This window comes from Dermacentor albipictus, chromosome 6 (genome assembly GCF_038994185.2).
Source record: "Dermacentor albipictus isolate Rhodes 1998 colony chromosome 6, USDA_Dalb.pri_finalv2, whole genome shotgun sequence".
In the NCBI taxonomy this organism is placed as follows: domain Eukaryota; kingdom Metazoa; phylum Arthropoda; class Arachnida; order Ixodida; family Ixodidae; genus Dermacentor; species Dermacentor albipictus.
Window position 1 is genome coordinate 144,051,098 of NC_091826.1, and position 72,089 is coordinate 144,123,186.

Below are 72,089 nucleotides of genomic sequence, written 5' to 3' on the forward strand. Positions count from 1 at the left end.
TTCTCGAAGAAAAAGATGTCTAGATGTCTACCCCACAGCAATGATCGGTTTTGGACCCGGGCTATCCACCCAAGACGCCATGAAGCTCCTCAAGCATGAGATCATTGACGCAGACACGAGAGACGCGGGGGTAATCATAGGGCTAGACCTTGAAAAGGCATTCGATAACTTATCACATGGCTACATACTCGACAGGATCTCCAACCTCGACCTCGGCACGAGACTCTACGCTTATACAAAATCGTTTCTGAGCGACAGAACGGCCACCCTCCATCTAGAGGAAATCAAGGTCCAGAAATACAAACTCCTCGGCAAGGGCACACCGCAACGTTCTGTCATATCTTCAACGCTTTTTAACCTTGCGCTTGCCGGCCTAGGAACTGGATCAAATCGAGAACGTCAAATACACGATATACGCAGATGACGTAACGCACTGGGTCCCCGGAGGTAGCCTGGGATCAATTGAAAGCGCTCTGCAGCAAGCGATCGACGCGATCGAGGAATACCTCGCTCCCACTGGCCTGCGATGTTCGCCTGCGAAGTCAGAGCTCCTCGTCTACAAACCATCGAGAAGCGGTCCCAAGCCAAAGAACGAAATCAGAGACACACACTCCATTACTCTCGGAACAAAAGACGGAGGAACCATTCCACACGTCAGCGAAATCAGAGTCCTTGGGATGCTCATTGAGAGCAACGGCTCTAACACCGCGAAAGTCGAATAATGCCTTGAATCTCATACGATGTGTAGCAAACAGACAACACGGCCTTAAGAAAGAAAATCTCCTCAAGCTAACGCTCCTCAAGCCTTTGCGCTATGCCACTTCACCTACGAGGCGGCCATGCACAGATTGAAGGTAGCGGAGAAAGACAAACTCAATGTACAACTGAAGAAACTAGTCAATCTAGCGCTGGGAATGCCCAAGAACACCGAGACAGAGTTCCTGCTGCAACTGGGTGTGCACAATACACTTGAAGAAATCGCCGAAGCTCAAGAACGGGTTCAATGGACAAGACTCTCTGGAACCAAACCAGGTAGAGAAATACTAGCCAAACTAGGTCATGACACCATAGTAATGGAGAATCTATATCAAAGCGTTCTGACGGACACATGCAACACCTACACGGTTCGCCCACTCCCGCGGAACATGAATCCCGCGCGCCATCAACCCAGAAGGCTTGCACGTGGATTGTTCATCCTGCGCGAAATACGTGATAAGAAGATCTTAGCCTGTTTCCTAGACGCGGCTCAGTATCCGACCAGGATGGCTTTGTTGCCACCACGATCAATGAGCAAGGTCAAGTCACAAACCCTCTCACAGTCAAGACCAACAAATCCGAGATAGCAGAACAAATCCCCATCGCACTCGCGCTCACAGACCCGACCACCGCCCACGTCTACAGCGATTCACGCTCGGCCATCAAAGCCTTTCAGAAAGGAGCAATTGCAAGCCAAGCTCTACAAATCATCAATAGACCCGCACCGCTGCAGCATCACACCATCGGCTGGTTCCCGGCACACCTCGAAGATATCGAGGACGCCCCTCGCAATCTCAATGAGATGGCTCACAGGAGCGCGCGAGACCTAACCGTCCGCGACGCCACCTATTCTGGTCGTGACCATCCCAGCGAGAATCGGGACCCTCCCTCCACATATGACGAGATAACAAAGCACTTTTATCTAGACCGCAGAATATACAGCACACCTCACAATAAGCTCACCAGGCCTCAAGCCCTCACGTTCAGAATGCTTCAAACAAACACGTACCCCAGGCAGAACAGATTACATCACTACATGACTGACCTATACAAAACATCATATTGCGGAAATTGCCATAGCACACTAGACGTACATCACTTGCTTTGGACATGCGGTCAGACTCGCGCAAACAAGGATCAAGACTCCGCCAGGCTACAAGAAGCATTACGCAGCACGGACCTGGCGGAGCAGCTCTGGCCGTCCAGCGAGCCCACGATGCGGCCAGGGAGTTACAACTCCCGGTTCCAACGTGGGAGTAGGCCGCTCTATGGGACTTTGCGTCCCGTAGCTCGCAGGACCTTTGATTAAAGTTATTCAATCCAAGCAATCCAAATCCAACACGGTAGACCGCCAAACTGAATAAATTCGAACAGACGAAACGCACGCTAAGCACACGCCTCATAGGCTCGAAAATCATGGACTCGTGAACAAACCATTGTGAGCCTCCTCTCACCTCACGTCCTGTTGAACACACTGTGGTTCTGGCAGCGTTTGCCATTTTCAAAGCTCTTACGGACAGCGGCAAGTGAATCACATACAGTTATCGCGACGACTGGCTTTTTCGATTGACATGAAGAGACACAACGCACTTGCCTAGTTTGTTATCAATCGCCTAGGCTAAGCGCCGCGACGACATCCTGACGATAGCATGTCATATACGCAGAATGATCACCTAAGTTAGAATGAACTTGCCGTGGAGGATTTGCTGTTATATAAAACAAATGACGAAGGACTGTCGTGTTCTCGCAGTCTCCCGCGAAAATACGACAGTCGAAAACACGATCTCCTTTGTGTGGCCTTTGTTGCTGCTCCCTGGACGGATCAGGCTTCTCCGGTGCTGTGCTGTTCCGCGATGTTGTGCGCGCGTTCGGTGGACAACTCCTAGTGAAAAAGGTAGAGCGCTGGCTCCGCGTTCCTTCGAACTATGGCCGCCTGTTAGAAGCAAAATGGTGTGTTCTTTGCTCAGCGTGCGTGACTGATACATTGCCATGCTAGGGGCTAGCTTCATCAGTTGAAGCAGAAGCTTACGCTATGTTTTGTTCTCTATTGCCGCAAGAGTAGAAAGGGCATTCTACTCTCTCCCCGAAGGGCAGAGTGAAAAGCACTTTTCACCCTCTCCTTGCTGACGAAGTCAACACTGCATTTCACTCCAGTCGACATTTTGCGAGAGTAAAATATCGCTTTGAAGAGTAAATCGGCCCCTTCACACCTGCGAGACCCTCCCTAGTTTTTAGAATGAAGTCCAGAGCGTAGATCGACTTGAACGGGCGATAGCTTACTCTAGCCCGTCGCTGTGAAAAGAGGAACACAATTATTGCACAACCAAAAAGGAATACCGCGCCATTATTTTGGTTGCAGCAAGATAACTCCCTTAGATTCCTCCAGACTGTTCAAAGTCGTATATAAGCGACCATCACGCCTTGTGTTGGCTAGCGAACTAAAAGGACCCTTGAGAACGCCTGGCATCGTAGAGCCTCTGATTGTAAGGGTATCATCATCATCGTCACCATCATCATCCTGTCCACTGCTGGACGAAAGCCTCTCCCTGCGATCTCCAATATCCCCTGTCCTGCGCCAACCGATTCCAACTACCGCCCACGAATTTCCTGATTTCATCGCTCCACCTAGTCTTCTGGCGTCATCGATTGCGTTTCCCTTCTCTTGGTACCCATTCTGTAACCCTAATGGTCCAACGGTTATCTAACCTGCGCATTACATGACCTGCCCAGCTCCAGTATTTTCTCTTGATGTCACTTAGAATATCGTCTATACCCGTTATGCCCAGCAACCTTTGTTCCATCGCCATCTGCGCGGTTCTTAACTTCTTCTCAAGCTTCTTTGTCAGTCATCAAGTCTCTGACATCACCGTAATTTAAATGTCCGTACAAAAACACTCTGATGCCGACTGCCTGTCTAGCGCTCCCGTAGACTCACTGCCCCAAGATGACCAAGATGATGGCGCTTTCTTAGGAACAAAAAGTACTGACAACTTTGACGAGCAGCAGTGAACGTACCCGGAGCTAAGGCGCATTGCTTAGTACTTGCAAGGCAAGACTGACTTTTCCCCGAGGATATTTCGGTGCCAATTATCATCATTTTTCTTAAGAAACGACGTCCTGGTGAAGAAACTTTCGGCAGCCCGCGCAAACTACCTTCTCGTTGTGCCCGCAGAACTCCAGTCAGAAGTCTTGCACACCCTGCACAACGATAAGACAACCGGGCTTCTCAGGTTTTTCCGTACGCTCGCAAGAATACATCATCTTCATCAGCCTGGTTACGCCCACTGCAGGGCAAAGGTCTCTCCCATATTTCTCCAACAACCCCGGTCATGTACTAATTTTGGCCATGCCGTCCCTGCAAACTTCTTATTCTCATCCGCCCACCTAACTTTCTGCCGTCCCCTGCTACGCTTCCCTACTCTTGGAATCAAGTCCGTAACCCTTAATGACCATCGGTTATCTTCGCTCCTCATTACATCTCCTGCCCACGCACATTTCTTTTTCTTGATTTCAACTAAGATGTCATTAACTCGCGTTTGTTCCATCACCCACTCTGCTCTTTTCTTATCCCTTAACGTTACACTTATCATTCTTCTTTCCATAGCTCGTTGCGTCGTCTTCAATTTGAGTAGAACCCTCTTCGTAAGCCTCCAGGTTTCTGCCCCGTAGGTGAGTACTGGTAAGACACGGCTATTATACTCTTTTCTCTTGAGGGATAATGGCAACCTGGTGTTCATGCTCTGAGAATGCCTGCCAAACGCGCCCCAGCCCATTCTTATTCTGATTATTTCCGTCTCATGATCCGGATCCGCAGTCACTACCTGCCCTAAGTAGATGTATTCCCTTACGGCTCCCAGTGCCTCGCTGCCTATTGTAAATTGCTGTTTTCTTCCAAGACTGTTAAAAAGTACTTTCGTTTTCTGCAGATTAATTTTTAGACCCACTCTTCTGCTTTGCTTCTACAGATCAGTGAGCATGCATTGCAATTGGTCCCCTGAGTTACTAAGCAAGGCAATATCATCACTGAATCGCAAGTTGCTAAGGTATTCTCCATTAACCTTTATCCCCATTTCTTCCCAATCCAGGTCTCTGAATACCTCCTGTAAACACGCTGTGAATAGCATTGGAGAGATCGTATCTCCATGCCTGACGCCTTTCTTTATTGGGATTTTGTTGCTTTCTTTATGGAGGACCACCGTGGCTGTGGAGCCGCTATAGATATCTTTCAGTATTTTTACATACGGCTCGTCTACACCCTGATTCCGTAATGCCTCCATGACTGCTGAGGTTTTGACAGAATCAAATGCTTTCTCGTAATCAATGAAAGCTATATATAAGGGTTGGTTATATTCCGCACATTTCTCTATCACCTGATGGATAGTGTGAATATGATCTATTGCTGAGTAGCCTTTACGGAATCCTGCCTGGTCCTTTGCTTGACAGAAGTCTAAGGTGTTCGTGATTCTACTTGCGATTACCTTAGTAAATAGTTTGTAGGCAACGGACAGTAAGCTGATCAGTCTATAATTTTTCAAGTCTTTCGCGTCCCCTTCCTTATGGATTAGGATTATGTTAGCGTTTTTCCAAGATTCCGGTACGATCGACGTTATGAGGCTTTGCGTATACAGGGTGGCCAGTTTCTCTAGAACAATCTGCCCACCATCCTTCAACAAATCTGCTGTTACCTGATCCTCTCCAGCTGCCTTCCCCCTTTGCATATCTCCCAAGGCTTTCTTTACTTCTTCCGGCGTTACCTGTGGGATCTCGAATTCCTCTAGGCTATTCTCTCTTCCACTATCGTCGTGGGTGCCACTGGTACTGTATAAATCTCTATAGAATTCCTCAGCCACTTGTACTAGCTCATCTATATTAGTAATGATATTGCCGGCTTTGTCTCTTAACGCATACATCTGATTCTTGCCAATTCCTAGTTTCTTCTTCACTGCTTTTAGGCTTCCTCCGTTCCTGAGAGCATGTTCAAATATATCCATATTATACTTCCTTATGTCAGCTGTCTTACGCTTGTTGATTAACTTCGAAAATTATGCTAGTTCAATTTTAGCTGTAGGGTTAGAGGCTGTCTTACATTGGCGTTTCTTTATCAGATCTTTCGTCTCCTGCGATAGTTTACTGGTATCCTGCCTAACGGAGTTACCACCGACTTCCATTGCACACTCCTTAATCAAGAGAACTACTATTGGCCGCGCCTGACCGCCGAGGTCAGCCATTACATCAAGACATGCCGTGACTGCCAGCGACGCAAGAAACCCCCCACGGGGCCAGCAGGTTCACTACAGCCTATCGAGCCTCCTTGCCTACCTTTTCAGCAGATGGGGATGGATTTGTTGGGACCGTTTCCAAAGTCAACATCTGGAAACAAGTGGATTGTCATGGCTACAGACTACCATACCGGCTATTCCGAAATGAAAACCCTGCTGTAGTGTGGCGGAAGTAGAGAAATGTTTCGTCAAGAATATCGTGCTACAACATGGTGCGCAAGACATCTTCAATACTGACAGAGAAACGGCTTTTACAGCTGAGATTACTGAAGCTATCCTGCTGTATAGCTAGACAAGACGCTGGAGAACTACCGTCTACAACCCTCAGACGAGTGGCCGACCGGAACGCCTGAACAAGACGCTCGCCAACATGTTAGTGATGTACTTCGACGTCGAGCACAAGACGTGTGATGCCGTCCTTCCGCACACAACGATCGCATACAGCGTCGTATTGCAAGAAAGAACGTGCAATCCGCCGTTCAAGTTGGTTGAATGAATGAATGAATGAATTTATTTCCATAAATATACATGTTTATCGAGGATATAAGGAAAAAAATTTGCAAAAGAGCAACTTGACTAGTCCTTAAACCTTCTCGTGGCAACAGTAGTAGAAACCAACACATGGCAAAAAGGGATGTTAAGAGAGAAAGAACAAAACGTCTGTTCACGGAAGAAACTTGACGATGACTCTCGACGGTGTGCTACCGCATGTCGCCAAGGAACACAACCTCGATAACATGGCCTATGTTCAGCGCGCCGAAGAAACCCGACATCTCGACCGCCTGTGCATGAAGAACCAGCAAAGTAGTGGCGGCACTACAGTCTTCGACGACGCTACGTGGAATAGCAGCCCGGGTTCGGCTTGGACCCTGATACTCTGAAGACGACTTTGTGAGAAGCTTTCTCGCCACTATTTCGGACCCTACAAGATCATCCAACGCATCGGCGCACTGAACGGGTCGTGTAAGTCGGCATTTCGCAATCGCAGAGGCACCCCTTACGACCTGAAATAGTCCGTGTTGTGCGCATTAAACCGTTCTAGCAGCGCTAATCAACTTTGACAATTTGTTTTTTTGTTGCTTTGTATTTTTTACGTAGTGCGGTTTTGCTTTTACCTCGCCTGGTCGGAGATATTTCTTCGATACTAGTTCTGTTCAGTTGCTACAACGTCGCAAACTGTGCAGTATGCAAAATTTGCGAGAACAGGAGGGACAGAGCTGCCATTCTGCAAGCGGTGAATTCCCCGGACGGTTACGTGCCTCGGTTGTCGTCTGCTTGCAGAGGATATACTACAAAACGAAATGTTCCTAGTCATATCCCAAGAAAAAAAAAACACTTTCATTAAAACTGTATTGTGGTCTCAAACTTAAACACATTCTGAAATTTCATTTCATTCATTTCATTTATTGTACCCTCAGGGCCGAAGCATTACAGAGGGGAGTGAAAGTGTGAAAATGTGAAAGTGTGAAAAGTGAAAGTGTGAAAAGATACACTTATACATGGAGTTATATAATGTACCAATACAAATACAAATACTCTAATTAACAAGCAAATCAATACCAATTACCAAACTACAAAACAATGTAAAATGAGTAGATGATACAGGTAAGCACAAGCAAACAAGAGGAAAAAACGAGAAATAACATGAGGTAAAGAACTAATTAGTTGCTGTTAAAGCATTTTTGAAATGTTGATGGTCGGTAATTTCTGCAGTAGTGGTAGGAAGATGGCTCCACTATTCACAAATCCAGGGGAAAAATGAATACTGAAAAGTAGAAGTCCTGCAAAAAGGAACGGCTACTTTATGTCGGCGGTCATTGCGTGATGATACGTACTGGGGAGGAAAGATGAAATCATCGTGTAGTGAATGATCGTGAAATATGCGGTGAAAAAGCCACAAGTGATAAAACTTACGGCGAGATGCTAGTGATGGTAGTTCAAGGCTCGATTTCATATTAGTCACACTTGCGGTTCAAGCATAATGAGACATAATAAAACGTGCAGAGATATTTTGAACCATTTCGAGTGAGTAGATTAGATTGTCATGGAAAGGGTCCCAAACAGAGGCGGCGTATTCTGCCTTCGAACGGATCAGTGTTTCATAGAGTAAACGTTGCAGAGCCTGAGGAGCACGTGAGAAATTCCGGCGAAGATATGCAAGTGTTTTGTTGGCGTTGGCGACTATGGATTCAATGTGATCATTCCAGGTTAGTTTTGAGGATATAGTGACGCCAAGATATCTATATGACGATACTACTTCTAAAGGAAAGTTATTAAGATGATATGAAACATTTCCATTAGTAGGTATAGTTACACGCATGACTTTGCATTTTTTAGTGTTTAATTCCATGCACCAAGTCTTACACCAAGCGGACACAGAATCAAGATCAGACTGTAGAATAGTAGTATCGTTAGGACTAGTTATTTCTCGAAATATTACACAGTCATCTCCAAACAAGTTGATATGGGAAGAGACGCACGAAGGCAAGTCTTTAATGTAGATTAGAAAGAGGAGAGGGCCAAGCACCGATCCTTGTGGTACTCCTGAGGAAACAGGACTCGGAGGGGATTCAGTGTTATTAACAGAGAAACTGGGAACGATTTAGCAAAAAACATTCGAGCCATGCAAGCAGTTTGGAATCCAAATTTAGTAACTGGAACTTATATAAAAGGAGATTATGGCATACTTTATCGAATGCTTTTGAAAAGTCTAAATATATAGAGTCAGCTAAAGAAGAACGATCAAGGATGACATGAATACGGTGAGTGAAACATACGAGTTGAGTATCACACGAGAATGTCTTGCGGAAACCATGTTGTGAAGGCGAAAAAAATGAATTCGATTCAAGAAAGGAAACAAGATTTCAGAATAGAATATGCTCGAAAATTTTACATGGAATGCTAGTTAGCGAAATGGGGCGATAATTTAGAGGCGAGCGTTTATTGCCAGACTTGTGAAGCGGAACCACCCTCCTGATCTTCCAGTCAGTGGGGAGGGAACACTTCTCTAGAGACTCTTGAAAATTTTTTTAAATATAATTGATGAGTAATAGACTGTATTTATAAGAAACCTAGGATTAATGGAATCGTACCCAGGTGAAGAGGATGCTTTTAAATTTTTTATAGCTTTGACCACGCCACTGTAGTCAATTATAATGGGAGACATTACTATAAATCCTAAAGGCTTAACATGAGGAGGCATTGTTTGTGTTGTTGTTGGGAAGTTGCTGACAAAGACTTCATTTACCACACGGGCACATTGCGCATCAGACATAGCACTCCCTGCAGAATCAACAAGACTGATTGCGCTATCACTTTTAGGATGAAACATGCGCCAAAACGTTTTGGGATCGGATGTGAGCATTGACGGTAACGTGTTATTCAGAAAAGCATCTTTAGCATTCTTTACGGCTGCTATGCACACGGTGGAAGCTTGTTCGTAGGCTGCCCAGCGGTCATCATCTGGGGACCGTATTGCTGAGCGTTATGTGCGTTTTTTTCTTATTCGACAAACGTTTTATGTGGCGGTTGTACTATGGTGCATCAGCGTCTACAATTATTGTACGAGTAGGTATGTATTTATTTGTTAATTCTTGAACCTTAAATAAAAATAAATCCCAGCTTGATTGTACCGTTCGCTCTTCAAAGCCATCGAGAAAACCGTCAAGAAAAGTGCATAGTTCCTGGTTGATTAGATCGAAATTCGCATTTCTATAATCTTTCATAACTTTCTTTCTGTTTTTGCATTTTGGGCGTGAAAGGTTAATGCGAAATGATAGAATAGAGTGGTCACTTATACCGGGCAGGTGAGTGACGTTAGAAATGTATTCAGGGTGTGTTGATAGTACGAGATCAAGAATGTTTGCTGTTGATTCAGCTATTCTAGTTGGTTTCGTTATAAATTGTGTTAAAGAAAATACAGCGCACATATCTAAAAAGCTCTTGCGAGTGAAGACGGCGAATTTAGCGCAGGTGGCTCACAGTCCCACGATACATTAGGGATGCTGAAATCCCCCATTAAAAAAAGCGGCAACCTCGCGAATTGACACATCACAGAATTAATCACATCGTGTAGTTCGTTAACGAAAATGGAATTGTGAGAAGGGGAGCGGTAACAGACACCAATTATTATTTTTCGCTTAGGAAATTCAGCTACAACCCAAACGGTTTCCAACTCACTTGGAATGTGGATGCGGTACGATGGGAGTTCGTTTGAGATGGCGAGCAATACACCACGGCCTGTCCGCGACCCTCGATCACAGCGATATACAGAAAATTTTTTAACTGAATTAAAAAGTTCATGATCCATTACCTCTGGCCGAAGCCAGGTTTCTGTTAATACGAGAATGCGTGCATTGCAAGTATCAATAGCAGTTTAAACGGTCACGCTTATTGGACAGACTTCGAATCTTAGTAAAGAGTACAGATTTGTGTAACTGATCTTGCCCATAGCCCCTCGCGCACCTCTAGCTAGGTGCTCCTTTAGTTGCGTTGGTATTTGTACGGCGGTTATCAGATGAAGCGTATTGCTTATGTTTAGCGATGCTGTCTGTTTCTGCAGTGTGCACGTAATGCTTTTTATTCATGACAAGGGTTTTGTACCTAAGCTGATAGGGCTCCGTTTCCGATTGACGTTTGGCAAAATCAGCAAGTTTCGAGCGTATACGACGCGTTGCGGATGAAAAATCTTCGCTCATAGTGATGTTATTTTCTTTTAGCTTTTTACGTGCACTCAGAACTTTTCGTTTAACTTTATAGTTTGAAAACTTCACAACAATGGGGCGGCACTTATTGGTGACGAAAGGTCCGATAAGATGCGCACGATCGATAGCATTATCGGGCCAATTATCCGCAACACAAAGAAGGGCAGATTTGACGCATGCTTCAGACTGGTCCCACGATTCAGCAGAGTCAGGTATACCTCGAAAAATTAGGTTGTCGCGACGCCACCTATCTTCTAAATCGTCTACACGAGCTTCCAAAGAGTCATGCCTGGCGGTAGCGCCTTCCACTGTCTGGCGTAATCCGTTAAGTTCTTCAAACATATTGTCGAACGATTTATTTTTTTTCTTCGAGTTTATCCAATCTATCGTGAATGCTGCCAATCTTCGTTTCTATACTTTTTTGACTGCTTTTTATGGCTTTTATGTCACCGGACAGTTCTGCCTGACTTTTTGCTGATTGCCCAGAACGAGTATGCACATCATTGCTTTCCAAGGAAAGCAATGATGCCGAACGAGTGTTAGGCCCGGGATTTGTTTCCACATTACCGGAGCGTAGTAGTAGAGACATTAGCGAAAAACAGTCACAGGCAATTTCATTAAACACTTGTGGGCAAGGGAGCAACAGCAAGTACGGGTTGTCTCTTTTTTTGGCATATAAAGAATATCGTTTACACACCTGCGAAGCGCAAACGGGCCAAGCGTGAACCATGCTGCCTACGTTACTCTCTTGCCCACTGTAGTGACGAAATTGCCGCCAGTAGATATAGGCAGTCTCAGGAACTGATGCCAGTGTCGATGAGTATTCCCTGCAGACAGCGAGCTGCGGTGCTTGGCAAACATCCGAGATAACACCCGGAAAAGCGTGGCATTCTACGATGTAATCCACGCGTTCCATAGTTGTAGAAACTGTGATTGCCGTCTGAGCAGGAGGCAGGCACAGCATTAGGACGGATGACAGGAAAACCTGCGAAGCGCAAACGGGCCAAGCCTGAACCATGCTGCCTACGTTGCTCCCTTGCCCAAATAGTAATACTATGACTACTGCAATTAATAAATATTACTAATCAGTGTGGTCGCTAGGTGGCGTCACGCAAAGCGACAAAAAAGGAGACGATTGGCGTGCTTTTCAAGCGGCAACAACAATCCACTGGAACACTGGCAACCGATAAAGGAGTCGAGTTCGCCGTAAGGCCAACGCACTGTTCGCTTCTAGAAACGAAAGCGACGCCGGAATTCGCTTTCTCCCATCTCTTCAAACTAATTTCCTACCTCCAATTGCTCTGTTTCGCCCTAGAGCAATGCCAACGCCATAACTCACTATCCCATTGCCTCTTGCGTCGAGATCACGGAGCAAGAATCTAGATTTCCTGAGACGTTTGGTTTCCAATAGTAGTTTTTATTCCGTGCGCGCTTGTTCAGCTTCCCTGTCGTGGCTTTGTCTGCAGAACAGGAGCACAGAATCAACCGCGCACTTTGACGAGCGATCACGTGTTAGGCCACCAGGTTTGGCTTCAATCACATTGCAGTATGCTCACTCCTTTCTTTTTTCTTCTTCCACTGATCCGAACGTGTTGTTCCGTAGCCTGGGCCGCCATTTGGATCTAATGCAATCGAGCAGACCTGACAATCAAAGGTGGTCTCCTAATGTTTGCATGGCCGCTCGAACTTCACACCTCTGCTATGGGTCGGCAGCGCAACACGGACGAAGGATGACAGGAAATACACAATACGAGCGCGTTTTTTTTACTAACAACTGGTTTATTATTTCAAGCAACAGACAATGATATATAGAAAATGTAAGCACGTGTAATGTGACGTTTACAAGAGTGTTAGCCTATCTTGCCATACAAAAAATCGTTTCTTCATCCTGCAGAGCGATGGAAGTCTGGCTGACGTATGCGCCTGAGTTCACATGCATGAAGTAGGCCTCTGCAATCTCGCGGTTAATTTGATGCATATTTTCATACAATATTTCCATTTGTTCAAACATCCGCGCTCGCATTGTGTAATTCCTCTTGTCCTTCGTCCGGGTTGCGCTGCCCACTCATAGAACATGTTCAATCACTAAGTCACCCAGCTTGCCGTGTTAATTCACACCTCTCGTCGTGTTCTGCTCCTAGCAGACAACGTGCTCAGTTTCAAATTCATCTATAGAAGCGTGTCGTCATTTTGATGTCACCAAAAATGTGGCAGCAACCCGCGGCTAACGACGTTGGCGCGGGCTAGGCCAATCGCGTGCGGCGTAACCGAACGCGCGCTCTGAACGATGTCCGATCGCGCCCCTGTCATGCTTGTAGCACCGAAACGATGTTTTTTTTTTTTTAAGCTGGAGGCATTGGAACGTGTACGCGTTTAGCTTTCTAGCTTTTAGCTTTTAGCTTTTTGCACCGGCTAGCACATGTTAAACATCATTCAGGCCAGGACGGGTATGTATCAGACGTTTCTCGAATGTTATCGATGGTTCTCTCCCTTCTTTGTTGTCAACGAACTTTGCATAATCTAATTGTACGCATGCTGCGAAATGTGTAGTACTTTCTACAAGACACGTGGGCACCAGCGATTATTCTGGAACTTTCAATGACTCATATATAACAGCCGATGCTCTTGACCCACAGATCAGATTTCGATGATCGCCGACTGCATTTGTGGGCACAAGTTCGCCCAATAGAAGTAAGTTTCGTAATTCACAATTTCGCTAATGTGTCTGCGCCTTGCAACATGCATTCAGTCTCCTCCTTCTGAAGTAGAAAAATAGCCCACGAGCATAAGTTCAACCAGACGACTTGTAAAGCAAAAAATTCACTGACAATTACGATACTCCCTATTGCAAAATTTCCGTAGAACTCTATGCAAGTTTTCGCGATATGTTGGCTGGCGCGGACAATCTATCTCGTGCAGCACGTTGCAAGCGGAAATAACTGTGGCCCGACTGCCTCTCTAATCAGGATATCGCGACAGGCCAGGCATCGAGCATGTGTGGGTGCGATTCACAGCAGCCGCCGCAGACAGACTTCTGCGCAGGCAGCGCTTTGTTTTCAGATGTGGTATCGCTGGTGTCATCTGTGAATGGACCACGCGCGCTACTCTTGCGCCATGTTGTAGCCAGGGTCACCGCAGAGGTTGTTTTGCGCGGCAATACGCCTTTGTTCTCACATTTTCGCCATATGCTCCCCCTCCGCTTTCCGCCTCATGATTCCGCTGCATTTCCTCCTCCGCGTTCCTCCTCGCACTCTCGCGGCTTTCGCATTCTTCCCTCGCTCACTGCGTTCTGCTTTCGTTCTTTTATCCTTTGCTGTGGTAACCCGCTTGGTTCCGGCGAGCACGCCGACGCACGACTCAGGAACAGATGCCTAAAAGCTCCGCTCTAAAAACCTTATCCCGAAAAGTCTGCACTTGAAGATATCGGTAGCGTCAGTGTGGGGCCTCAAGATAATTCGTCCATCCGGGAAGACATTGCTGGAAGCACGAGTTGGAGCAAGCTCACGGAAAATCAAGGGCTTCGAAACTGACGTCGTCCTCAAAAGGTGCCAACTGGGGGATGTCATTATTCATGTCTTCCGTGTCATACAGGGCCATATCAACTTATGGTGATCCTAAGTCATTATAGGTTGATTGTCTGGACAGTGATAGAGTACAGACAGTCGCAGGAAAGCTTGACGTAGAAAAAACCCGAAAGTGCCCGTTCGAACCAAGAATTCATTTTCAGCTTGTCTTCCTGCAAGCCCAGTAAACCATAAATTTCCATTCAGCGCAAAGGCCTGAACTTCAACACTGCTGGGTGCTTCACCGGCACCAGGCGAGAGTGTGCTTCACCGTGGTACATTCCTTCAGTCTGGCCCTTTTGAAGGTAAAGAAAGGCCCATGAGCCTGACAGCCACGGTGCATCCAGAGGATCTGCCTCTGCTCGGGAACTGGAGGTCTTTTTTTTTTTTTGCTTTGGTGTGGTCAGTGACTACCATTCAGGTTAATGTTCCTATTTAATTATTTTGCGGACAAAAGCTGATGAAATGTGACAAGAGAGCCGGTCCATGGATCTGTGATATGAGAAAAGTTGAAAACCGTTCGCATAGGCTAACAATCATCGGGAAAACATGTGCTATTGCTTGAAACAATGCCATGCACTTCCCAATTCAAGGAATCCTGCCAATTTTTTTAGCTGTAGTCCGCATCACGGACGTACGCTGCAGCTATTATTTTGGTTCAAAATAAAGAAGGTAGATTAGGTCATTCAAAACTAATTAGTTCACTAGGTCACTTCAAGTTAGTAAATCGTTGCTCAAAGCAGCTGACAGTTTCTTGTTTTGGAAAGTAGGAAACTTTCGTAAATGGAGCTGCTGTCATCTTATCGTATACTTGCAATGGGCCTTATGCACATGCCATTGTCGGGGGACTGGATTATACAGTAAACCCTTGCTAACTCAAACTCTGATAACTGAAATATCGGTGACGTCGCTATTTTTTTTCGTGCTCGGTGTCAACTCCATCTATATTTCGCGTCTTATCTCAAAACGTTTTCGCACTGTGTTCCGGATATCTCAAAATCTTCAATGCGAAAATGTCATAAGCCAAAGGTTCTCTCTCCTCTCGAGAGAGGAGGTCTCTCCAAAGACCTCCTCTCTCGTGATGGGTCGGTCCATTTTCGCGTTTTCCTCACCGAGATAATCTCTTTTGTAACCTTCGATTTGGTCTTTCCCGTAGCATTTTTCTGGAACTTCTTTCAGGAGCTGCTCTTCGGAGCCTTCTTACTGGTGGACCAGTCTTTGGATCGATTTGCCGCTTTCGGACTTGTTCTAGCTAGGGTCCATTAGGGCCTTGAGGATGCGCCAGGTTTTGGCCGTGCTTAGGGTCCTGTTCAGCGAGTTGCTAAACTGTTGCCACCCCTGTCTGGCCAGCTGCGGAGAAGCTGTAGTAGAAGTACCGGTCGCGGAATCCACGCGCAATCCGCATAAGAGAAAAGCCGTGACAAACACACATCCATTGAGCACAGACAGTGACATTAAGGAAATCAAGGAACTGCTCGGCGGGCTTGCAACTACCATCGCGTCACTGAAGGAAGGGCAAGACAAACTTGCGACGACTGTAGGGACCCTCAAGGAAGTTTATGACAGGATAAGGTTACAAAGCAATCACATGATGGAGACGATCAACATCCATGGGGCAAGGCTCAACGCGCTAGAAATGGCAGACCACCCGTCTGTGACGTCACAGTCTACTCGGGCGTTGTCGCTCGATAGACAAAGCAACAACGTGGCCTCACAAAGGCTACCCCCCGCCAACAACAATGATGGCTGTGCAAACTGAAACGTTCCGCCTTTGGCAGTGGAATTGTAAGGGCTACGTCCGCAAAAAGACCCCCTGCGACCATACATTCGAGCCAGAAAAGACAAACCCCAAGTCATTCTCCTACAAGAGACAAATACCGCTACACCCTCACTATCCGGCTATGACGTGACCGCAACGACACCGCAACAAAAAAGTAGAGGTATCGCCACGTTGGTCAGCAACAAGCTAGCCCACACGACACACAAAATTAATCACGACCGCAGCAATTGCGCATTCATTCTCACGGAAGTCTTCCCTAGAGCCAGGAACGCTAAGAGCATATTCATCCTAAACGTTTAGAGCAGCCCCAAGCATAGAGCACAAAATTTAGGCAAATGCTCCAGCTCACCCGCAACCATGCCGGCGACAGCCCCATGATCGTGGCTGGGGACTTCAACGCCCCTAACATGGCCTGGGGATACATCGCCAGCAGAGCCAAGGGCAAGTACTTACTAAACGATGCTGGTGAACTTGACCTAACGCTCATCACGAACGCAGAATACCCCACAAGAACGGGTAACTCGGTCAACCGCGACACAACGCCAGATCTCACTTTCGTCCGCAACGTTCCAAACTATCAGTGGAACAACCTCTTCGAGGATCTTGGCAGCGATCATTACATTGCTGACACAGCGATTGACACCCCATCCAGAGAACCCAGAAAAATGGCGTACGTCGACTGGGACATGTTCCGCGAGTTCAGACACGAACGCCGAACAGGCAAATAATCAATTGAACAATGGACGTCGCAACTAAAGCCGACATTAAAGCGGCCATGACGGAAATAGAGACAGATGTCCCCGGTGAAAGCATGGACAGTCGACTAGCTCACATGCTCGAAGCCAAACAATCGCTCACGAGGAGATGGAAAGAACAAATGCACAATCGACGGCTGAGGAAAAGAATTTCTTCCCTCAACCGGCTGATTGCAGAATATTGCACGCAACTATCTATCCAGCAATGGAGCGAGGTGTGCGACAGCGCGGACGTCCGCATCAACAGCGGGACGACGTGGCACCTGCTCAAACATCTTTTAGACAGAACCAGAACCAAAGCGGACCAGGGTCGTATGTTGAACAGGATCATGCATGAGGAACTCCAAATTATCACGGAAAATGAGCTCATTGACCGTCTCGCGGACAAGTACCTCCCGCTGGCCAAAAAGGCTAGAGGCACGACCGGCGAAGCATATCGCGGCAAAGCCAACCCAGAGCTAGATCGGGACTTCTCAACTGAAGAGATAGGCATGGCGCTTCAGAACCTAAACAACAAGTCAGCGCCGTGGCCGGACGGCGTAACTAACAAGGCACTTGGAAACCTCGACGAAACCTCAATCGAAACCCTCACAGAGGAAATCAACAAAATCTGGAGGAACGGAGCACTACCCGAAGACTGGAAAACGGCCTTCATCGTGCTCATCCCAATGCCTGGCAAGGCGCCCAACATCAATAACCTCAGACCTATCTCGCTGATGTCTTGCGCCGGCAAGGTAGCCGAGCACGCGGTCCTGAACAGGCTCTCGAGGCTTCTCGAAGAAAAAGATGTCTAGATGTCTACCCCACAGCAATGATCGGTTTTGGACCCGGGCTATCCACCCAAGACGCCATGAAGCTCCTCAAGCATGAGATCATTGACGCAGACACGAGAGACGCGGGGGTAATCATAGGGCTAGACCTTGAAAAGGCATTCGATAACTTATCACATGGCTACATACTCGACAGGATCTCCAACCTCGACCTCGGCACGAGACTCTACGCTTATACAAAATCGTTTCTGAGCGACAGAACGGCCACCCTCCATCTAGAGGAAATCAAGGTCCAGAAATACAAACTCCTCGGCAAGGGCACACCGCAACGTTCTGTCATATCTTCAACGCTTTTTAACCTTGCGCTTGCCGGCCTAGGAACTGGATCAAATCGAGAACGTCAAATACACGATATACGCAGATGACGTAACGCACTGGGTCCCCGGAGGTAGCCTGGGATCAATTGAAAGCGCTCTGCAGCAAGCGATCGACGCGATCGAGGAATACCTCGCTCCCACTGGCCTGCGATGTTCGCCTGCGAAGTCAGAGCTCCTCGTCTACAAACCATCGAGAAGCGGTCCCAAGCCAAAGAACGAAATCAGAGACACACACTCCATTACTCTCGGAACAAAAGACGGAGGAACCATTCCACACGTCAGCGAAATCAGAGTCCTTGGGATGCTCATTGAGAGCAACGGCTCTAACACCGCGAAAGTCGAATAATGCCTTGAATCTCATACGATGTGTAGCAAACAGACAACACGGCCTTAAGAAAGAAAATCTCCTCAAGCTAACGCTCCTCAAGCCTTTGCGCTATGCCACTTCACCTACGAGGCGGCCATGCACAGATTGAAGGTAGCGGAGAAAGACAAACTCAATGTACAACTGAAGAAACTAGTCAATCTAGCGCTGGGAATGCCCAAGAACACCGAGACAGAGTTCCTGCTGCAACTGGGTGTGCACAATACACTTGAAGAAATCGCCGAAGCTCAAGAACGGGTTCAATGGACAAGACTCTCTGGAACCAAACCAGGTAGAGAAATACTAGCCAAACTAGGTCATGACACCATAGTAATGGAGAATCTATATCAAAGCGTTCTGACGGACACATGCAACACCTACACGGTTCGCCCACTCCCGCGGAACATGAATCCCGCGCGCCATCAACCCAGAAGGCTTGCACGTGGATTGTTCATCCTGCGCGAAATACGTGATAAGAAGATCTTAGCCTGTTTCCTAGACGCGGCTCAGTATCCGACCAGGATGGCTTTGTTGCCACCACGATCAATGAGCAAGGTCAAGTCACAAACCCTCTCACAGTCAAGACCAACAAATCCGAGATAGCAGAACAAATCCCCATCGCACTCGCGCTCACAGACCCGACCACCGCCCACGTCTACAGCGATTCACGCTCGGCCATCAAAGCCTTTCAGAAAGGAGCAATTGCAAGCCAAGCTCTACAAATCATCAATAGACCCGCACCGCTGCAGCATCACACCATCGGCTGGTTCCCGGCACACCTCGAAGATATCGAGGACGCCCCTCGCAATCTCAATGAGATGGCTCACAGGAGCGCGCGAGACCTAACCGTCCGCGACGCCACCTATTCTGGTCGTGACCATCCCAGCGAGAATCGGGACCCTCCCTCCACATATGACGAGATAACAAAGCACTTTTATCTAGACCGCAGAATATACAGCACACCTCACAATAAGCTCACCAGGCCTCAAGCCCTCACGTTCAGAATGCTTCAAACAAACACGTACCCCAGGCAGAACAGATTACATCACTACATGACTGACCTATACAAAACATCATATTGCGGAAATTGCCATAGCACACTAGACGTACATCACTTGCTTTGGACATGCGGTCAGACTCGCGCAAACAAGGATCAAGACTCCGCCAGGCTACAAGAAGCATTACGCAGCACGGACCTGGCGGAGCAGCTCTGGCCGTCCAGCGAGCCCACGATGCGGCCAGGGAGTTACAACTCCCGGTTCCAACGTGGGAGTAGGCCGCTCTATGGGACTTTGCGTCCCGTAGCTCGCAGGACCTTTGATTAAAGTTATTCAATCCAAGCAATCCAAATCCAACACGGTAGACCGCCAAACTGAATAAATTCGAACAGACGAAACGCACGCTAAGCACACGCCTCATAGGCTCGAAAATCATGGACTCGTGAACAAACCATTGTGAGCCTCCTCTCACCTCACGTCCTGTTGAACACACTGTGGTTCTGGCAGCGTTTGCCATTTTCAAAGCTCTTACGGACAGCGGCAAGTGATAAAATCACATACAGTTATCGCGACGACTGGCTTTTTCGATTGACATGAAGAGACACAACGCACTTGCCTAGTTTGTTATCAATCGCCTAGGCTAAGCGCCGCGACGACATCCTGACGATAGCATGTCATATACGCAGAATGATCACCTAAGTTAGAATGAACTTGCCGTGGAGGATTTGCTGTTATATAAAACAAATGACGAAGGACTGTCGTGTTCTCGCAGTCTCCCGCGAAAATACGACAGTCGAAAACACGATCTCCTTTGTGTGGCCTTTGTTGCTGCTCCCTGGACGGATCAGGCTTCTCCGGTGCTGTGCTGTTCCGCGATGTTGTGCGCGCGTTCGGTGGGCAACTCCTAGTGAAAAAGGTAGAGCGCTGGCTCCGCGTTCCTTCGAACTATGGCCGCCTGTTAGAAGCAAAATGGTGTGTTCTTTGCTCAGCGTGCGTGACTGATACATTGCCATGCTAGGGGCTAGCTTCATCAGTTGAAGCAGAAGCTTACGCTATGTTTTGTTCTCTATTGCCGCAAGAGTAGAAAGGGCATTCTACTCTCTCCCCGAAGGGCAGAGTGAAAAGCACTTTTCACCCTCTCCTTGCTGACGAAGTCAACACTGCATTTCACTCCAGTCGACATTTTGCGAGAGTAAAATATCGCTTTGAAGAGTAAATCGGCCCCTTCACACCTGCGAGACCCTCCCTAGTTTTTAGAATGAAGTCCAGAGCGTAGATCGACTTGAACGGGCGATAGCTTACTCTAGCCCGTCGCTGTGAAAAGAGGAACACAATTATTGCACAACCAAAAAGGAATACCGCGCCATTATTTTGGTTGCAGCAAGATAACTCCCTTAGATTCCTCCAGACTGTTCAAAGTCGTATATAAGCGACCATCACGCCTTGTGTTGGCTAGCGAACTAAAAGGACCCTTGAGAACGCCTGGCATCGTAGAGCCTCTGATTGTAAGGGTATCATCATCATCGTCACCATCATCATCCTGTCCACTGCTGGACGAAAGCCTCTCCCTGCGATCACCAATATCCCCTGTCCTGCGCCAACCGATTCCAACTACCGCCCACGAATTTCCTGATTTCATCGCTCCACCTAGTCTTCTGGCGTCATCGATTGCGTTTCCCTTCTCTTGGTACCCATTCTGTAACCCTAATGGTCCAACGGTTATCTAACCTGCGCATTACATGACCTGCCCAGCTCCAGTATTTTCTCTTGATGTCACTTAGAATATCGTCTATACCCGTTATGCCCAGCAACCTTTGTTCCATCGCCATCTGCGCGGTTCTTAACTTCTTCTCAAGCTTCTTTGTCAGTCATCAAGTCTCTGACATCACCGTAATTTAAATATCCGTACAAAAACACTCTGATGCCGACTGCCTGTCTAGCGCTCCCGTAGACTCACTGCCCCAAGATGACCAAGATGATGGCGCTTTCTTAGGAACAAAAAGTACTGACAACTTTGACGAGCAGCAGTGAACGTACCCGGAGCTAAGGCGCATTGCTTAGTACTTGCAAGGCAAGACTGACTTTTCCCCGAGGATATTTCGGTGCCAATTATCATCATTTTTCTTAAGAAACGACGTCCTGGTGAAGAAACTTTCGGCAGCCCGCGCAAACTACCTTCTCGTTGTGCCCGCAGAACTCCAGTCAGAAGTCTTGCACACCCTGCACAACGATAAGACAACCGGGCTTCTCAGGTTTTTCCGTACGCTCGCAAGAATACATCATCTTCATCAGCCTGGTTACGCCCACTGCAGGGCAAAGGTCTCTCCCATATTTCTCCAACAACCCCGGTCATGTACTAATTTTGGCCATGCCGTCCCTGCAAACTTCTTATTCTCATCCGCCCACCTAACTTTCTGCCGTCCCCTGCTACGCTTCCCTACTCTTGGAATCAAGTCCGTAACCCTTAATGACCATCGGTTATCTTCGCTCCTCATTACATCTCCTGCCCACGCACATTTCTTTTTCTTGATTTCAACTAAGATGTCATTAACTCGCGTTTGTTCCATCACCCACTCTGCTCTTTTCTTATCCCTTAACGTTACACTTATCATTCTTCTTTCCATAGCTCGTTGCGTCGTCTTCAATTTGAGTAGAACCCTCTTCGTAAGCCTCCAGGTTTCTGCCCCGTAGGTGAGTACTGGTAAGACACGGCTATTATACTCTTTTCTCTTGAGGGATAATGGCAACCTGGTGTTCATGCTCTGAGAATGCCTGCCAAACGCGCCCCAGCCCATTCTTATTCTGATTATTTCCGTCTCATGATCCGGATCCGCAGTCACTACCTGCCCTAAGTAGATGTATTCCCTTACGGCTCCCAGTGCCTCGCTGCCTATTGTAAATTGCTGTTTTCTTCCAAGACTGTTAAAAAGTACTTTCGTTTTCAGCAGATTAATTTTTAGACCCACTCTTCTGCTTTGCTTCTACAGATCAGTGAGCATGCATTGCAATTGGTCCCCTGAGTTACTAAGCAAGGCAATATCATCACTGAATCGCAAGTTGCTAAGGTATTCTCCATTAACCTTTATCCCCATTTCTTCCCAATCCAGGTCTCTGAATACCTCCTGTAAACACGCTGTGAATAGCATTGGAGAGATCGTATCTCCATGCCTGACGCCTTTCTTTATTGGGATTTTGTTGCTTTCTTTATGGAGGACCACCGTGGCTGTGGAGCCGCTATAGATATCTTTCAGTATTTTTACATACGGCTCGTCTACACCCTGATTCCGTAATGCCTCCATGACTGCTGAGGTTTTGACAGAATCAAATGCTTTCTCGTAATCAATGAAAGCTATATATAAGGGTTGGTTATATTCCGCACATTTCTCTATCACCTGATGGATAGTGTGAATATGATCTATTGCTGAGTAGCCTTTACGGAATCCTGCCTGGTCCTTTGCTTGACAGAAGTCTAAGGTGTTCGTGATTCTACTTGCGATTATCTTAGTAAATAGTTTGTAGGCAACGGACAGTAAGCTGATCAGTCTATAATTTTTGAAGTCTTTCGCGTCCCCTTCCTTATGGATTAGGATTATGTTAGCGTTTTTCCAAGATTCCGGTACGATCGACGTTATGAGGCTTTGCGTATACAGGGTGGCCAGTTTCTCTAGAACAATCTGCCCACCATCCTTCAACAAATCTGCTGTTACCTGATCCTCTCCAGCTGCCTTCCCCCTTTGCATATCTCCCAAGGCTTTCTTTACTTCTTCCGGCGTTACCTGTGGGATCTCGAATTCCTCTAGGCTATTCTCTCTTCCACTATCGTCGTGGGTGCCACTGGTACTGTATAAATCTCTATAGAATTCCTCAGCCACTTGTACTAGCTCATCTATATTAGTAATGATATTGCCGGCTTTGTCTCTTAACGCATACATCTGATTCTTGCCAATTCCTAGTTTCTTCTTCACTGCTTTTAGGCTTCCTCCGTTCCTGAGAGCATGTTCAAATATATCCATATTATACTTCCTTATGTCAGCTGTCTTACGCTTGTTGATTAACTTCGAAAATTATGCTAGTTCAATTTTAGCTGTAGGGTTAGAGGCTGTCTTACATTGGCGTTTCTTTATCAGATCTTTCGTCTCCTGCGATAGTTTACTGGTATCCTGCCTAACGGAGTTACCACCGACTTCCATTGCACACTCCTTAATCAAGAGAACTACTATTGGCCGCGCCTGACCGCCGAGGTCAGCCATTACATCAAGACATGCCGTGACTGCCAGCGACGCAAGAAACCCCCCACGGGGCCAGCAGGTTCACTACAGCCTATCGAGCCTCCTTGCCTACCTTTTCAGCAGATGGGGATGGATTTGTTGGGACCGTTTCCAAAGTCAACATCTGGAAACAAGTGGATTGTCATGGCTACAGACTACCATACCGGCTATTCCGAAATGAAAACCCTGCTGTAGTGTGGCGGAAGTAGAGAAATGTTTCGTCAAGAATATCGTGCTACAACATGGTGCGCAAGACATCTTCAATACTGACAGAGAAACGGCTTTTACAGCTGAGATTACTGAAGCTATCCTGCTGTATAGCTAGACAAGACGCTGGAGAACTACCGTCTACAACCCTCAGACGAGTGGCCGACCGGAACGCCTGAACAAGACGCTCGCCAACATGTTAGTGATGTACTTCGACGTCGAGCACAAGACGTGTGATGCCGTCCTTCCGCACACAACGATCGCATACAGCGTCGTATTGCAAGAAAGAACGTGCAATCCGCCGTTCAAGTTGGTTGAATGAATGAATGAATGAATTTATTTCCATAAATATACATGTTTATCGAGGATATAAGGAAAAAAATTTGCAAAAGAGCAACTTGACTAGTCCTTAAACCTTCTCGTGGCAACAGTAGTAGAAACCAACACATGGCAAAAAGGGATGTTAAGAGAGAAAGAACAAAACGTCTGTTCACGGAAGAAACTTGACGATGACTCTCGACGGTGTGCTACCGCATGTCGCCAAGGAACACAACCTCGATAACATGGCCTATGTTCAGCGCGCCGAAGAAACCCGACATCTCGACCGCCTGTGCATGAAGAACCAGCAAAGTAGTGGCGGCACTACAGTCTTCGACGACGCTACGTGGAATAGCAGCCCGGGTTCGGCTTGGACCCTGATACTCTGAAGACGACTTTGTGAGAAGCTTTCTCGCCACTATTTCGGACCCTACAAGATCATCCAACGCATCGGCGCACTGAACGGGTCGTGTAAGTCGGCATTTCGCAATCGCAGAGGCACCCCTTACGACCTGAAATAGTCCGTGTTGTGCGCATTAAACCGTTCTAGCAGCGCTAATCAACTTTGACAATTTGTTTTTTTGTTGCTTTGTATTTTTTACGTAGTGCGGTTTTGCTTTTACCTCGCCTGGTCGGAGATATTTCTTCGATACTAGTTCTGTTCAGTTGCTACAACGTCGCAAACTGTGCAGTATGCAAAATTTGCGAGAACAGGAGGGACAGAGCTGCCATTCTGCAAGCGGTGAATTCCCCGGACGGTTACGTGCCTCGGTTGTCGTCTGCTTGCAGAGGATATACTACAAAACGAAATGTTCCTAGTCATATCCCAAGAAAAAAAAACACTTTCATTAAAACTGTATTGTGGTCTCAAACTTAAACACATTCTGAAATTTCATTTCATTCATTTCATTTATTGTACCCTCAGGGCCGAAGCATTACAGAGGGGAGTGAAAGTGTGAAAATGTGAAAGTGTGAAAAGTGAAAGTGTGAAAAGATACACTTATACATGGAGTTATATAATGTACCAATACAAATACAAATACTCTAATTAACAAGCAAATCAATACCAATTACCAAACTACAAAACAATGTAAAATGAGTAGATGATACAGGTAAGCACAAGCAAACAAGAGGAAAAAACGAGAAATAACATGAGGTAAAGAACTAATTAGTTGCTGTTAAAGCATTTTTGAAATGTTGATGGTCGGTAATTTCTGCAGTAGTGGTAGGAAGATGGCTCCACTATTCACAAATCCAGGGGAAAAATGAATACTGAAAAGTAGAAGTCCTGCAAAAAGGAACGGCTACTTTATGTCGGCGGTCATTGCGTGATGATACGTACTGGGGAGGAAAGATGAAATCATCGTGTAGTGAATGATCGTGAAATATGCGGTGAAAAAGCCACAAGTGATAAAACTTACGGCGAGATGCTAGTGATGGTAGTTCAAGGCTCGATTTCATATTAGTCACACTTGCGGTTCAAGCATAATGAGACATAATAAAACGTGCAGAGATATTTTGAACCATTTCGAGTGAGTAGATTAGATTGTCATGGAAAGGGTCCCAAACAGAGGCGGCGTATTCTGCCTTCGAACGGATCAGTGTTTCATAGAGTAAACGTTGCAGAGCCTGAGGAGCACGTGAGAAATTCCGGCGAAGATATGCAAGTGTTTTGTTGGCGTTGGCGACTATGGATTCAATGTGATCATTCCAGGTTAGTTTTGAGGATATAGTGACGCCAAGATATCTATATGACGATACTACTTCTAAAGGAAAGTTATTAAGATGATATGAAACATTTCCATTAGTAGGTATAGTTACACGCATGACTTTGCATTTTTTAGTGTTTAATTCCATGCACCAAGTCTTACACCAAGCGGACACAGAATCAAGATCAGACTGTAGAATAGTAGTATCGTTAGGACTAGTTATTTCTCGAAATATTACACAGTCATCTCCAAACAAGTTGATATGGGAAGAGACGCACGAAGGCAAGTCTTTAATGTAGATTAGAAAGAGGAGAGGGCCAAGCACCGATCCTTGTGGTACTCCTGAGGAAACAGGACTCGGAGGGGATTCAGTGTTATTAACAGAGAAACTGGGAACGATTTAGCAAAAAACATTCGAGCCATGCAAGCAGTTTGGAATCCAAATTTAGTAACTGGAACTTATATAAAAGGAGATTATGGCATACTTTATCGAATGCTTTTGAAAAGTCTAAATATATAGAGTCAGCTAAAGAAGAACGATCAAGGATGACATGAATACGGTGAGTGAAACATACGAGTTGAGTATCACACGAGAATGTCTTGCGGAAACCATGTTGTGAAGGCGAAAAAAATGAATTCGATTCAAGAAAGGAAACAAGATTTCAGAATAGAATATGCTCGAAAATTTTACATGGAATGCTAGTTAGCGAAATGGGGCGATAATTTAGAGGCGAGCGTTTATTGCCAGACTTGTGAAGCGGAACCACCCTCCTGATCTTCCAGTCAGTGGGGAGGGAACACTTCTCTAGAGACTCTTGAAAATTTTTTTAAATATAATTGATGAGTAATAGACTGTATTTATAAGAAACCTAGGATTAATGGAATCGTACCCAGGTGAAGAGGATGCTTTTAAATTTTTTATAGCTTTGACCACGCCACTGTAGTCAATTATAATGGGAGACATTACTATAAATCCTAAAGGCTTAACATGAGGAGGCATTGTTTGTGTTGTTGTTGGGAAGTTGCTGACAAAGACTTCATTTACCACACGGGCACATTGCGCATCAGACATAGCACTCCCTGCAGAATCAACAAGACTGATTGCGCTATCACTTTTAGGATGAAACATGCGCCAAAACGTTTTGGGATCGGATGTGAGCATTGACGGTAACGTGTTATTCAGAAAAGCATCTTTAGCATTCTTTACGGCTGCTATGCACACGGTGGAAGCTTGTTCGTAGGCTGCCCAGCGGTCATCATCTGGGGACCGTATTGCTGAGCGTTATGTGCGTTTTTTTCTTATTCGACAAACGTTTTATGTGGCGGTTGTACTATGGTGCATCAGCGTCTACAATTATTGTACGAGTAGGTATGTATTTATTTGTTAATTCTTGAACCTTAAATAAAAATAAATCCCAGCTTGATTGTACCGTTCGCTCTTCAAAGCCATCGAGAAAACCGTCAAGAAAAGTGCATAGTTCCTGGTTGATTAGATCGAAATTCGCATTTCTATAATCTTTCATAACTTTCTTTCTGTTTTTGCATTTTGGGCGTGAAAGGTTAATGCGAAATGATAGAATAGAGTGGTCACTTATACCGGGCAGGTGAGTGACGTTAGAAATGTATTCAGGGTGTGTTGATAGTACGAGATCAAGAATGTTTGCTGTTGATTCAGCTATTCTAGTTGGTTTCGTTATAAATTGTGTTAAAGAAAATACAGCGCACATATCTAAAAAGCTCTTGCGAGTGAAGACGGCGAATTTAGCGCAGGTGGCTCACAGTCCCACGATACATTAGGGATGCTGAAATCCCCCATTAAAAAAAGCGGCAACCTCGCGAATTGACACATCACAGAATTAATCACATCGTGTAGTTCGTTAACGAAAATGGAATTGTGAGAAGGGGAGCGGTAACAGACACCAATTATTATTTTTCGCTTAGGAAATTCAGCTACAACCCAAACGGTTTCCAACTCACTTGGAATGTGGATGCGGTACGATGGGAGTTCGTTTGAGATGGCGAGCAATACACCACGGCCTGTCCGCGACCCTCGATCACAGCGATATACAGAAATTTTTTTAACTGAATTAAAAAGTTCATGATCCATTACCTCTGGCCGAAGCCAGGTTTCTGTTAATACGAGAATGCGTGCATTGCAAGTATCAATAGCAGTTTAAACGGTCACGCTTATTGGACAGACTTCGAATCTTAGTAAAGAGTACAGATTTGTGTAACTGATCTTGCCCATAGCCCCTCGCGCACCTCTAGCTAGGTGCTCCTTTAGTTGCGTTGGTATTTGTACGGCGGTTATCAGATGAAGCGTATTGCTTATGTTTAGCGATGCTGTCTGTTTCTGCAGTGTGCACGTAATGCTTTTTATTCATGACAAGGGTTTTGTACCTAAGCTGATAGGGCTCCGTTTCCGATTGACGTTTGGCAAAATCAGCAAGTTTCGAGCGTATACGACGCGTTGCGGATGAAAAATCTTCGCTCATAGTGATGTTATTTTCTTTTAGCTTTTTACGTGCACTCAGAACTTTTCGTTTAACTTTATAGTTTGAAAACTTCACAACAATGGGGCGGCACTTATTGGTGACGAAAGGTCCGATAAGATGCGCACGATCGATAGCATTATCGGGCCAATTATCCGCAACACAAAGAAGGGCAGATTTGACGCATGCTTCAGACTGGTCCCACGATTCAGCAGAGTCAGGTATACCTCGAAAAATTAGGTTGTCGCGACGCCACCTATCTTCTAAATCGTCTACACGAGCTTCCAAAGAGTCATGCCTGGCGGTAGCGCCTTCCACTGTCTGGCGTAATCCGTTAAGTTCTTCAAACATATTGTCGAACGATTTATTTTTTTTCTTCGAGTTTATCCAATCTATCGTGAATGCTGCCAATCTTCGTTTCTATACTTTTTTGACTGCTTTTTATGGCTTTTATGTCACCGGACAGTTCTGCCTGACTTTTTGCTGATTGCCCAGAACGAGTATGCACATCATTGCTTTCCAAGGAAAGCAATGATGCCGAACGAGTGTTAGGCCCGGGATTTGTTTCCACATTACCGGAGCGTAGTAGTAGAGACATTAGCGAAAAACAGTCACAGGCAATTTCATTAAACACTTGTGGGCAAGGGAGCAACAGCAAGTACGGGTTGTCTCTTTTTTTGGCATATAAAGAATATCGTTTACACACCTGCGAAGCGCAAACGGGCCAAGCGTGAACCATGCTGCCTACGTTACTCTCTTGCCCACTGTAGTGACGAAATTGCCGCCAGTAGATATAGGCAGTCTCAGGAACTGATGCCAGTGTCGATGAGTATTCCCTGCAGACAGCGAGCTGCGGTGCTTGGCAAACATCCGAGATAACACCCGGAAAAGCGTGGCATTCTACGATGTAATCCACGCGTTCCATAGTTGTAGAAACTGTGATTGCCGTCTGAGCAGGAGGCAGGCACAGCATTAGGACGGATGACAGGAAAACCTGCGAAGCGCAAACGGGCCAAGCCTGAACCATGCTGCCTACGTTGCTCCCTTGCCCAAATAGTAATACTATGACTACTGCAATTAATAAATATTACTAATCAGTGTGGTCGCTAGGTGGCGTCACGCAAAGCGACAAAAAAGGAGACGATTGGCGTGCTTTTCAAGCGGCAACAACAATCCACTGGAACACTGGCAACCGATAAAGGAGTCGAGTTCGCCGTAAGGCCAACGCACTGTTCGCTTCTAGAAACGAAAGCGACGCCGGAATTCGCTTTCTCCCATCTCTTCAAACTAATTTCCTACCTCCAATTGCTCTGTTTCGCCCTAGAGCAATGCCAACGCCATAACTCACTATCCCATTGCCTCTTGCGTCGAGATCACGGAGCAAGAATCTAGATTTCCTGAGACGTTTGGTTTCCAATAGTAGTTTTTATTCCGTGCGCGCTTGTTCAGCTTCCCTGTCGTGGCTTTGTCTGCAGAACAGGAGCACAGAATCAACCGCGCACTTTGACGAGCGATCACGTGTTAGGCCACCAGGTTTGGCTTCAATCACATTGCAGTATGCTCACTCCTTTCTTTTTTCTTCTTCCACTGATCCGAACGTGTTGTTCCGTAGCCTGGGCCGCCATTTGGATCTAATGCAATCGAGCAGACCTGACAATCAAAGGTGGTCTCCTAATGTTTGCATGGCCGCTCGAACTTCACACCTCTGCTATGGGTCGGCAGCGCAACACGGACGAAGGATGACAGGAAATACACAATACGAGCGCGTTTTTTTTACTAACAACTGGTTTATTATTTCAAGCAACAGACAATGATATATAGAAAATGTAAGCACGTGTAATGTGACGTTTACAAGAGTGTTAGCCTATCTTGCCATACAAAAAATCGTTTCTTCATCCTGCAGAGTGATGGAAGTCTGGCTGACGTATGCGCCTGAGTTCACATGCATGAAGTAGGCCTCTGCAATCTCGCGGTTAATTTGATGCATATTTTCATACAATATTTCCATTTGTTCAAACATCCGCGCTCGCATTGTGTAATTCCTCTTGTCCTTCGTCCGGGTTGCGCTGCCCACTCATAGAACATGTTCAATCACTAAGTCACCCAGCTTGCCGTGTTAATTCACACCTCTCGTCGTGTTCTGCTCCTAGCAGACAACGTGCTCAGTTTCAAATTCATCTATAGAAGCGTGTCGTCATTTTGATGTCACCAAAAATGTGGCAGCAACCCGCGGCTAACGACGTTGGCGCGGGCTAGGCCAATCGCGTGCGGCGTAACCGAACGCGCGCTCTGAACGATGTCCGATCGCGCCCCTGTCATGCTTGTAGCACCGAAACGATGTTTTTTTTTTTAAGCTGGAGGCATTGGAACGTGTACGCGTTTAGCTTTCTAGCTTTTAGCTTTTAGCTTTTTGCACCGGCTAGCACATGTTAAACATCATTCAGGCCAGGACGGGTATGTATCAGACGTTTCTCGAATGTTATCGATGGTTCTCTCCCTTCTTTGTTGTCAACGAACTTTGCATAATCTAATTGTACGCATGCTGCGAAATGTGTAGTACTTTCTACAAGACACGTGGGCACCAGCGATTATTCTGGAACTTTCAATGACTCATATATAACAGCCGATGCTCTTGACCCACAGATCAGATTTCGATGATCGCCGACTGCATTTGTGGGCACAAGTTCGCCCAATAGAAGTAAGTTTCGTAATTCACAATTTCGCTAATGTGTCTGCGCCTTGCAACATGCATTCAGTCTCCTCCTTCTGAAGTAGAAAAATAGCCCACGAGCATAAGTTCAACCAGACGACTTGTAAAGCAAAAAATTCACTGACAATTACGATACTCCCTATTGCAAAATTTCCGTAGAACTCTATGCAAGTTTTCGCGATATGTTGGCTGGCGCGGACAATCTATCTCGTGCAGCACGTTGCAAGCGGAAATAACTGTGGCCCGACTGCCTCTCTAATCAGGATATCGCGACAGGCCAGGCATCGAGCATGTGTGGGTGCGATTCACAGCAGCCGCCGCAGACAGACTTCTGCGCAGGCAGCGCTTTGTTTTCAGATGTGGTATCGCTGGTGTCATCTGTGAATGGACCACGCGCGCTACTCTTGCGCCATGTTGTAGCCAGGGTCACCGCAGAGGTTGTTTTGCGCGGCAATACGCCTTTGTTCTCACATTTTCGCCATATGCTCCCCCTCCGCTTTCCGCCTCATGATTCCGCTGCATTTCCTCCTCCGCGTTCCTCCTCGCACTCTCGCGGCTTTCGCATTCTTCCCTCGCTCACTGCGTTCTGCTTTCGTTCTTTTATCCTTTGCTGTGGTAACCCGCTTGGTTCCGGCGAGCACGCCGACGCACGACTCAGGAACAGATGCCTAAAAGCTCCGCTCTAAAAACCTTATCCCGAAAAGTCTGCACTTGAAGATATCGGTAGCGTCAGTGTGGGGCCTCAAGATAATTCGTCCATCCGGGAAGACATTGCTGGAAGCACGAGTTGGAGCAAGCTCACGGAAAATCAAGGGCTTCGAAACTGACGTCGTCCTCAAAAGGTGCCAACTGGGGGATGTCATTATTCATGTCTTCCGTGTCATACAGGGCCATATCAACTTATGGTGATCCTAAGTCACCATAGGTTGATTGTCTGGACAGTGATAGAGTACAGACAGTCGCAGGAAAGCTTGACGTAGAAAAAACCCGAAAGTGCCCGTTCGAACCAAGAATTCATTTTCAGCTTGTCTTCCTGCAAGCCCAGTAAACCATAAATTTCCATTCAGCGCAAAGGCCTGAACTTCAACACTGCTGGGTGCTTCACCGGAACCAGGCGAGAGTGTGCTTCACCGTGGTACATTCCTTCAGTCTGGCCCTTTTGAAGGTAAAGAAAGGCCCATGAGCCTGACAGCCACGGTGCATCCAGAGGATCTGCCTCTGCTCGGGAACTGGAGGTCTTTTTTTTTTGCTTTGGTGTGGTCAGTGACCACCATTCAGGTTAATGTTCCTATTTAATTATTTTGCGGACAAAAGCTGATGAAATGTGACAAGAGAGCCGGTCCATGGATCTGTGATATGAGAAAAGTTGAAAACCGTTCGCATAGGCTAACAATCATCGGGAAAACATGTGCTATTGCTTGAAACAATGCCATGCACTTCCCAATTCAAGGAATCCTGCCAATTTTTTTAGCTGTAGTCCGCATCACGGACGTACGCTGCAGCTATTATTTTGGTTCAAAATAAAGAAGGTAGATTAGGTCATTCAAAACTAATTAGTTCACTAGGTCACTTCAAGTTAGTAAATCGTTGCTCAAAGCAGCTGACAGTTTCTTGTTTTGGAAAGTAGGAAACTTTCGTAAATGGAGCTGCTGTCATCTTATCGTATACTTGCAATGGGCCTTATGCACATGCCATTGTCGGGGGACTGGATTATACAGTAAACCCTTGCTAACTCAAACTCTGATAACTGAAATATCGGTGACGTCGCTATTTTTTTTCGTGCTCGGTGTCAACTCCATCTATATTTCGCGTCTTATCTCAAAACGTTTTCGCACTGTGTTCCGGATATCTCAAAATCTTCAATGCGAAAATGTCATAAGCCAAAGGTTTCCATACTATTTGCGCAGCTGCGATTGTACGATGTGGGGTGCTGACAGACGCTAGCCGCGTCCACACAAGTGACTCGGAGCCCCTTGACTGAACGAATGCTCACACCTTTATTCCACAACCACATATATAGAACGCATGGCACGTAGCGCCCTCTACATCTCTCCCCCGAGATATGCACACAAGAAACACCAAACATTTCACAAGTCAAGTCTTCTCGGAGTCTTGACTCTACGACCAAACCTCGTGACTCTCACTCTACAATCTTTGGAGACTTGCGGTGTTGCTGTTGCCGTGGCGTCTGTTGCCGTGGTCTGCTCTTCGTGCTTCTCACGGTTTTCACTCCGAGTTGGCTCGTTGAGCTGACTCATCGTTGTGTCTGAATAGGGCACTAGATGTATCCTATTATGCACAAGCACCGCGTTGGGTGTTTCGACGACGTACGAGAGGGGCTTGGAGGCTGGGCTGAGAACAGACGCCGTATCCTTGATGTCTCGAACCCACACCGTATCACCCGGGTACAGCGGAGGAAGTACGGTCGCAGCATGACGGCGATCAAAGTCTTTCTTCTGCCGCCCTCTCACATCTTCGTCTTGGCACTTCACATCGTCTGGCGCAGGCCACTGCGGTTCCAGGCGGTCTACTGTCTTGGGAAGCCTGGTTCGCAAGCTGCGACCCAACAGTAGCTGCGCTAGGCTGAACCCTGTGACGCCTGCAGTGTCTCTGTACGACAGAAGAGCCACAAAAAGGATCGTCTGCTTTCGCAAACAACTCTTTGAGCGTACGCACCATCCTTTCCACTTCCCCATTTGACTGCGGGTAGTTTGGACTTGACGTGATGTGTTGGAAGCCATAGTACTTCGCAAAAGCTGCAAAGGCTCGTGAAGCAAATTGCGGTCCATTATCACTTCGTACTACGGCGCGAATGCCAAAACGAGCAAAAACGCTTTTGACTGCATTCATGACCGCCTGAGTTCGTGCTTCGCATGGAGATGATTTCAGGGTATCCAGAACGATAATCAACTACTAGTAGATAGTTGTGTCCCTTGTAACTAAACAAGTCCATTCCTACTTCTTGCCATGGTTGTTGTGGAGTATTCGTTACGACCAAAGGCTCTCTTCTTTGCGCTCTTGTGACTGCACACTGTCTGCAGCGAGTGACTCTATCACGTATTTGCTGCGAAAGTCCATACCACCACACGGAATCTTTCGCCCATAGTCTGCATCGGTCAATTCCCTGGTGTCCATCATGGATAAGTTGAAGTGTATCCTTTTGCAGCAAAGCTGGGATGACAAAGCGATTACGTTTTAGCAGGATTCCGTTGCACAAGGAGCGATCACCTCGATGGCTGCAGTACTTCTTGAGGTGCTCCGGAAGCCTGTCCCGACGAGGCCAGCCTTGACTGCAGTATTTCATGAGCTGGCTGCATTCCGAGTCCAGTTCGTGGTGCCTGCGAACCTCATCTACCGTAACCAGCGTCGTGTCTGTAACAGTAGCAACTTCAAATTCAACAAACTCGTCTACCACATCCACCGCACTGATCGACGCCTTCTCATCCGGAGCCCTTGAAAGAGTATCCGCAGTGGCTAGCTGTTCGCCAGGAACGTAGACCACGCTAAACTGGTAGCGCATAAGCTTGATGCGAAACCGTCGAATACGTGGGGGCACCGTGTCCAAGTCAGCGTTTCCAAGTAGTGTTACCAGCGTCTGGTGATCGGTTTCTACCGTGAAGTTTAGGCCGCGCACATATTGGTCAAAACGGTACACTGCCCATGCTACTGCCAGCGCTTCTTTCTCTGTTTGGCTGTAGCACTCTTCCGCTTCAGTAAGCGACCTGGATGCGAACGCTACCGCTCGTCGCTCACCTGATGGTTGTTCCTGCAGAAGAACCGTGCCCAATCCAAATAAGCTCGCGCCGCATGAGACAATGGTATTACGGCCGGGATGATACTTAGCGACGCACAGGTCCGAGGTGAGCATCGCTTTTACCTTAATAAAAGCGGTCTCTTGAAGCGGTCCACATTGCCATGCATTTTTCTCACCTAGCAAAGCGCGAATAGGGGCGGTTGCTTGCGAAAGGTTAGGCAGGAAGCGACCAATATTATTAGCCATGCCGAGGAATCGCCTAACCCCGGCGACGTCCTTAGGTGGCTCCAAGTTGCGCAGTGCCTCGAGTTTGCTGGGACTTGGCGAGATACCGTTGGCGGCGATCACCACACCCAGAAACTCTACTTTGTCTTGATTGAAGCAGCGTTTTGACTTGTTGAGTTTAACTGCGGCTGTCTTTAGACGTTCAAGAACCTCCACAAGTCACTTGTCGTGCTCTTCTCGATCTTTGCCGAAAACCAGAATGTCATCTATCATGTTGACGACGTTCGGTTGCCCCTCCGGATTTCGAGCCATTTCTCACTGAAAATATTCCGGTGCTGAAGTCAAGCCGGAAGGTAAAAGACAGTAGCAGTAGTGTCCAAATGGTGTGATGAATGTGGTATACTCTTGGCATTCTCGGGACAATCGCACTTGGTGAAATCCTGCAGTCGCGTCGAGCTTTGAGAACACTTTGGCGTCGCCCAGTTGGCCGAGTAGCCATTCGACCGTTGGAAGCACATGCTTTTGACGGAGAACTTCTTTGTTGAGCTTCGTTAAGTCCACACATATTTGGATTCCACCTGATGCCTTCGGTACTGCGACCAGACCGGCACACCATGGCGTCGGCTCGGTAATGCGCCTGATGACACCTTGTTTTTCCATCTGGTCCAGCTCCTCCTTTACCTGGTTGTACAGAGGAATGGGAATGCTGCGAGGAACACTGAGAGCAAATGGCCTGGCATTTGGCTTGAGTCGAATGGTGTACTCCTCCCCTACAGTAACAAGCCCTTCGAAGATGTCCTGGCCAGGGGTTGCGTCGCTTGCAGAGCTAGCTTGCTTTTCAGGTCGCTGTGCGGCGTCGATGAACTTCACGACTCCGAATGCGAGGATAGCAGGGTAGCCTAGTAGAGGTGTAGACTGCGAAGGCATGACGTACACTGACTGTACACAGGTGCAGCTCTTCCACTCCAACGTAGCTGTTAATTGGCCTGTTACTTTCAAAGGGCAATTTCCTGGACCGGGGACAAAACCCTCCGGTTTTTCGAGTCACGATGGTACTCCTGAAAAAGTGCTTGGAACGACGGTAACTTCTGCTCCTTAGTCGACCTTGAATTTGAATGCGACTCCTTTCACGTGGACCCAAACAAACTTAGCCTTTGCCTCACGACTGCTCTTGACAGCATGCATCTCGATGGCATGTGACTGTCGGCTTTGCGTGCGCTGTTTGGCTAAGCAAACTGCTTCGAAGTATCCTTTCTTCTTGCAAAACTTGCAAACAGCTTTGTTGGCAAGACAAAATTTTCGCTGATGCTGATCTCGTCCGCAGAAGTGACACGATCTGTGCGCGCCGGCGAGGAGCGTTTCTCTTGCTGCCGACACTTGATTACGTGACGGCCTTCTCGTTGGCCTGTGTTTCGCTACATCAACGGCGACTGGCCCAGATAACTGGTTTTGTCGTTCACCTTTTTCTCGTTCCGCATCTTCATGCAGCCGTGCATGCAGAAGCGTTTTATCGAGTGTCAAGTCAGAAGGACGGCACAGTTGCTCCGATAACCTGCTACCGAGCAGACCAACAATAAAGCGGTCGCGAACGAGCCTGTCCTCAATGGACGCTGAGCCGTAGTTACATCTTTTTACCATGTTTCGCAACGCGGAATAAAAGGCATCGGCGCTCTCGTCTTCTAGCTGCGTCCGCTTGTGGAAACGATAACTCTCGTGAACTTCGTTTAGCGGGTGCACGAAATACGAGGTGAACTTGCTTTTAACAACGCTGTGCGACTGAACTTCTTCGGCCGAGAAGTTGAAAGATGCCAGCACGCGTCGACCTTGAACACCCATGCAATAAAGGAGCGTTCATACCCGAACCTCGTCGGTAGCTTGGTGCAATCCTGTAGCGTAGGCATAGTCCTCGAACTGCTCAATCCAGGTAGACCATGCACTTGGGTCGCCGAAGTCGAAGTTCGATAGCTGTGGCTGTTGGAGTCCAGGTACCCCGGCAAACACAGCGTCCGGCTTGTTCTCCATTAGAGAGAGCGAACGGCGACCACTTCTGACACCATGCACGATGTGGGGTGCTGACAGACGCTAGCCGCGTCTACACAAGTGACTCGGAGACCCTTGACCGAACGAATGCTCACCTTTATTCCACAACCACATATATAGAACGCATGGCGCGTAGCGCCGTCTACAGTGATATCGCCAAAAAGTGACCAGACCGCAACTTTGTTCCGCTTTTCCACGTCATTGGACCCTAATTCCACTTCCGTTGCAACCTGCCCCGCGGTGGTGCCACGCCCTGAAGCACACGTAGAGTGGCCAGGGCACATATTGTCCGGCTTGGGCTTTTATCAGAACAAAAGGTAAGCGCGAGGGAAGAGGGCGAGAAGGTGAAGCAGGCGCGCGCGTGCGTAGACTGAAGGCGCCTGTGCAGCGGTGACCAGCACTTTCTGGAAATTCTATGCCACTCTTATCATCCACTGTTCTCGGCCGACTGTGATCGCATTTATAATCCGGCTGGAGTGTCCCTCTTGCCCCCGACAAAGCGCGATGAGCGCGAGAAGGTACGCGCGACCTCCACAACATGCATGCTCGCGTGCGCCGGAGAGTCGCCAGCTTGCTTATTCGTTGTGCTTTGTATCTATTTATTTATTTATTTATTGCAAATACTGTCAGAGCCCGAGGGCATTACAGAAAGGAGTGAGTAATGCATATACAAGTTTGCAATAGTACAATTTATGAAAATACAAGTTAACAAAATAAGTAACTTTCAATGGCTTTTCTGACCTTAGTGTCGATAATGGCAGCGATGGATGCAGGAAGGTGGTTCCATTCTGCACTGGTTTTTTGGAATGAAAGAATAATTATATAAGTTGGTTCGGCAAAATGGCACACCAACCTTGAACTTGTGTTCCACACGCGATGAAATGTGCGTCGGTTGAAGAAAAAAGACAGCTTGTTAACACTTTATTCGGATGATAGATTTTGTGAAAGAGGCAGAGACGAAGAAATTTGCGACGTAAAGGCAGATCAGGCAGGTTTAGTGTGTTCTTCATAGTGGATACAGAAGCGTAGCGGGAATAATTTGATAGAATAAACCGGGCTGCGCGATTCTGAACAGATTCCAGGGAAGCGATTAGTATGGATTGTCTGGGGTCCCAGATGCTGGATGCATATTCTAGTTTTGGACGGTCTAAATTTTTATAAAGAATTAATTTTAAGGAAGACGGCGCTTTGGAAAAGTTTCGGCGCAGGTAGCCAAGAGTGCGGTTAGCATTGCGGGTTACGTAATCAACGTGCATGTTCCAGGATAGGTCGTTAGTAATGTTAATGCCAAGGTATTTGTAGGAGTTAACGGCATTCAAGGGGGCTCCTTGAAGGAAATAGCTGTGGTTTGTACTGTGAGGGCGCCGGGTTATTCTCATGGTTTTACATTTGTTAACGTTTACTTGCATAAGCCATTTGTCACACCATAGAGATAATTGATCGAGATCTTTTTTGCATACTTAGTGAATCAGATAAATTTGTTATTTTGCTGTAAATTACGCAGTCCTCTGCAAAAAAGCTTAATTGATGAAAAAAACTATACTGTCAGGAGATCATCTATATATACAAGAAACAACAGAGGGCCCAGTACAGACCCCCTGTGGTACGCCGGACGTAACAGGAGAAAGAGCAGAAGAATAATTGTTAGCAGTTACATATTGAGTACGGTTTGAAAGAAAGTCTTTAATCCAGTTAAATACGCTAGTGTCGACATTAAGCTTACTAAGCTTGAAGAGGAGTAAGTCATGAGGTACTGAGTCAAATGCCTTTGCGAAATCGAGAAAAAATGCAGTCTATATTGAAACCGAGGTAAGTAGCTATAAGCAGATCATTAGTAAACGTTAGTAGTTGGGTCTGACTCGAAAGCATTTTCCTAAATCCATGTTGAGAATTATTAAAAAAAAGAATTGTTCTCCAAAAATTCAATTAGCTGTGAATGTATGATGTGTTCTATCATTTTGCATGGTATGCTAGTCAGCGAAATCGGACGATGGTTATCTGCTGAATGAGCATTACCCGATTTGAAGATAGGTACCACCTTCCCCACCTTCAAGTCGCTGGGTAATGTGGAACACCGTAACGATTGTTCAAAAAGTTTTGAGAGTATGCTTGCTGAGTACACTATGGTTATTTTTAGCATCTTTGAGTTGAGTAGGTCAGCACCAGCGGAAGAGGATATCTTCAGATTGTCAATGAGCTTGGTAACGCCAACCCAATCTATAACAACGGGGTCCATAGGGGGAAAGTTTTGGTCAGGTAAACGGGGTAATGATGCAGGAGAAGCTGTACTGAAGACGGAAACAAATGCGTTGTTTAAGGCTGTGCAAGACTGGCTAAGAAGAAGGATAGTGTCATCGCTACCAGATAACTGTATGAGTCGTGTTGTTGAACCACTGACAATGCTCCAAAATTTGCGAGGGTTCGTTCGAAGTACCGATGGCAGGGTGTTGTTAAGAAAAGAATCTTTTGCGCACTGAATCGCACCAGTATATTCTTTATGAACTCGCTGATGTGCTGCCCAATGATCAGTATTGTTAGTTCGCTTGGCGTGACGGAACATTCTTTTCTTTTTTATTTGATAGGCGCTTTAACGAAGAGTTGGACCATGGTGACCGGGAATTGTAGATGATTTTCTTTTTCGGAATATATCGTTCAACGAGATGTAGAATCTTTTCTTTATACATGGTCCAGTTTTCTTCTATGGAATTTTTTGTCAATGTTGCTGACATAGCCTTCTGTAAATAGTTTTAACTCGGCTATTATTGAACTTGTATCCGCTCTGTTATAGTCCCGTATTATTTTATATTTTTCCTCATTTCTGTGTCGTGTTTTTAAGGTAAAGTGAATCAATGAATGGTCACTTAATCCTGGGAGGTAAGTAAAGTCAGAAACTAACTCTGGAATTGTAGTAAATAGTAGGTCCAGAATACTGGAAGATGTTGCGGTTGTACGAATCGGCTCATGAACGAGTTGAGTAAGGTTAAAGTCAGCACAAAGATTAAGAAATTGCAAACATTCCGATGAGACATTTTTTACGGTAGAGGAATCATTGTTCCATAGTATTGTGGGAAAGTTGAAGTCGCCTAAAATAAACAGAGGGGAATAGGGAAACCTAATTACAAGGCTATTAAGGACATCATGAAGATCGTTACAAAAAGAAGATGAGGCAGCTGGAGGACGGTACAATGCACAGAAAATAAATTCATGATTTGCAATAGATACACTTACAGAAACAAGTTCCAAAGACGATACGACTGCAACAGCTGAGGATGCGAGCATGCCACTAACAGCAATAAGTACACCGCCCCCAGATCGGACGTCACTGTCCCAGCGGTATATATTGTAATTCTTTTCACATTGGAATATTACGGAGTCCTTTATCTTAGCAGAGAGCCAGGTCCCAGTTATAACAATTACATTAGCGGTGCATGAATCTATGGCTGATGATAACGCGACACGTTTGTTAAGAATGCTCCGCGCCTTTGTAAAGAGCAGCGATACATCGTTTCCGTCTTTCTTAACGGCTCTCAGCTATGATGAACTTGAAGTTGCGCCCCCATTGCCCCACGCATGCGTCTTAGCAACAGGTTCTAATTCGCGCACTGAGTCAGTGACTGCGCAGTAAGCATACATTTTATTATTCATGATGAGTTTGTTATATCGCAGTGAGCCTGACTGGCCCTTCGACTTACTAAATTCGATTAACTTCTTACGCGATTGACGGGTTGATCTACAAACATCTTCACCGTATCAATGTGGATCAGCGCGCTAGGCCATGGTGCACGCTAAGCCAGCTGCGCCGAGTGTTTCGTATCTTTTGTTGCGTTTCTATAAGTAGGAAATTCAGGGCCGCGACGTTTCAGCAATGCTTTTTTATGAAGCAGTTTCCTATAACACTTTGTCAGGGGTTGTAGCGGCGTTCTGCCCGCGTCATCGGTGGGATAAGCAAGCCAAAAACAGTGAAAGAAAGGGTTACACATAATTGAGTGGAAGACACGGCTACAATATCTATGCCCTAGCGCGGTATTGCCGCTCCGCTACAATTTTCGAATACGAGCAATATCGCGATATTTCGCGTCAGTAGGCTTTGAACACTTCAGTACCTACGTGCCACAGTGTTTGCATGGCTCTTTGCGAGCGCAGCTGTAGCTCACAGATGGTTGGCATGCAGGGTGCGAAGTTGAACAATATTGTGACAGGTATAAAACTATTTACACGATGTATTTACAAGGCGTACAATAACAGCAGCTGACAATACCGAGAGACTGTGGCCACTTCGCCATCTTCACCAACTAGGACAGTGTCCTCTTTTCCCACCGTAACACGACACCCGGTAGAAAGAGCACCGTCCCGGTGCTTCAAACGTGGCCGTCGGCAAGGGCAAAGTAAGGATCAAGCCGAGCCTTACTATGGTTGTGAACAGGTACTTCACTTGTGCTAAGCAGGTTGTGTATTCCATTATCTTATGACAGAGAGTACGTGGGAGAAGCGAAGCGATGTGTGAATGTTCGACTTAGGGAGCATGATCTATCTCTTCAAGGGGCCGCGCCACTTCATCTCCCGGAGCATTGCAAGTCGTGCGATTGTCGCCTTGAATAAAAAAAAAAACTAGTTTCATTTTTAAACACGCGAGCCAACTGAAATGGGAAATCTCCGACGCTTACAATATAAGGATTAGGGACAAGGCATGTATCAGCGAACCGTCTATCACTCTTCATGACAAGGAACTGCGTTACCAACTCCCGTCTGGTTATGCGTCAGTTTGTCACAGTTACTTCGATGCATCTCTGTGTGTCGTGCATGTCATGGTTAGCAACTGGCATGTATATATTTGTCAGACATATCTTCAATAAAATATCAGTTGAGAGTCAGCGCTGTGTCGTCGTTTTATACCTTGTTTCGTCCTTTCCTTGGGTTGCACTCTAATGAACCTTACTCTGAGCGGAGGTGTTGAGGAACGCCAAAGAGAAGGGGAGGACCGTCAGGATGAAAACTGCGTCGGTACAATATCCCGTCGTTGAGGAGGAACCATGGTAACGATGGATCAATAGGAGCAGATTCCATTCGGTCAATGAGGGTCCTCAAGTAGCCCATTGGAGTTGCTCGTTGGCCATGTCCAAAATCTGGAAAATGGAAGCAACACTTGCGGAAGCGTCCATTTCGGCGTTGGCGGGCGTGTGTACACAACTGGACAAGCAGTCGGCGTCCTCGTGTAGGCGACCAGGCCTATACGTAACCAAATTACAATACTCTTGTAGCCGCAAAGCCCATCACCCAAGCCTCCCTGTGGGATATTTTAAGAACGAAAGCGAACAGGGCACGTGGTGGCCCGTTACAGTAGAAAAAGTCCTGCCGTATAAAGAGCAGCGGAATTGCGCTACTGCCCACGCAAAGGCCAAGCACTCGCGCTCGGTAATAAGACAGTTTTAGCAGAGCGTATGCTTGCGCTCCGCTCCGCACACGTTTCACGCGTGCTGGTGGCTGCATAGAATGCATTGCTTTCGCTTATCTAACAAGCGCGTCTCCCAGAGACGCCACTGACCTGCTCTCAGCTTGGCGGTAAAACGATTACAAAAGCAACTACACGCCCCCTGACGCACCGCTAAATCAGGTCTCTAGCGGAACGTGGTCAGCGTCCCACGTTCCGCTGCCGCTATGTGTGCTGTGTGCACGCGCGTCAGTGTTCCCAGTAGCGTTTTACTGAGCGGCTGCGTGACAATTGTTGTGATGGGCCGGTCTGAGCGTAGCGGACGGTAAACGCTCTGCTAAAACTCTCTATAGAGTAGTTACGCTCCGCAGGTGACGAAAGATGGCTAGCGTACGCGATGACACGTTCATGGCCGTGTTGAACTTGTGCCATGATGGCACCGATTCCGTGGCCACTGGCATCGGTGCGCACCTCTGTAGGTGCTGAAATAGTGAAATGTCGTGGGGTGCTGAACATGGTGGTAAGGCGAGAAAAGGAGGCGGCCTGTGAGGATCCCCATGAAAACGGCACACTTCTCTTCAGGATATGTGTGGGAGGGCGTGCTATCGTGGCGAAGTCTTCAACTAAGCGGCGGAAGTAAGAGCAAAGGCCCACTAAACTTCGAACATTTGTTGCGGACTGTGGAACAGGGAACTCTGTCACGACGCGAATTTTCTGGGCCTGGTCGGATGCCAGTCACATTGATATGTCCAAGAAGAATAATTCTTTACGTCGCGAACAGACGCAAAGAAGTGTGCGTCTTTCACCTTCTACAAGCAACAACCAAAGAACCTTTATTATCAGAAAGCTGCGGCTTTTATAGACCGCATCACGAGCGCCCCAGCGGCGCTGTAAGTGTTGACGCTGCCCAAGCTGGCGAGCTATCTTATCGCACACCTTCCTCTTTCTTTTTTTTCGTTTTTTTATGAAGCCACTTTTGTTACGAAGCTTCAAATCGTTCTGGAGGAACACATACCTTCCGATTCGTGTGTGATTGTGACAGGGATCGTTACACTGTCGCGCGCCACTTCTTTCATCATCGCCTATTTCTGGTGATCCCGCTGTCAGTTGCGTTGTTCCTTGGTTGTCTTCTAAACTAGTCGGAGGCAGCGGGACGAGATGAGTGCGATTTCTGCGTAGGGAAGTTTCCCCGGAGTCGACCCAGCACGATCTGGGCTCGTCGGCGCTTCCTCGAACAACTCCTTCCCTTTGGAGGTCTACGATCCATACGTCTGTTCCTTCGAACAGTTCGGGCAGATCGCGCAATCCATGGCGTCGGTCGTAGTCGCTCTTCTGGCGCTGAAGTTGTGACCTCTCGAAAGCTGCCAGTTCTTGGAAGTCTGGTGTCCGAGGCTGGAGGCTTTCGCTGGGTGTGGGCAGGACCGTGCGCAGTCGTCTCCCCATGAGCAGCTCGGCGGGGCTGTATCCGTTTTTCAGTGGGCTTGCTCTGTAGGCCAGAAGAGTTTTATAAGCGTCAGCAGTTTTCTTTATGAGCCCTTGATAATTTTTACGGCGGACTCTGCCATTCCGTTGCTTTGATGATAATGAGGGCTAGATGTCACGTGTTGAAAGTTGTGCTCTGATGCAAACTTTGAAAATTCAGCGCCGAAGGCTCGTGAGAATTGTGGCCCATTATCAGAAACAACTACTTGCGGAATTCCGTGTCTAGTGAAAATGGATTTGCAGTGGTTTATTACTGCTGATGAAGTCAGGTTATTCAGCGCTACGAGCTCCGGGTATCGTGAAAAATAATCTGTGATAATCAGCCGCCATTTTCCCTCAAGAAAGAATAAATCCATCGCAATGCGCTGCCATGGCCTATCTGGAAACTTAGTCTGTTGCAGAGGCACCTTTCGGTCGGTTCTCTGCTTGAGGCAGCTGTGGCAGTTCTTTACAAGTCGTTCAATGTCCGCGTCGATACTTGGCCACCAATCTGAGCTCTTGGAACGTGCCCGGCACTTCCCAATGCCGAAGTGTCCCTCGTGAATTGTTTTGAGGACGGGCTGCCGTAGTGTCGATGGGATCACTATCGGAGAGCCGCACATGAGCAGGTTTTCAACAGGGGCAATGTTTTGCCTCACATTCCAGTAAGGCTTCAGGTCAAACCCAACGTCTCGATGGCTTGGCCAGCCTTTTGTACACAGGTTGATAAGAGCTTGACATACCGGGTCTTGCTGTTGCTCCTGGGCAATAAGCTGTAACCTCGGCGCTGTTACCGGGACTGACGAAGTCACTAATCGCAGATAGCCCTGGATGTCGTCCTCCAGTTCCAGGGATTCCGTTTGTGGAAGAGGTGACCGAGAAAGCGCCTCCGCCACCGTGAATTCCCGGCCTGGAACACACACAATGTCATACGTGTAGCACATCAGACGCATGCGCATTCTTTGTAACCTTGGTGTTAGTTCGTTAATTCCTTTTGACCCAAGCAAAGAAACGAGTGCTTTCTGATGTGTCTCGAGGCTAAAGCGCTTTTCTACGAGATAATCACGGAACTTTTCACTAGCCCACACGAGGGCAAGTCCTTCTTTTTCAATTTGGGCGTATCGACGCTCGGTGGTTGTAAGAGTTCTGGAAGTATAAGAAATCGCTTTGAATTGACCGTCTTTTTGCCTTTGGCGCAGGAGAGCACAAAGACCGTATGATGAGGCGTCTGCTGGGACCACTGTTTCCATGTTTGGATCATAGATTCCCAGAACAGGGTCCGATGAATGAAGAGTCTTCCACATCTTGAAGCTTCCTGCGCGGGACCTCACACAATATCCTGTCTTGAGCTCATGATGGACGAAAGAGGCTGAAGGACTTCCGCCATACGGGGCACAAATCAGGCCAGATAATTTGCCATGCCCAATACGCGCCGTAACTCTATCTTGGACGTCGGGTGTGGCGTTTCTGTCACCTCGTCAAACTTTTGCTTATCGGGACACACTGCGTTGTTCCCGATTGTATGTCCCAAAAATGAAATCTGCCTGACACTGAATTCGCACTTATCTCTGTTCAAGGTAATGCCCGCTGTGTGCAGGTGGTCCATCACGGCCCGAAGCCGCACGTCATGCTGCGCCTGCGTGGCACCCCAAATAAGCACAGCGTCCATGTGGCAGACGACTCCCTCCTGCCCTGAAAGAGCCTGTCCCATTCGTCTTTGAACATATTCGGGGGCCGACGAAATTCCGAACGGAATTCGGTTGAAATAAAATCCTCCGAACGGTGTGATAAAAGTTGCGTATTCTTTGCTCCTTTCACTCAGCGGTATCTGCCAGAAACCCGAGTTCGCGTCAAGTTTCGAAAACGTGCTGGCTTCCCGTAGCATTCCGATGGTGTACTCGACGGCTGCGATGGGATGCCAGTCTCGTTGAACGTATCTGTTGACTTCCGTGAAGTCAACAAAGATTCGAACAGCACCCGTGGGTTTGAGAGCGACAACCATAGGTGCGCACTATGTAGAAGGCTCGGTGACAGGAGAGATGACGCCTAGTGCTTGCATGCCCTCGAGCTCTTGTCTTGTTTTTTCGAACAAAGGCAGGGGGACTCTGCGTGGGGACGACAGCGCGAAAGGCTTTGCTTCCGGATTCAACTTGAGGTCGTACTCTTCTTTGAAGGTTCCCAGGCTTGGAACACTTGTGGAAAATCAGATTCGGGGTCCACTTTCTTCACTACGTTGATTTGTTGTATTAGGCAGAGCCTTTCTATCGCTGGTTTCCCATGAAGAGGGGTTCGGAGGCCTTGAAGTACGCACACGTCCTCGCGGCTGCTCGTTTCTGCAAAAGTCATATTCATGGCAGCCATACCAGATATGGCAAGGGATTTACCATCAGGCCCCTGAAGCCAGCGCTTTGCTGGTTGATGTTTTATCGCGGGAAAGATGCGAGTGAAGAGCTCCGCCGGAATGACCGTTTGGTCCGCTCCAGTATCTATTTTAACAACCACATTCGAGGATTCAACAAGAAGGGGAACTTCCCACCTGTAAGCGGATGAACTGGACGCGACTCCGAGGAAGCCTGGTTCCTCGGTCCAGTTTTCGACGTTCCTGACAGCTCTGATTGATCGGGAAACCGCCTCGAAGTGCCCTCTTTTGTCGCACTTTCTGCGGACTGCATCTTTCGATGGACAGGACGCTCGACTTTGCCTGTTTCTTCCGCACCAGCCGCGTAGTATGGGAACGTTGTTTCCACTTTCAGGCGGAGGCGCGTTCTTCCCAACTTGTCGCGTCATCCTCTGGGACTATATTCGGTGAGCTGCCTGTTCTCGCACGCCGTGAATATCTGCCTGCTGTTGGTTACCGGTCTCGTGCTGTCAAGCCACCAACAATGCTTTCTGTTGTTTTATGTCCGGATCGAGTTGCAGAGCTCTCGAGATCTTGCGGTCTTGGAGACCCACCACGAGACGATCTCGAATTAAATCCTCCCGCAGCTCCCCGTAGTCCCACGTGGAAGGAAGCGCGTGCAGTGCAGTAACAAAATTCTTGACGGATTCGCCGTCTTGTTGCGTTCGGGTGTTAAACTTGGCCCTTTCATAAATGATTTTCCATCGAAGAACAAAGTAGGCCTCGTACTCTTGCAGTACGAACTCAAACTTCTGGTCGCCGGGCTCAAGCTTGAACGTTTTGAAGATATCCTCGGCTTGAGGTACCATTAGATACAGCAATTCATCTACTTGACTCTTTTCTGGCTTCCCGTCTAGTGCAGCCGCAGTTCGGAAGCGAAGAAATCGCTGTTTCCAGGGAGGCCAGTCGTTGGGCGTTGGGCGGAGCAATTTGAAACAAAGCCATCTTACTTGGTCTTTCCTTGTAAGGCACTCGTTGGTGTGTCTGGCGTCTGGCACTGTTTAGTGGGCCGGCGGCGTTTTCGTTTCAGGGCTAGTCTGACGTCCGTGAGCCGTGGTGCCTCAGATCGGTGGGCGCCATTTCTGACACCATGTTTGCGTCGTGAACAGACGCAAAGAAGTGTGCGTCTTTCACCTTCGACAAGCAACAACCAAGGAACCTTTATTATCAGAAAGCAGCGGCTTTTATAGACCGCATCACGAGCGCCACGGTGGCGCTGTAAGTGCTGACGCTGCCCGAGCTGGCGAGCTATCTTATGAAACAGTAATCTCATGGTGGCCGAAGTTACATTTCTTGGAGTTGAGCTTTAGATCGGCCTTGCGAAAAACGGCAAGTACAGCAGAAAGGCGCTCAATGTGTGAGATGAATGAGGGCGAGAACAGAATACCATCATATAGGTAGCAGAGACAAGTCTACCACTTGAATCTTTGGAGTGATCAGCCCATCATACGCTCAAAGGTAGCCGGAGAGTTGCATAGCCCAAAAGGCATAATTCTGAAGTGGTAAAGACGATCCGGCGTTATAAAGGTGGCCTTTTCGCAATCCAGATCATCGACTGCGATTTGCCAATATCCGGACCGTAGGTCGCTGGACGAAAAATACTGTGCCCCATATAGGCAATCGAGGTCGTCATCGATATGAGGTAGTTGGTAGACGTCCTTCTTCGTGATGTGGTTGAGTTGGCGGTAATGGACGCAGAATCTCAAATGCACCGTCCTTCATTTGGATGGACCAGCAGTACAGGAGACGCCCCGGGACTGGCCGGAAACGCTGCTTCGAGTCCGGGGCGAGCTAGATTGGTGTTTGGGGTTGGTGAAGCAAGAGGTGGCTGCAGCATTTGGAATCTGTCTAAACTGATTGTGCATACAGCGAGACTTCGCCTGCTGGAAACGAACGGTGGCTTTTCTTCATGATGGCGTCGACAGCCGATAGTTTTCTAAAGACCAGAAGGATGAATGCGTCGTCCACGATGCCGTTGATAATATCTCTGACCTAGTCCGCCTCTGACATGAACGTGTCGATTTTATGATAGAGGGCTAGGTCGTCCTGAATGTAGGAGACATATGACTCGATAGCAGTTTGGGCACGCGTGGCGAGTTGGTGTTTGGCGGCTAGTTGTCGACCGGTTGGATTGCCAAAAACGTCGTACAGCTTTTCTTTGAACAAGTCTCAGCTGATTAGCTCTTCCTGGTGCGTGTAAAAGCACGTTCCCGGTGTTCCGTCGAGGCAGAACATCACATTGGCCAGCATAATGGTTGGATCCCACCTGCTCACCTTGCTGACGCGCTCGTACATCTTCAACCATTCTTCTACATCAACACCATGCAGGCCGGTGAACTTGCCAGAAATTGCGGCTGTGGTAGGGCAATGTACTGGGTATGCGTAGTCGGCATTGCAGCAACAGACGCGGTGCCTTCCACTGAAAGCATAGTCGCAGGCTGGGTGAGACGTCCGCTGCGGAGCTCCGTGACGAAGAAGCGTACCCCGTACGTCCACCAAAATGTCACTGGTATAAAACTATTTACACGATGTATTTACATGATTACACATAAACAGCAGCTGAGAATCCCGAAAGGCTGCTGCCACTTCGTGGTTTTCACCGTCGACGAGAGCGTCCTCTTTTCCCATCATAACAATATCTCCCAAAAATGATCTACTAAAAGTACCGGTCCTCGTAAGTTCAGCTTTTGCGAGAAATTAGCTACCGTGAAAGGCTCTCTGCGGTCATTGCACAGCCACGGCCTAATATATATCTGAATTTGCTTATCTCAAAGATTCCCTTACATCAAAATCTGCTCCACTTTTTAGAACTTTAAGTTAACAGAATCGTACTTTACTCTGACCACCTAGGCTTTTTACCGCGCACCGAATGCACCTAACATGGCTGTTTTTGCATTTCGCCGCCATCAAAATGCAGCCATTCCGGTCAGTATTTGAAACAACGCTCTTTGGCGGAGCAGGGAAATGGCAAAGCCACTCCTACACCACGATATTTACTTGGCTAGCAGAAGGGTAGTGTCTGAGTAATTTATTTTTTTCGATTTGTCTGGGCTGCTTTCAAATGTACATTTTATGCTTGTGTTATTCTGTTGGGTCAATACTGGTATGTAATAGGGCGAAAGCCCTAATAATTCAAGTTGACGTGACCACGCCAGAGTCCGAAAACGCTACGAGCCCACGACCAATGGTAGGAGTCGAGTGCTAATTACGACCGACGTTGGTTTGAACGGGCCATGGTCCGAAAAGCCTGCGAACCCACGACCATTGCCGAAGGTAATTAAGGCCAGCATTGGCGTGACCAGGCCATGGTCCCAAAAGGCTGCATTTCCACGACCATTGGTGGGAGTTGAACCCACGACATTCGGGGTTAATTAAGGATATCTTAATTCAAGCTGGCGTTGGCGTGACAATGCCACGATCCGAAAAGGCTACGAACCCACGATGACTGTTGTGACTCGAACCGACTACCTCTGGTGTTAATTAGGGCTGATGTAGCTAAAAAACCAAAATACTTCTTGGGCAAGTTGGAGCTTAGATTTCCAAGGTGTACTTTGTGGCGTAAAATACATTTCATAAAAAGGGACTGAAGAAAGGAAAGCGCTTCACTGCGCTTCTCTTGGCGCTTCACTGTCTTCCTTGCTTCTGTCCCTTTCCAAGAAATGTATTTTACCCGCCGTAGTTGCTCAATGGCTATGGTGTTGGGCTCCTGAGCACGAGGAATCGAATGCCCGCCACGGCGGCCACATTTCGATGGGGGTGAAATGTGAAAACACCCGTGGGCTTAGATTTACCTGCACAATAAAGAACGTGGTGGAAATTTACGGAGTCCTCCGACTACGGCATGCCTCAAAATCAGAAAGTGATTTCGGCACGTAAAACCCCATAATCAATTTTCTTTAAAGAAATGTATTTTGCGCTACAAAGTATAACGATGTAATTACCACACCATTAATTACGATAGACATATTTAAGGCACGTGCTGTGCAGCGGTAGCGTAGAGGTAGAGCATCCGCCTGGAGTACAAGGGGACCGTGGTTCGAATCCCGGTGCCCCGCAATTTTCCACTCGATTAAAAAAAATCCGCGTGTTGGTAAAACTGCATAAACCGGCCTGGAGTGCGGCCTGACCCCGGTGACCAGAACCGATAACGCACTCCCTCACCAGAGAAGGATTGGCCACCCTGGTGCAATACTCGGCCACAACCTCATATATGAATACAACAATCAAACCCCGGCCCTCAGTCCCCAGCTGCTGCGAAGCAACTGACCACGGCGGTGGTCAGACCTGCGACGCAGCAGAGGGCGCTAAGAATCCCTGGTTCCGGACAGACCGCCATTGGAATCTGAACCCGGCAACATTTAATGCTCGAACGTTATCTAATGAGGCCAGTCTAGCAGTGCTATTGGAGCAAATAGAGAGGACAGTAAATGGGATATAACAGGGCTCAGTGAAGTTCGGAGGACAAATGAAGCATATACAGTGCTAAAAAGCGGGCATGTCCTGTGCTACCGGGGCTCAGCAGAGAGACAAGAACTAGGAGTGGGATTCTTGATTAATATGAATATAGCTGGCAACACACACGAATTCTATAGCATTAACAAGAGGGTTAAGAGGTACCAATTGAAGGTCGTACAGGTCTATGCCTCTACATCCACTCATGATGACCAGGAAGTTGAATACGTTTATGAAGACGTAGAATCGGTGATGGCTAAAGTCAAACGAAAATACACTATCTGATTTTATTTATTCATTTATTTATTTCATTTATACAAGTACCTGCAGCGCCTCAAGGGCATTATTGCAGGGGGGGGGGGGGGACAAATGGAAGAAAAGTGAACATGTGACAAAAACTTGATACAGCAGAGCAAAGGTGGTAAAAGTAACAAAATACGTAACATAGATGAGTCATCTCGACGGCAAAACGGTCTTCAGCGAAATGCGGTGCAAATTTGCAAGACAGAAATGGAAAGGGTACACTATCGCATGAAGTGCAATGCTAGCCAAATGATATAAAGAAAACGGGAAAATATACTACGACAGACTGCGTGACAATAAAGACAGAAACTCTGAACACGTTTTACATTCACCAATGCTCCTGGGAAGCCTATTCCAGTGTGCGGAAACATGCGGAAAAAATGAATTACGGTAGACATCAGTACGACAGCGCATTTCAAGGACTTTCAGCTCGTGATCACATCGTTTAGATATGAAGTGGGGAGGAAAAATGTACAAGTTCTTGTTTATTCCTTTGAGATCAAAGTAGATTCGGAAAAAAAAGTTGTAATTTTGCAGTTAATCGGTGGTGTGCTAGTGTTTTCCAACCAAGGTCCTCTTTAAGCAATGTAATACTGCTGCGGAAGTTAAAATTACCAGAAACAAATCTTGCAGCGCGGTTTTGGACGCGTTCGAGCTTTTCTATAAGTTTAGAGCTTTGAGGGTCCCATACCTGGAAAGTGTATTCGAGTACCGGACGAACATTTGTTATGTAAATCAGTTCTTTTACTTTCTGGGCGGCGTTATAAAAATTACGTCTAACAAGGTTTAGTATACGAGATGATTTTAAGGTTAAATATTCAATATGTCTGTTCCATGTTAAATTTTGTGAAAAATAGACCCCGAGGTATTTGTAGTGTTTGACCTTTTCAAAAAGTAGTCCGTCCAATTTATACACTGATCTCACAGGAAAGCGTTTACGGGTGAATGACACAAGTTGGCATTTAGCATTGTTCAAAGACATGCCCCACTTAATGCACCAAGCATGAATTTTGTTAAGATCATTCTGCAAACTACTAACATCACAATCATTTTCTACATTCTTGTATATGGCACAATGATCAGCATACAACCTCACTTTGCATTCTAGATTGTGGAAAATGTCATTTATAAAGTCTAAAAATAACAAATGCCCCAAAACAGACCCTTGGGGCACGCCAGAGGTTACGGTGACAGGTCTTGATTTAGTGCCGTTTATTAAAACATGCTGTGTTCGTCCAGACAGGTAATTTCCAATCCAATGTACTATTGCAGGGTGTATACCCAGACAAGATAATTTATGTAAAAGCAATGCATGAGAAACGGTGTCGAAAGATTTCCGGAAATCTAAAAATATACAGTCTACCTGAAATCCAATGTCAAAAGAGTAAAAGAGATCATGAGCGAACTCTACCAGTTGAGTCGTACATGACAAGCCGGGCCTAAATCCATGTTGAAAATCCGAAAAGAAATTATTGCTTTGAAGGTGTTTCATCACAGCACTGTATATGATGTGTTCTATTGTTTTGCAACATACACATGTTAGAGAAATAGGCCTGTAGTTTTCTAGTACATTTTTGGGACCGTTTTTATGTATGGGATCGACGTGGGCTACCTTCCATTCTGCAGGTAATGAAATGGTATTTAATGATTTATTAAACACAGCGACTAAACAATGCGCAATTTCTTGAGAGTAGGATTTCAATACCTGCGACGGAATACCATCAGGACCGTCAGCTGATTTGTTGTTCAGATTGGAAATAAGTTTCAGTACACCGTTATATGTGACAGTGACCATAGGTATATTTTCATAGACTATTTCTTGTATTTAAGGTGGTTCACCAGTGTATGTCTCAGAAGAAACACTTTTAAAATAGGAATTCAGACAGCAAGCCTTCTCATAATCATCAAGCACTGTTTTCTCGCCAACTGATAAAATGCGGACAGTTGTGTCCACTTTACCAGTTATTTTAACAAATTTCCAAAATTCTTTAGGATTATCCCTTAACTTTGCGTCAAGCGATGAAATATAAATTTGTTTATTCACCTTTACTTCTTGCTTAATATTGTAGTTCACATGACGCATTTCATGGTAAACAGATTGATTGCGAGTCTTCAAATACGAAGCATACATGCGGCGTTTTTTGTTAATTAGCGAGCGAATTTACTTATCTACCCATGGTTTATCTTTGCGGCGTCTAGTTGTCAAAAGTTTGGAAGGTATGGATTGTTCAATTAAAGCATTTAATTTATCTCTAGTATGTGTCCAAAGTGGGCGGCTGCTCGTTGATATCCGGGAAAGGCGATGATTGTGCGGCGAAGCACGCGTCCGTTTGCCATGTAGAAAGTGAAGGCGGTGGCAGGTTCCAAGCCACATCGAAGAAACCACCGCTGGGGCGCGGAATCAGTAGGGCTCCGAAAAGCACCTGTGCAAAAAGAGGATGTAAGCTCATGCCGACAGCGATGTCGCACCCCCTGGGCAACTTCACTGCCAAGGTAGGCAAGAAGCAGGCTGGAGACAAGTCAGTGGGGGAATATGGCATAGGCACAAGGAATAGCAGGGAAGAAGTATTAGTAGAGCTTGCAGAACAAAATAATGTGCGGATAATGAATACCTTCTCCCGAAAGCGGGATAGCCGAAAGTGGACGTGGAGGAGCCCTAATGACGAGACTAGAAATCAAATATACCTTATACTCTGCGCTAACCCTAGCATTATACAAGGTGTGGACGCGCTCAGCAAGGTGCTCTGCAGTGACCATAGGATGGTAAGAACTTGAATTAGCCTAGACTTCAGGAGGGAACAGAAGAAACTGGCACATAAGAAGCCGATCAATGAGTTAGCGGTAAGAGGGAAAATAGAGGAACTCCGGATCAAGCACTTTCTGATTATGAGGCACGCCGTAGTGGAGGACTCCGGAAATTTGGACTACCTGGGGTTCTTTAACGTGCACTTAAATCTAAGTACACGGGTATTTTCGCATTTCGCCCCCATCGAAATGCGGCCGCCGCGGCCGGGATTCGATCCCGCGACCTCGTGCTCAGCAGCCGAACACCACAGCCACTGAGCAACCACGGCGGGTAACAGAACATGTATTCGACTTTAACTCAGGAAGAGGAAAATGGTTTTGAACCAATGAAGGACAATGCTATGGCCATCATTATGGAGCGTGCAATATAAGTTGGTGGTAACTACGTTAGATAGGATACCAATAAGCTAGCGCAGGAGACGAAAGATCTGATCAAGGAACGCCAATGTATGAAAGCCTCTAAGCCTACAGCTAGAATAGAGCTAGCAGAACTTTCGAAGTTGATCAACAAGCGTAAGACAGCTGACATAAGGAAGTATAATATGGATAGAATTGAACATTTCTCAGGAACGGAGGAAGCCTAAAAACACCGAAAAAGAAACTAGGAATAGGCAAGAATCAGATGTATGCGTCAAGAGACAAAGCCGGCAATACCATTACTACTGAGATCGTTCAAGTGGCTGAGGAGTTCTATAGAGATTTATACAGTACCAGGGGTACCCATGACGATAATATAAGAGAGAATGATCTAGACGAATTTGAAATCCCACAAGTAACGCCGGATGAAGTAAAGAAAGCCTTGAGAGCTATGCAAAGGCGGAAGTCAGCTGGGGAGGATGAGGTAACAGCAGATTTGTTGAAGGATGGTGGCCAAATTGTTCTAGAAAAACTGGCCAACCTGTATACGCAATGCCTCATGACCTCGAGCGTACCGGAATTTCGGAAGAACGCTAACATAATTCTAATCCATAAGAAAGGGGACGTCAAAGAGTTGAAAGATTATAGACCGATCAGCTTACTGTCCGTAGCCTACAAATGATTTACTAAGGTAATCGCAAACAGAATCAGGAGCACCTTAGACTTCTGTCAACCCAAGGACCAGGCAGTGTTCCGTAAAGGCTACTCAACAATAGACCGTATTCACACTATCAATCAGGTGATAGATAAATGTGCGGAATATAACCAACCTTTATATATAGCTTACATTGATTACGAGAAAGCGTTTGATTCAGTCGAAACCTCAGCAGTCATGGAGGCATTACGTGACAAGGGTGAAGACGAGCCGTATGTAAAAATACCGAAAGATATCTATACGTCTCCAAAGATTGTTGCAAGTTAGCGCCTGTGTGTGTCACATCTCACTTTCGTCCTTGTCTTTTTAACGCGCTATAAGCCTCGCGACAGTTCCACAGCCACTGTAGTCCTCCATAGAGAAAGCAATGAAATCCCAATAATAATGGCGTCAGGCAGGGAGATACGATGTCTCCAATGCTATTCACAGCGTGTTTACAGGAGGTAATTAGAGACCTGGATTGGCAAGAACTGGGGATAAGAGTTAACGGTGAATACTTTACCAACTTGCGATACGCTGATGATATTGCCTTGGTTAGCAACTCAGGTGACCAATTGCAATGCATGCTCACAGATCTAGAGAGGCAAAGCTGAAGGGTGGGCCTAAAAATTAATCTCCAGAAAACTAAACTAATGTTTAACAGTCTCGGAAGTGAACACCAGTTTACGATGGGTAGGGAGGGACTGGAAGTGGTAAGGAAATACATCTTCTTGGGACAGGTCGTGACTGCGCATCCGTATCACGAGACTGAAATAATCAGAAGAATAAGACTGGGCTGTGGTGCGTTTGGCAGGCATTCACAGATCGTGAACTGCAGGTTGCCATTATCCCTCAAGAAAAAAGTGTATAACAGCTGTGTCTTACCAGTACTCACGTATGGGGCAGAAAAGTGGAGGCTTACGAAAAGGGTTCTACCGAAATTGAGGACGACGCAACGCGCTATGGAAAGAAGAATGATGGGTGTAACGTTAAAGGATAAGAAAAGAGCACATTGGGTGAGGGAACAAAGACGAGTGAATGACATCTTAGTTGAAATCAAGAAAAGAATGGGCATGGGCAGGACATGTAATGAGAAGGGAAGATATCCGATGGTCTTTAAGGGTTACGGACTGGATTCTAATGGAAGGGAAGCGTAGCAGGGGGCGGCAGAAAGTTAGGTGGGCGGATGATATCAAGAAGTTGGCAGGGACGACGTGGCCACAATTAGTACAATGCCGGGGCAGTTGGAGAAGTATGGGAGAGGCCTTTGCCCTGCAGTGGGCGTAAAGAGGCTGGTGATGATGATGATGATGATGATGATGATGATGGTGATTTAGGGCACTCTAACCCATCACCTTTGCTGTTAATTGAGGCGAAGTTAGTTATGGCCGGGATTAACGTGACCACTCGATGATCCAAGAAGGCTACGGGCCCACAACCATTCCGAAGTTTGTTAAGGCTAGTTTTGTCGTGACCACACAATGGCCGTAAAAAGCTATTAACCCACGACCATTGGTGGGAGTCGAACCCGCGAACACTGGTGTTAAATTAGGAGTAGCGGATACTTTAGACATGTTTGACCAATGACAGGCACATTTCTCTAAAGTATAACGAACCCTTCGGAAGGCACGATGTCATACTGTTCGGAGATACGGGGCAGTTGCCGTCTGCGAGGGCATCGAAAGTGTATAAAAGCGCTCAAATTTCTTCAATGCGCTCTTCGATGTCCAGCGCCTGTCATGGCACCGACTTTCATTCTACTGTCTGACCAGAGTCATTCGTCAAATCGATACTACCTTCTCGTCTCTGCGCACAAACATTGGCGATGGCGCACCTCTGAGTAAACTGCAGATTGAACGCGTCCAAAGTACGTTCGTCGCAAACGTGGACGGTGACAGACTTTGTCCATGTGGAGTCAGGCTCTACAACTCCAAGCAAGATACGAACGAATGCAATGACCAGGCTTCGTAACGTAACGTTACGGCTCTGCTGCGATGACGTATTTTTCAAAAGATGTTATCGTTGGACATGCAGAACATTAACATGTTGGACATGCAGAAAATTAATGTGCGCTGTCACGAGTTCCTGCTTTGTCGAAAGTTGAAACAGATTGCTTGCAAGGTAAGATCACTTTCTTTCTTGGGAGTCCCTAATGATAATCAGCAAAATTAATGTTACTGACCGTCAGTCAACGGTTCCGTCAAAAAACTTCGTTATATGCAAGCAACGTTAATGGAGAAACTTTCAGTTAATAGAGGCAATTTCCTGACAGAGTGGGAGTCTTAGTGAGATCTAAGGGACGTCAATATAGAGCACATCTCTAAAGAGGGTGCAATAGATAGAGTCACGTTGTCTTGCCACGTGAATGAGAAAAGTCTTCGCCACATCCAGCTCAAACTGAACCAATTGCCTGTGGTTCAGGCCAAAGCAATAACAATACAGAAATCCCGGGTCAGCACCTACGATTCTGCTGTGGTCAAATGTGCCAAGAAGCATTCTCAGAATCTCGTCTACGTGGCTCTCGACAGAGTTACTTACATGAGTGCATTTTACATAAGAAGAGCGGAGAGTTCACGTTCCACCATGAGAAGGAAAACCGGGACAGATCTCTGATGTACGAGTTCTACAGTCTGGGCGTTCACCCTTTGAAGACCATAGTTAAAGAGCCTTGCTAAACGATAGGCCAAACTGGAACGACTCTGTGTTGTGTCAACGTGATGTCTTTGCCAAAGCATCGCCCAGACATTATGCACGACATCAACATCAAGAAAGCAGATTTGCTTTGCCTCACAGAAACGTAGTTTGACGCTTCAGCAGCAAACGAAATAGTCGGGTTGCGATGTGTGTAGGTGGAAACGCGTTGACAACATTGCAGCTGTAGTTGCCACTTATGCCAAAGAAGGTGCCGATGTCAAGCCCCTGGGACTTAATGACATCAACGACGCTGGCGAAATCTGTCCAGCAAAGTTGTCACAGGCACTGCCTCCTTGGCACCGGATGTGTCCGAAGAGACCGCAGCTGCAGTCAGCCCACGGAACCTCCCCCTTCCCCAGCGTGCGGGAGCAGGCTAGAGGCACTTCACTCAGGCCGACCTCTCCACCTTTCTGCCATTTGTATCGTAATCTGATAGTACACTTACCAGCGCAAACCCACGTCACTATTTGCACTCGGCATGAGCCGTGCCCTTTCTCTTTACTTCTCCCTCTTTGCTCTTGGCGTGTCTTTATAAGCAAGAGCAATAAAGGACGCAAGCAGTTTTTCGCCCTTGAGCATGTCGGCCTGGTCAATGCTTCGCACACGCCCATAACGCACGGAACGTTACATGGTGTCAGAAGTGGGATCCCAGTGCAACACTTTCCAGCGGGAAAAGGACCTCGAGTGCACCCAGGAACAGACATGGATGTACTGAAGCCACCAGGACCACAACTCATGACAGGTGATATGGGCAAGAATTGGCAACGATTTAAGCAGATGCTGGAGCTCTACTTCACGGTAACAAAGCCGCATGACAAACCCCTGAGCAAGGCAGCAAAGACAGCAGTACTACTAAGCTTAGCAGGGGAGGATGCATTAGAAGTTTTCAACAACTTCTCCTTCAGCGAAGGTGGAAGCAAAGAAGACTACGGGACCGTCGTCGGCAAGTTTGACGCATACTGGGCTGCTCAGACAAACGAAGTGTAAGAGCGGTATCTGTTCCGGAAGCGGATGCAGGCAGCGGGGGAGAGTTTTGAACAGTTCGCACGAGACGTGAGGATGCAAGCCCGATCGTGCAATTTCTGCGAGCTAACAGACTACTTGATTCGCGACCAAATTGTGATCGGCATTAGCACTGACAGCCTCCGGGTTAACGTCCTGCAAGACAACGAGCTCACGCTGGCTAAAGCCGAAAAAATATGCAAGGCATCAGAAGCAGCTGCTTTACAATGCGAAGCATGGGCAGACAAAGTAAACCAAGTAGATCCAGTCAATGTCGCTCGGAGCTCAACCAAGCATTCAAAAACATTCAAATGCTCACGTTGTGGCAGAGAACACAGGCCACGTGACTGCACAGCTTATGGCAAAACTTGCAGAATCTTCATTAAAACTTCTTTCTGGGTGAGTCGGTGCATACTTCACATAACCTTGACAGAATCTGTAACGCAAGGAATCACTGTGCTGTTTGCTGCAGAAGAACGGCGCGCGTAGGTGAGCTCCAGGATGACGGTGATGACAACGACTTCGAAATTTTGCATGTGTGTACAGTAACATACGGAATGAACGTGATTTGATGGTGATAGCGAGCCTTGGCGGCGACGAACTCAAATTCAAAGTCGACACGGGATCTCAAGCTAACGTCATACCGTATTCAGCTTACAGAAAGCTGCGGCCAATGCCGCCTGTCAAACGTAGCAACACCACTTTGCGGTCATACGATGGGGCCATCATCAAACACCTAGGTGTCATCAGCCAAGAAGTAGTCATTGGTGACAGACGCCAGCATTTGGACTTCTTCATCTCCAGGAAAGGAAGGCAGGCACTGCTCGGGCTCAAGGCAAGTGAATTGCTCGGGCTAGTTCCCAGGACAGTCGACGCAGTGGCAGCAAGGAACTCCGAACAAGTAATGCAGGAATTCGGCGAGCTATTCGGAGGTACCGGCTGCGTACAGCGACACTACAAGATGGTCCTGTCTGCGGATGCTGTCCCAGTGGTTCAAGCTGCCCGACGTGTTCCTTTGGCCCTAAAGGAACCACTTCGCAACGAGCTGAAGCGGATGGAGCAAGCGGGCATCGTGACAAAGGTCAACGAACCGACTCAATGGGTAAGCCCATTGGTAATAGTCAAGAAAAAAGATGGCAAGTTGAGGGTTTGCATGGATCCCAGGATAATCAACGCTAGCATAAAACGGGAGCATTACGAAATGCCAAGACGTGAGGACATAGAGGCGGAACTGGCCGGTGCAAAGGTGTTCAGTCGACTTGACGCGAAGGTTGGTTTTCATCAAATTCCTCTCGATGAAGAAACCTCAAGAATCTGCACTTTCGCAACTCCTTTCGGAAGCTATAGGTTCTTGCGGATGTCCTTTGGAATTGCGTCAGCATCAGAAGTATTTCAAAAGACTCTGAGCGAAATATTCGATTCCTTACCGGGCGTTCATGTGTATGTAGATGACATTCTGATTTGGGGAATCTCGCAAGAACAACATGACCATCGGTTGAGATCAGTACTCGAAGCTGCTAGGCAAGCTGGTCTTAAGCTAAACGCAGAGAAGTGCAAGGTTGCTGTTCACGAAATCGAATTTCTGGGTGATATTATCTCGAAAAACGGAATAAAGCCCAACCAACGACTGATAGAGTGCATGAAACAGATACCCATTCCGGCCGACAAACAGGGAGTGCAGCGTCTTCTGGGTGTAGCCAATTATTTTTCCAAGTACCTTCCCTCCTTGTCGCTGAGGACGTCTTCTTTGCGCAGCCTAATCAAGCATGATGCAGCATTTGCATGGACACCAACCCACACGCATGAATGGCACAGTATCTGCGACAGCCTTGGCCAGCAGCCACTGCTAGCTATCTTTGACCCTCGGAAAGAAACGAAAGTGACGTCAGATGCATCAATGAATGGTTTGGGTTCAGATCTCATGCAGCGTCACGGAAGTGAATGGCGTCCTGTAGCGTACGCATCAAGGGTGCTGAATGACGTGGAACAGCGTTATTCACAGATAGAAAAGGAAGCATTAGCCGTGACTTTCGGCTGCCAGAAGTTTCATTACTTCATCTATGGTCGACAGATTGTCTTGGAAACTGATCATCGGCCGTTGATAGCTATAGCTCAAAAAGCAATAGCTGATATGCCGCCTACACTACAAAGGTTTTTTGCGTCTGCTCAAATATGACTATGTCCTTCAATATGTTCCAGGAAAAGAACTCATCTTGGCAGACATGCTCTCCCGAGCCACAGCCGTGATACCAGATCAGGATGATGCGGACGCTGATGCGGATGTGGAAATTCATGCTGTGAGTGCAGTTACAGCCCTTGTCAGCGACGTCACGTTGAAGCGGCTCACCGAAGAGACTGATAAGGATCCCTATTTACGAGCCGTAGTTGAGGCCATTCGCAATGGTGAAAAAGTTGAAGGAGAGCTTAAACCTTTCACAGGCGACCTGTCAATTGTGAAAGGTATTCTACTGAAAGGTACAAAAGTGGTTGTGCCTGTGTCCATGAGAGGCGAGATGATCGCACGAGTGTATGAAGGCCACATGGGCCTTAATAAATGTAAAGCAAGGGCAACAAGATTCATTTTTTGACCAAACATTAACGCAGATATCACAGAAATGATCCAGAGTTGTGCCGTGTGCAAACACTATGCATATAATCAACCCACCGAACGGCTCATCATTAAACCTACACCACATTACCCATGGTATAGGGTCGGTGTCGACCTATTCGAATACGGTGGAAGGTAGTATCTTTCAGTGTATGACGCTCTTTCTAACTTTCCAGAAGTGGAGGAGTTGCGTGACACATCGGCAACAACCGTCATCAACAAGCTGGGGGCCATATTTGCGAGATATGGTGTTCCGTATGAGGTGTGTGCAGACAACGGACCTCAGTTCAGAAGCAGAGACTTCTGCAGGTTTGCAAGCAAGTATGACTTCAGACATGTCACCTCAAGCCCGGAGTTCCCAAGGTCCAACGGACTTGCAGAGAAAGGCGTGCAGATAGCTAAAAGAATTTTGAAAAAAAAGAAAGAAGCAAGAGAAGACTTCTGGCTGGGGCTACTTAGCTACAAGTCAACCCCCTTAGAAGATGGACGATCACTCGGAGAACTACTCCAAGGAAGGCGATTCAGATCGACTGTTCCTGATTTCAGCAACCAGCAGAGAACGCAAGTGTGGAAACATGTGCAAAAAAATATTCGAGACGTGTTTTACCACCGCTGGAAAAGGGACAGACTGGTAGGCTGAAGAAAAAGTTTTGGTCACGGAAAGCGAAAGGGGTTAAGCAGGTTTATCCAAGATCGTACGAAGCGTTGACAGAGGACAACAAAAAACTCCGTCGCAACAGGCAACACCTGCTCCCCACAGGTGAAGTTTTCATTCATGACGCACTGGAAGATGACGACGGTACTGACGAACGCCGGCAAAGTACACACGCCACTTCCGATGTGCCCGACAACATTAATGCACCGCCTGTAATGGCGACAGACTCCACTACATGATTACGAAGATCTCGCCGCCAGTTCAGACCACCTCAACGTCTGCAGTACGACGAGAATTTCCAACAGTTGCCTTGAACTCTTGACTTTTTAATGCTGTGAGGACGTGCATTACATAGCTGCTGTTCTAATGTGTGCTTTCAGAAGGAGAGGGATGTATCGTAATCTGATAAGACACTTACCAGCGCAAACCCACCTCACTATTTGTACTCGGCACGAGCCGTGCCCTTTCCTTTTACTTCTCCCTCTTTGCTCTTGGCGTGTCTTTACAAGCAAGCGCAATAAAGGACGCAAGCAGTTTTTCGTCCTTCACCATGTCGGCCTGATCAATGCTTCGCACACGCCCATAACGCACGGAACGTTACCTCTCTACCTCTCTCTACCTTACCTCTACGGAACGTTACGGAACATTATATATCTCTCTCTCTCCCCCCTTACATTTCCCCACAAATAATCAATCATGGTAGGCCAGTTGAATAAAAGTGCAAAAGGATGTACCAAGTACCTTGCGCGAAAGCAAGGTTTCTAAATGATAAATTTGGCAACATCTTGGTAAGCTGTCATGACGTCTCGTGGGATTTGCGTTGATTTTGCTTTCCATGTAGATCTTCCCATCAAGGACATAAAATAACATACGTTTTCTGTTACTTCACTGAGCAGTCATAACATCGGTGATTGCTCTGCCTCCACCACGCGTGTCTGGTTATTGTGTCTGGACATCCGATATATACTACCTGTCCGACGACACATGTATCCTGGATGATCTTGAGGCAGCACTTTGTCTGTTTGAGTGGGATGAACCGCGGGACTTAGAAAACAGGGGTGCGCTTCAAGTACATCAGAGAAACTCTCGATATCAAAACAAATAAATGTCATTAGTTGCATGAACAATCGTTTGTGGTATGTGACTGAATGTATGTGAATGTGTCGTATGGCTTCTGAGCCAAGAGCGTAAAAAAAGATGCCACATACGCGTGAAAAGGTCTTGCTCATGTAGTTACTCAAGGTCTGAAAAAGCGTAGGATCGCGCGGTAATCGCAATGCTTTCGCATTCATCCGTGCAGGGATAACTATAATGTCAGTTTTTCTTAATCAAATAATGTGTCATCTTGTTTATAACACTTGTTTACGGCACTAATGCATGTTCCTCTAGGAATCATAATCATTGAAGGAAACCAATTATATTTTAATCAGATTTGTTCAGTACCTCCTATGTTCTGAATTCTGAACATAGGCTGAACTGCTTTTGCCTAAGTGCCAACCCATTGCATGAGTGAGTAGGTACTGCTCGCTTTTCTTTACTTTTTCAGCGAACCTGCAAGCTCTCACACAAGCAGCACATTCGAATGGTTATCTGCGAGTACTATGGGTATATCGAAGAAACATAAGGTCCAATAAACATTGTTTATGAGATGTATGACATGATCTTGCTTAAAACCGGAAGACTTCAGCGTTCTTCAAAGATGAAACGCGTGCGGAGAAAAACCTACGAAAAATATGATTATCTGTTCCACGTACAGGAGCAAGCCATTAATTATTGCGGCTGCCATTTCCCGACGTCAAAATTACGCTTTAATGTAGCTGTGAACCAGCAATTACAGTAACACAACACTGCAGTAAGATCAGAACAAGTGATTTTTAATGTAGTAAACTTACAAGAATTACATGTGCATACTTGTAGTAAATATAAAAGTGAGGTACCAATCTTCTTCAGGGTGTACACTCTCGTAGGTATTACACGGTAAACGTACTCACAGCTTATACAAAACTTGTAGATGATTAATCACCCCGTGCAAAAATGACTGTTGAATAACTATTGATATATTGTTGGGGAATTGTTGAAACAACGGACTTCAACAAATTTTCAAGTGCAATTGAGTTCACTCAATCTTTGCACAATAATAATACCGTTGAGTGTTCTCAAGAAACACATTATTAGGTACTTTGTGTTGATTTTTCTAGTTTTTTTTTGTTGTGTAGCAGTTGAGTTCAGTACACAATGATTAGGACCCGCATATGAAGACATTCGAAAAATGTATTGCGAAGCGTTCCAACCTCATTCCTGTCACTTTGCGGCAGGTAGGTTCTTCTTTCGCCTCGCTTTCATTAAAAGAAAATAATGTGTGACCGATGGGGTGGAATCGAACGTCGGCCGTCGAGCCCGGTTCTCTAACCAACAGGCCAGGAGCGCGCGCATGCTCCTCTCATTCGAAAACCAGTAAGCTCTGAAATGCTTGACGCGTGCGCCGCGTGCGCCGCGTGCCACTTCCTCAAGCTGTCGCTACAGCCGGCGCTTTGAAGCGCCTATCTCCGGGACCGCCTCACTTCCGTAGCCGTTTTCGCTACGTTAAAACTTTAACGTTAGGCTAGATTCGTGACCGCCCTAGTTCATAACGATTTATTTATTCGCCGGTATACAAATGCCATCATCGTTTTAACATACACGAGATGGTATAGCCATTGGTACGATCCAAAATGAGCACGTTTCGGGGAGCAGAAGAATGCGAAATGCACTTGCAAACACGTCCACGCGCATGTGGAGGTCTCCAAATGTAGACACGGCGGCAGCGCGGCCGGCGATAACACAGGCACGGACACGCGACGACGCTACCTTGGAGCATCGGACCCACTCTGGGAACCGTAGGAGGCAAGCGCGCACCTGCTACAAACATACAGGTTTGAGGTCTTCGAATTTCCTGCGACCTACCCTCTGTCCGTAAAGCAAATACAGTTTTTTTATCCAATGTCCGTGGTACTAAAGATCAAAGAACGAACGCGCTTTGGGATCGCAGCGCGCCGCCGCTATATACCATTGACTACAAAGATCTTCGGATTCAACAACAGCCGCAACAGCATCACAGCTAATCGCTGTATCTGCGGCTGCTCGCGGCTCTCGCCTTGCAAGAAGCACTCGATATATTTGTGCCTCGCCGAACTGTCGTCCTGTCGTCTCCCATGCCTGCAGGTTTCGTATGTTCAGTGAAATAGAAGAACACCAAAGGGAAATGAAAGAAGTACAGGTAACAGACTCTTATCATGCCCTAATTATCACTGCGCCATCTGCGAAGGCGCTACAAATTAATTTAGAAACGTTAGATTTGTAAAAATAGCAAAATTAGTAGTAATTTTTTTTCTAGGTGGGTGCTACAAACGTCCAGGTTGCGTTCGGGCGTGTGTGTATGTGTGTGTGTGTGTGTGTGTGTGCGTGCGCCCACGCGGTGGCAGCCGTTGTAGCTTCGCTTTGCGCACACTTTTGCAACAGTAGACATGGTTACCGCTAGTTTCATAGTCTTGTTTTTTGGTCGTAGTATATATTGTTTACGCTACAAATGAGGTTCTTAAAAATTTATGAAGGTTAGTGAATGAAAAATTATTACGAATTATTTAGCGGTTTTTTAATGCCGTTGTTTAGTGTTTGAAAGGTTTTTATCACTCAATACGATAGAGAAGCTGTGAATGGCTTTCGGACTCAGTTACTTGGTTGCAGTTGTGCGGTGCTTCATGCCTCGTGCGGTGCTTCATGCCTCGTGCTTTTTGATGAAAGTATTTTTTTCTTTTCGGACATCATGATGCACATTTTAGTGAAATGCTTTAACGACGTTAAGTTGGACGTTTCTCTCTTGAAGTCGTTGGCTCACCAAGCTACTAGTCCTCGACTGATGTGCGAGCCTGGTTGTTTTGACGAGTTACGCGGCAGAGGTCATAATGCCTGTTGGAGAGAGGGCACCCCGAAACAGTCGCAGCCGAACTTCTGCAGATATGTAAGTAAACTCGTTTTTCTTGAGCGCGTAGCTTTTCTTTCTATTTTGACATTGACAAGCGTGAGATGTTAAGCACATCGTTCACTTTCTTCAAGCAAACCGCATGCCTCGGAGCAAAAGCACCCGATAGTAACTCTCGGTGCCGCCCTAACTTCGTTTGAAACAGTGGTATTGGCGAAGAGGCAGCGGCACCCCGCGTGCATAAAATTGCATTGCTTCATTTGTTCCTGTCTAATAACGTTTCCTTAATTTGTATGAGAGAACACAATTGGAACATAAGAATCGGCTTCTCTGCGAAGTGATAATTTTGTGCAGTGGCCCGTCATCCTTTGTAGGGGCTCATTTGGACCATCTAAGCATTTGTTATCGCGTTTCGTTACGTGAGAGGCGCGATGCCTTTCAAGGCATTTAGGCAGGCACTACGAGCTTAGGAGAACCGCGACAAATAATTGTTCAGCAGGTGTGCAGCTCTGCTACGCTTGTACCACACTCGTACCGGAAGGCAGTGTTGCACTTCGCGCTTACGCATTTCGTAACTATGGCGGCCGCCGTGGCAATTTCGGCTCGAGGCCGTGGATACGATTCCTGCAGCGGCCGCATTCCAAAGGAGCGGAATGCAAAAACGCTCGTGCAATTTGCATTGTATGCACGTAAAAATTTCCAGGAAGTCAAAATTATTACGGGTTCCCCAACTACGACCTACCTCATAATATGATCGTTGGTTTGGCACGTAGGACATCACAATCATTTTTTTTAATCCGTAGTGGCTCATCGTATACGATGCGGTTAGTGTGATCACCTTTTATGCCGTAGCGGTTAGGCGCGCCTAGATTTAGGTTGCGGTTAATGATGCGCCGCACCACAAAACATATTTCGCCTCTTTGGGATTTGCGGAGAACGGCCAACCGATTAGTCACAGCTTCCGCGCGGTGACTGTACACGGATACACAGCGCAAATGAACAGAGGTGTGGTGACGACATAGCCAAAGAACACAGCCACCGACAGGCTCGCCTTATCGCCTATCAGCGCCAAAAGTACCGCAGTAAGCATCTTTACTTAGCGCGGCGGGTTGCCGTTGAAGGTGTACTGTACAATTTTAATAGGCCATAACCGAAACATGTCACCGTTCTCTGCTGCCCCTTTGAGTTGGACCGATCCGAACGTACGTTGCTTGCAGAAGCGAAAGGAGCGCTAATCGGCGCGTTGCCGCCTCGAGCTAAGCGTCGCACTCGAGCACCATTTGCGCGGCGATGACGCGTGCATGAAGCTACCCGTACAAAAAAATTATTGAGAAGGCATTGAAATATTGGCACGTGGTAGTGACGTTAAATAACACAGTAGCAGTACTGTGAAAGGCAAAACTAGCTTTTATTGGCCGAACCTGTGCCCACAAAACAGGCTACACTTAAAGCGCAACGATAGCGGCGAACACAGTCGGCGATCATCGAAAATCTGATCGGCGGGTCAAGCGCGTCGGCTTTTATAGAGCAGTAATCGAATGTGCCAGACTAATCGTTCGGACCCGCGTGCCTTCCACAAAGTTCTACACCATTCGCGTTACGCGATGAAATCAGATAACACAAGGTTCGGCGACAACAGACAGCCGGGTAGAAGCATCGATAACTTTCCAGAAACATCGGATTCATTCAGGCGCGTCCCTCGCTGTGCGATTACAGTTGTTAAGCGGCGAGACGTGGTCGCCTGATAGAGATAAGTACACGTGTCAATACCCCCCTCTTAAAAAGCATCGACCCGATGCTACATACAAGCGAAATAAAAACACCCGTAGCAAAGAAAACAACAACAAAAAATAAGGAATTTCGTCAGCGTCCGTAAAAGGGTTTAAGGCGCACCACGTGGATCACTTCAGATCGTGCGCGGCGCCGCTGTGAATGCGAAATGCCGTCTGGCACGACCTCATAGTCCAGAGCGCCAATACGTCGGATGACCTTGTAGGGTCCGAAATAGCGTCGGAGTAGTTTATCACTGAGTCCTCGTCGGCGCATCGGTGTCCAAACCCAAACACGGTCGCCGGGCTGGTACTCAACAAAGCGTCGTCGGAGGTTGTAGTGTCGGCTGTCGGTCCTCTGTTGGTTCTTGATCCGTAGGCGGGCGAGCTGTCGGGCTTATTCGGCACGCTGGAGATAGCTAGCGAGGTCAACATTCTCTTCGTCAGTGACGTGGGGCAGCATGGCGTCGAGCGTCGTCGTCGGGTTCCTGCCGTAAACCAGCTTAAACGGCGTGATCTGTGTTGTTTCTTGCGCCGCCGTGTTGTAAGCGAATGTTACGTACGGCAGGACGACATCCCAGGTCTTGTGTTCGACGTCGACGTACATCGCTAGCATGTCGGCGAGGGTCTTATTCAGCCGCTCCGTAAGACCGCGGGTGGTAGGCCGTGGACCTCCTGTGCCTTGTCTGACTGTATTTCAGAATGGCTTGGGTGAGCTCCGCTGTAAGGGCCGTTCCTCTGTCCGTGATGAGGACTTCTGGGGCGCCATGTCGAATCAGGATGTTTTCGACAAAGAATTTCGCCACTTCGGCTGCGCTGCCTTTTGGTAGAGCTTTAGTTTCAGCGAAGCGGGTGAGGTGGTCTGTCGCCACGACCATGCACTTATTTCCGGTTGTTGAAGTCGGAAAGGGTCCCAGCAAGTCCATCCCTATCTGCTGGAGTGGTCGGCAAGGAGGCTCGATTGGCTGTAGTAATCCGGCTGGCCTTGTCGGCGGTGTCTTGCGTCGCTGACAGTCTCGGCATGTTCTGACATAACGGGCGACGTCGGCGCTCAGGCGCGGCCAATAATACTTTTCTTGTATCCTCGATAGTGTCCGGGAAAAACCGAGGTGTCCAGCGGTCGGATCGTCATGTAGGGCGTGCAATTCTTCTGGACGAAGTCCTGACGGGACAACAAGAAGGTAGTTGGCGCGGACTGGTGAAAAGTTCTTCTTCACGAGGAGATTGTTTTAAAGCGTGAAGGAAGATAATCCGCGCCTAAATGCCCTTGGGACAACGTCGGTGGGCCCTACCAAATATTCCACCAGGCCTTTTAGCTCCGGGTCTGCCCGTTGCTGTTTAGCGAAGTCTTCCACGCTTATCATGCCAAGGAAGGCGTCGTCATCTTCGTCATCTTGCGGCGGCGGGTCAATGGGGGCGCGTGATGGGCAACCGGCATCGGAGTGTTTTCGTCTGGACTTGTATGTTACAGTGATGTCGTATTCTTGTAGTCTGAGGCTCCACAGCGCCAGTCGTCCTGAAGGATCCTTTATATTCGCTAGCCAACATAACGCGTGATGGTCACTGACGACTTTGAATGGCCTGCCATAAAGATAAGGGCGAAATTTAGCTGTAGCCCAAACGATGGCAAGGCATTCCTTTTCGGTCGTAGAATAGTTGCCTTCCGCTTTTGACAGCGACCGACTAGCGTAAGATATCACCCGTTCGACTCCGTCTTTCCTCTGGACTACAATGGCACCGAGGCCTAGGCTACTGGCGTCAGTATGGATTTCTGTAGCGGCGTACTCGTCGAAGTGCGCAAGTACCGGCGGCGAATGCATGCGTCGTTTCAGTTCTTCAAATGCGTCGGCCTGGGGCGTTTCCCACTTGAACTCAACATCACATTAGGTAGACGTGTCAACGGCTCGGCGATGCGTGAAAAGTCCTTGACAAAGCGCCTGTAGTAGGCACACATGCCAAGGAATCTACGAACTGCCTTCTTGTCGGTGGGCTGCGGGAAGTTTGCGATGGCAGCTGTTTTCTGGGGGTCGGGGCGTACTCCGGATTTAATGATGACGTGGCCTAGGAACAGAAGCTCGTCGTAAGCGAAGTGGCATTTTTCTGGCTTCAGAGTGAGCCCTGATGACTTGATGGCCTCTAGTACTGTGGCAAGCCGCGTAAGGTGATCGTCGAAATTTCCGGCGAATACAACGACGTCATCCAAGTAAACGAGACAGGTCTGCCATTTCAATCCCGCTAAAACCGTGTCCATCACGCGCTGGAACGTTGCAGGCGCCGAGCACAGTCCAAATGGCATAACGTTGAGCTCGTAGAGGCCGTCTGGGGTGATGACGGCTGTCTTTTCACGATCTCTTTCGTCGACTTCTATTTGCCCTTAGCCAGACTTGAGGTCCATCGAGGAGAAGTACTTAGCATTGCAGAGCCGATCCAATGCGTCGTCTATCCGTGGAAGGGGTATACGTGCTTCTTCGTGATCTTGTTCAGACGACGATACTCGACGCAGAAACGTAGGGTTCCGTCCTTTTTCTTCACCAGGACAACAGGGGATGCCCACGGGCTTTTCGATGGCTGGATGATGTCGTCGCGCAGTATTTCGTCGACTTGTTCTCTTATAGCTTCGCGTTCTCGCGGCGAAACTCGGTAAGGGCTTTGGCGGAGTGGTCGAGCGTACTCCTCGGTGATTATGCGATGCTTGGCGACTGGTGTTTGTCGAATCCTCGATGTCGTCGAAAAGCAGCCTTTGTATCGTCGGAGCAGATTTCTGAGCTGGTGTTGCTTAATCACTGGGAGACTTGGATTAATGTCGTAGTCTGGTTCGGGAACCATGGTCGTCGGGGTAGATGCGGTGGAATCCGAGAGGACAAACGCATTACTGCTTTCCACAATTTCCTCGATGTACGCGATCGTCGTGCCCTTGCTGATGTGCTTGAACTCCTGGCTGAAGTTTGTCAGCAACACTTCAGTTTTCCCTCCATGCAGTCGAGCGATCCCTCTTGCGACGCAAATTTCACGGTCTAGCAGGAGACGTTGGTCGCCTTCGATGACACCTTCTACGTCAGCGGGTATTTCGGTGCCGACCGAAATAACAATGCTGGAGTGGGGTGGGATGCTCACTTGGTCTTCGAGCACACCCAAGGCGTGGTGACTACGAGGGCTCTCTGGCGGTATCGCTTTATCTTCCGACAGCGTTATTGACTTCGACTTCAGGTCGATGACTGCGCCGTGTTTGTTCAGGAAATCCATACCAAGAATGACGTCTCGAGAACAGTGTTGGAGGATAACGAAGGTGGCAGGGTAAGTCCGGTCATGAATGGTTGTCCTTGCCGTGCAGATTCCAGTCGGTGTAATGAGGTGTCCTCCAGCGGTCCGAATTTGGGGGCCCTCCCATGCAATCTTAACCTGCTTCAACTGGGCGGCGATGTTTCCACTCATGACGGAGTAATCAGCCCCTGTGTCCACTGAGGCGGTAACTGCGTGGCCATCGAGAAGCACATCGAGGTCGGTGGTTCTTTTTCTGGCGTTGCAGTTAGCGCTTGTCGTCGGATCACGGTTGCGTCGTGTTGAAGTGAAGCTGGAACGTCGCGTCGTCAAGTCGTCTTTCGTCGGTGTAGCCTTGGCTTCCTGACTTCGTCGGGATGGCGGCGTGTCGTTATTATGTCGTCGAGATGGTCTCTTCGTCGTCTTCGTCGGCGGCGGAGGATCTTCGTCAGTTCGACAAACAGCAACCGCACCTCCATCGGTTGCTGCTTTTAGTTTTCCGGATATGGGCTCGCAGAGCGGCGCCGGGCTGGGTCAGTGTATGGTCGGTGCTGCGGTGACAGGTAGCGGCCTGGTGACGGTGAACGGAACGGTCATCGAGCGCTCCACTGAGTGGCGGTGAGGTAGTCGGCGATATCGCGAGGTCGTTCACCAAGCTGTGGTCGCGGCGCATTAACGGCGAACCCTCGCAGTCCCATTTCCCGGTATGGGCATCGGCGGTAGACGTGACCAGCTTCTCCGCAGTGGTAGCAGAGTGGGCGGTGGTCAGGAGCGCGCCAAATGTCCGCCTTCCTCGCGTAGTGGCGCTGGGCGGCGGGCGGGCGTGCTGGCGGCGTCGGTGGTGGACGACGGATTTGTGGTGTTAAAGGTCCCTGGCGCGGTCGTGCAGGGGGGCCTTGGTGGCGGGCGACGGCGGCGTAGGTCATCGCTTCCGGCTGGGGCTGCGGTGATTCTGGTTGCATCTCAGGAACTCCAAGGGATCGCTCAAGCTCATCTTTGATGATTTCGGCGATTGAGGCTACTTGAAGCTGTGACCTAGGGCACATATTCTGCAACTCTTCCTGTACGACCGCTCTGATAGTCTCGCGCAGATCGTTGGTGGCCAGCGATTGAATTCCTGCATAGTTTGTAGAGTTCGTGCGGCGGTTGAATTGCCGGTTCCGCATTTCTAGTGTCTTC

At 47.3% G+C, this 72,089-nt stretch overlaps 1 pseudogene; it reads right to left on the reverse strand.

The window, feature by feature from the left end:
• Positions 1 to 33,136: 33,136 nt before the first annotated feature.
• LOC139047109 (uncharacterized) lies at positions 33,137 to 45,959 on the reverse strand (annotated as a pseudogene).
• Positions 45,960 to 72,089: the final 26,130 nt, after the last annotated feature.